Source organism: Dendrobates tinctorius, unplaced genomic scaffold (assembly GCF_039654945.1).
Source record: "Dendrobates tinctorius isolate UK_male_01 unplaced genomic scaffold, ASM3965494v1 ptg000039l, whole genome shotgun sequence".
NCBI classification, from domain to species: domain Eukaryota; kingdom Metazoa; phylum Chordata; class Amphibia; order Anura; family Dendrobatidae; genus Dendrobates; species Dendrobates tinctorius.
In genome coordinates this window covers 5831285-5895000 of record NW_027361707.1, presented here as the reverse complement: position 1 = coordinate 5895000, position 63716 = coordinate 5831285, and the positions used below count along the sequence as shown (strand labels likewise).

Genomic DNA, 63716 nt, shown 5'->3' with positions numbered 1-63716 from the left:
CTCAGGAGTCACGCGGCATATATAAACCATTGTGTGATGCTTTACTTTGTGAAGGGCCACAGTTATGGGGTCTACTACAGAAAGTTTCTGCACACAAAGACCGGATCTTTTTTTTGCATTCTTTCTGCTTTAACTAGGCATTCATATAGTTTAATAAGAATTCTTCACTAGAGATTTTGCATGTAAAATGTAGAGCGGGTGAGGACTCAGCAAATAAGTGATGGGAATGTAACGAGTTGACAGGTTACGCATAACAAAGGCATCCATAGTACGTTGCTTTGCAATCACTAGACAACTACTGCTGCTATGCTCATAACATTCCTGCAGGGAAATTGATTTTCACCATATTCGAGTTACCATCAGGTCTACCTGGACTTTCTTGGAGCCACACTAGATTTCTCATGACTGTCTAATTGGATCTCTACAAAATTGGTGTCATTCTACAGAGAGACAAGTGTCGAAAACGCAACACCAGAAATTCTTGAAACAATCTGAAAAGATTCCCTTAAACCCTACCATGCTTCTTTTCTCATGTCACAAAGGTCGGGGAAGTTGAGGAGCTGTTTGCTTTGCATAGATTTACACACAGGAGTTGGCAATTGTCATGCATCTAATGGTTGAAGGTTTGTGACCAGGCCAATTCTAGTAAAATCATTTCACTCAACTTTACACTACCTATTACTACAGTATATTTTTTCTAGGATGTCCTAAGTTCTGTTGTCCCTAAAATGGTGTCTATTAGGGCTTTTGTTGTGGTGTCAGTCATTTTGACAAATATATACAGTAGCTGTGACATACTTTTTTCATGTTTTTCAAAGATTTACCTAAAGGAGGTGACCTAACCAGACAGTCCTTGAATATTGGCCCCCTTTTTAATGGATATAGATCTTATGGAGGTTGATCCCCTGCTCATATGCAATTTTATCTGATTTGACAAATTCATCTGGTTATGGTGGCAAAATAATGTTGCATCATCTTCAGAGCATTACGTAGCTAGCAAATAACCTTTGATCAGACCTTCTGGGACCTCAATTGCAACTTTTTGGTTCATATGATTGTCATAGTGTAACGCTGGTATGTATGTACCTTGTTTCTCCGGCGTTACTCTGCATGTCTCTGCTTTAACCATTTGCTCCTTCCCCCCTAATTAGCTGGGATACTGTTGTCTGTTACCTGTATGGATGCTGCTCAGTTCCCTGCTCTGCTGTGTAGCTGTACATGTGTTGTGATGTCTTTTGCTCCGCTGCATGACCATCCGCATGTGTGGTCCCTGGCTGCCGCTGTAGAAGCTATTCGCGGATTGCAAGGTCCTCTGCAGCTGCTGCCAGGTGCCTTAAGTCTCAGTTCCTGTGCTGATTGTGCTGTAATGGTTTCTGTCTGTGCTTAAGGTGTGCGCGGCCACACCTTCCCTGCTTTTATTAGGGTTAGTGTGTGCACTTGAATTGCTGTCCCCAGCCTATTGCTGTGGGGCAGCTCCTATATAAAGTTGCTCTTTCCTGTTGGGCGTTGCCAGAGCTTCGCATTAAGTTCCTGATCCTTGCCAGGTATGTTTTGTGTTCAGCTCCTGTCCTGCTTGCGATCAGTTCTAAGAAAGCTGATGTCTTTTGTCCCTGGACCTGTCCTGTCTATGTGTTGGCACCAAAGTCTTTGTCCTGATTCCTGCTGTGTTATGTTCCTGAAGTCCCTCTGTGTCTGGAACCTTGTACCCAGTGACTGTGAGTTTCCTGTAACTGGTGTCCTGTGAACAAACCTGGGCTTGTCTTCTGAAAATGGAGTCCAGTGTTTTTGCTGAGCGTCTACTACGCTGTGCTCAGCTTGTTATGTGGTGCTAGCTCTGTCCAGCTCTGGTCCAATCCGGCGGTGCTTTCACTATCCCGCTTGAGTTCCTTCCTAGGTCCCATGTCCAGAGCCTGACGACCACAGCCTGGAGCTTGACATTAGCTGCCTGGTGTCTGGAGCCTGACGATCGCTACCTGGTACCAGGACATTGTGTCCGATGTCCGGAGTCCGGCGACCGCTGTCTGGTGCCCGGAGCCTGACTACCGCTGCCTGGTACCTGGAGATTGTGTCCAATGTTTGGAGTCTGGCGTCCGCTGACTGGTGCATGGAGCCTGACGATCGCTGACTGGTGCATGAAGGTCGTGTCTCATGTCTGGAACCTGACGACCGCTTCCCTTTGTCCTGCTGGTGTCCCGATGTCCTGTCTGTGTCATGATATCCAGCCTGTGTCCAGATTTCTGGTTGGTGGTCCTGGTGGTCCAGTCTATTTTCCAAAGTTGGTCCCGCCTGTTTTCCTGGATGGACTCCTCTTCTGGGTTCCTGGGGAGTCTCCAGCCTTGAACCTCGGTGACGGCTCTGTCTGGATCTGTCCAGCCGATGACCTGTGCTGCCATGCCGGTGTTCCTGGTCCTGTGCCGTCCATGTCTCTTTCGATGACCTGAGCTACCACGCTGATGTTCCTGGTCCTGTGCTGTACGTGTCCCAGCCGATGACCTATGCTGCCTGTGTCCCGATGTCCTGCCTGTGTCCTGATGTCCTGTCTGGGTCCCGATGTCCTGTCTGGGTCCCGATGTCCTGCCTGGGTCCCGATGTCCAGCCTGGGTCCTGATGTCCTGCCTGTGTCACGATGTTCCACCGGTTCCCTGGGGTCCACCCTGTGATGACGTCTGTCCTAGGTCGGTGTCGGATATTCTCCTGCTGATCCTGTGCTACGCCTGAGGCCTGAGAGAGAGGCCCTCCTAGTATGCCCGTGCCAGATGACCCTGGACTGCATCAACTCATGATGACCCTTTGCCATCGTCTAACGTCTTTCCGAGGTCGGTGTCTGATGTTCTCCTGCTGTGCCTGTGCTAAGCCTGAGGTCCGAGAGAGAGGTCCTCCTAGTATGCCCATGCCAGATGACCCTGGGAATGCATCTACCCATGATGACCTCCTGCCTTCATCTGTTAACCTGAGACGTGTACCCTTCCCCGATGTGTGGAATCGGGAACCTGGTATTATGTTCTGCTTTTGTACTGTGACTTTGTTTTAGTAAACTTTATGTTTCTTCATACCTGAAGTTGTGCGGTGTCATCTAGTCCTGCATGTCGCTATCTTGTCCACATGCTCAGCTGCCACAGACCCTACTCGTTGCCCTTCCCTAGTTTGGGTAGGTCCAGGTCCCCCTCTGTGGTCCAGTGGGTCTACATTACGTTCCCACCTGGGTCGCTCGCCCCATGTCGTTGTGGTCTGACGAAGTGGAGGCGTTGGCTAGGCCGCAGTCACAGCCGTAACACATAGCAGTTGAGAACTTGGTTCTCTGATCATCTTCCATATTTTTTAAGCTTGTGGATATTATAGAGGTGGGTTCTCTTGAGTGGTAAAGTTTAGGCTTTGGTAAAATGAACACTACTTTGCTCCAAATGGAGTATGAATTTTAGCTATGGCAGACAATGGTAATAGATATATGGCACACAAAAATGTGGTGCTCAAGTTAGGGTTCCACTCCGTATCGGTAGATTCAAAAGACAATGTCTCTGAGTTTGTCAGGTACAAATTACGGCATACAGTTTGGTGGTTGCAGTGTACAGCACACAACTTGGACGTTACATTTTTTTGGTACAAAGCCTGCCCATTATAGAAGGAAGAAAGAAGTATCCACGATCCTGGGAAGCTTCAAAACACATGTACTGGATTGAGTTTTAGAGTCTCCTAGGATCCTGGACGTTCCCTTTCTTCTTCTAGTTTCACATGCACGCTGGCAAGTTCCTTGCACTGTATGAGTGGGACTCCTAAGGACACATATACGGTATAAGCACTGTGACAGGGTCACTGGCACTGTATGTGAGGGGAGATACGGTATGTGTCACGAAGATTGCTTTCTTCCGTTCATGATCTGAAACTCATAAGTTTCTCTCCAGCATACTATGTGCTGAAGAGGTTAAACAGCCATTATAAGGGACCGGGTTTTTGGTGAGTAGGTGAGAGATGGGCAGGGTGCCTACTCACCTTATCTCCACCTCAAGGGTGTGGCTGGGGAGTTAAATGTTCAGCCACTGTTTTTTTTCTCTGTGTTGTGTTTGAAGAGGAAGGTCTCCAGATGTGGCTCCAGGAGGAGCTGAGGACATATGGTGGTCTGAGTGTGAGCGAGTGAACTCCTCAGATATAAGGACTTGCTGTGATTTATATCTTGTTTTGCCAGAAAGGCCTTGCTTATTTTGCTGAAGCCTGCTATGGTTTATGCTGTACCATAATAAACCAGCAGGTGACTCACCTAAAAAGCATTCCTGTGTCTTCTTCTGAAAGCAGCTGAGTCAAACCCTCACAGCAGAATACAGCCCCCCAAAGGCATAGTGTCAACCATTCACATATTCTAGCTTCGAAATTCAAGGCTAAAATAATTTTGCACAATGCATCCTTCTAAACCCTATCCACAATTTTTTGTTAATCTTACTATCGCTGCCCCCAATGGGGCTCACAATCTATATTCCTTATCACTATGTCTTTGGAATGTGGGAGGAAAACGGAAAACATGGAGGAAACCCACACAAACATGAGAACATACAATCTCCTTGCAGCTGTTGTCGTTGGTGGGATTTGATCTCAGGACCCCAGTAGGTCCTACAAAGCTGCAGTCTAACCACTGAGCCACAGTGCTACCCCCATTTGACCAGTTTTGGCCAATGCAAGCCCAAATAACAGACATGACAGAATTTCTGGCCACTTTTCTTCAACTACGGGACAACCTTTGAAAGTTTTCAACAGGTAATAATTTGGTAAAAATGTAAAAAGACACGATTAACGTCCCATCAGAGATCTCTCTCCAGTTTCCTAATGACTAGAGGATGGAGCAACCACAATATTTCTGGGAAACAGTTTGCCACCACCATGACCAGAAGAGCAGGAGAATTTGTCACATAAGATAAATGACTGTAAACAGACCCATTTTTTTTTTTTACAATGTCGAGAACTTTTGCCTAGAAACTACGTCCACACTGACAAGGCTGTTTGCAGTAATAAACTGGAAAAACACACATCAGCTGTCGCAGTGAAGCAGAAGACGACCAGAATCATATACAGAACACTTACTGTAGTGACAAGCGCTTGAACCTGGAGATAAATTACAAATAAAGTCACTTTCCATTGCAGGGACGTTGATGGAAGGAGTCTGACCGGGAGGACATAGGTCATTGCTATTAGTGAAACCAAAAAATAAACAGATTATTGTGCTAGAGGCCAACTGTATCTGAGAACTAGGTGGGTTTGAGATGCTACTTGGGGGGGGGGGGGTTTCCTGGGGTTTAATAAAGTGAAGCTCTATAAAATAAAAACTATTCAACAAGTAAATCTTTTACTCCTCTCATATGCATGAACCTTGCAGCAATGACCACCCATCCATCATCCAGCGATTGGTTCCAGCTGTCACATAACTAATAGATTCAGCGTCCTCACTGCAGGTCCTTTGGGGATCATCAGAATAGTGGTGCTTTTGCACCAGGAGACTGAATAGGTAATGGTTAATTCACTATTTTATTGGTTTATGCTTTAAAAATCTTGGACAACCCGGTGAACCATGTTTCGCCTGTCTGTGTTATCAGGGGGGAGGTGGGGTTAAGGATTTTACTTCCTAAATAAAATTAGAAATGATGTGTCCCTTACTTTTGGAAAATGCAATATTGGATAAGCGTAAATTTTGGATCAGTACTCCGTTCAGAGGTGGTAGAACTGATTCAGGCTTGAAGGTACTTTTTCAGTTCTGTCATAAATTTTCCTTGGGATCAATGTCAGAACATTGAGAAGGCCACTCCATTACCATGTATTTGGTGTCCTTTAAGGGATTGTCCATGTTTGGGTTCAAGTTTGCAGACTTGTGAATCCTCACAAGCACACACAATGTGCGCTCTCAGGATTCTCCAGTGCGTACATTCGGTCACATGCTCCCTAGACCTTCCCAACCTCACTCAATGAAAGTGAAGTCTAGTCAGAATGTGGCTGGAAGAAGGCAAATTGCATGCTTGCGATCACATGACTGCCCGCTTGCGACGCCAAAGGATTCCTGACTACATGCACTGTGTGTTCTTCAGTCTGCAAACTTGAGCCCCAAGCCTGAACAAGTCTTTTAAGTCTTTTTACAGCAATTTTGAAAGTATGCTTGTGGTCATTGTTCATTTGGAAGACCCATTTTTTGGTGTTCTTTGGCTTGGAAGCTTCCCGCTATTTCCTCCATACACAGTGATGGTCATCACTTCCATTTTTGTTTCATTAAACCACAGGACATTTCGCCCAAAAGTAAGATCTTTGTCCCTATGTCCAGATGAGTGAATACATTTGCAGGACCCTGGTTTAGGATTCCGGTCAATATTCCATGGCTCATGGACAGAAGCCTTACCTCCGAACCACCTTCTAATTGTCGGCATCCCCGCCTCCAGTTTTGGCCATGCAGCCTGGTGCGACATTGTGTATTTGTGGGGAAGGTGACTTGATGGACAGACTTGACTGGAGGTAGAAGGGACGATTTGTGCACTACAGACGGAGATTGGCAATGACAGAAAGGTAACAGCAGGGAAAAGGGCAGTACTAGTGATGGGCGAGTCCTAAATTACTCGGAATCGCTTGACTCTAGCGAGTCCAAGCCCGGGACTCGCTACTTGTTGCGAGTCTAGCGAGTCCAATGTTAATGAATGGGGAAGCGAGTCTTAGCGAGTAATGTGCGATTTACAAATTACAAAGGAACATAACAGATTCTATATTTGCGAGTCCCGAATCCAGTATACAGGACTCGGGATTCGTAGACTCGCTCAGACTCGCTCACAGTCGCTGTGTGTTGACATAGGCTGTCTTGGAAACTTGTAGGAACACAACAGATTCTGTATAAGCGAGTCCCGAATCCAGTATACAGGACTCGGAATCGTAGACTCGCTCAGACTCGCTGTTGACAGCGATGTGATATAGCGAATCTAGCGAGTGAGAAAAAAAAACTCTGACAAAACTAGGATTGCCATTGACTTGCATTGGACTCGTTACTGTGCGAGTAATCACTGGGAGACTCGCCGAGTAACGAGTCCAGCGAGTCCCTTACTATTCGCCGAGTAACGAGTCCTAGCGAGTAGACTCGCCCATCCCTAGGCAGTACCGAAATTTGACCACAAGATGGCAGGGGGGAGTAGTTCAGGACTCAACAGCAGCTTAGGGCTTGAGAAACGCTTAGTCATGGGGGGTGGGGAGATAGGAACCCAGGAGGGGAATTCCTGGTGGGAGAGGGGATAAATAGGACTGGTTGGGGTTCCAGGCAAGTCAGTCCTGGGAGGAGCTCGGCAGAAGACAGAGAATGGCGAAGAGCTTGACTAGGGGACTGACAGGAAAGAGACAGTCAGAGGGGTGGCCCTGACCCGACGGACCGCAGGACAGACGAGGCCCTGGGGGTACCGATTGGACGACGACCTCGGGCAGGTGAAGCGCTGGCGGTAGATTGGTCTAGGGCAGCCCCAGCGAAAGATCCGCGAGGGACGTTACTTCGACTGGAGAAAAGGTGCAGGTACCCGGGCCTGGAGACGGAGAACTGTAAAGAGGCTGCGGTGCGTGGTTGTGGTCATCAGGAGGATGACGAATAAAATCTGGAACTGTTAGAACTGAACTCTGCCTCCATCTTGTCCTTGCTTCGCCTGGTGTCTGTGTAGTCCGGACGTGGTAAGCAGTGGACTATCCCCCAATCCGGCCCCCTATCACATGTTCATCATGCCGCGACAATGACGTAGAGCTAAGGTGGAGATGCTGTCAGGTAATAGGTGGTTACTGACTGTAAGGAGATGGACGAGCTGCTGTGTTCCCTCTGAAGACATCAATGCTACTGTGGTGAAGAATGTGAATAAAATTTTGTTCTTGATATTTAGGTGAAAGGTGAAATTTACCTAGTAACACAGCAGGCATAGAGAGAGTGTGAGGGTTAACAGCCAGCCCAGATTGGGGAGGGGGAACTGAGGGTTATTGCCAAGTTCAAGAAGTGACAAGTCAATTGAGGGGCAGTAGTGTGAATTGTCAACAGCAGTCTCAAACATTAGGCTGCTAGGGACAACGTGGGCCTAATAGGTGATGTAGTGGATTGTCAGAGAACCCCTCCGGCCTTGGAACCTTGAGAGAGATGCTGGCCGGGGGCACACTCCTTCTTCGAACCTGTTGGAGATATTTGACTCAAGCTCTCACAGGTGGACTGAGATGGAATCTGAATATACAGCTACAAGTAGAGAAGAATTCCAAGTGCTGTGGAAGATAGCAAAAGGGCTACTCTGTTCATACCGAGATTCAGGGCTGAAGTTGTGTCCGGTACCTGTGGGAAAGACGACAACCCATTGGGCCTTAACTTTTGGTGGAAAAAAATAAACTGTTATTTATTACCAAGGGAATCTGTGCAGGAGATAAATATGAGTTCTTGGCAGGATAGTGTAATGTTTATTGGGGCCTTACAATTCTCCTGCAACAGATGATGGTGCGACAGAGAAGGATCCGACCTACTGAATTTCAGCAAGTGTCTGGCTTTTTCGTAGAGGACAGAGGAGCGATACTGTGTATGAAGGAGTCAGGAGAGATGTCCGGCCGCTGAACGATCAATGGTCAATGACTTTCTAATGTGTATGCGGACCTTAAAGGGGTTGTCCGGTGCAAATAAGTAATCCGCAGGATTACTTTTGCTTGGTGGGGGTCTGATCGACAGAACAGGCAACTTTTATCGCTGCTAGAACGAAGCGGCAGTGCACATGCTCAACCAGCGCTTTATTAATTTGATATAGCGCTGCACTCAGCTTTTTCTGGTAGCCTTATAGCAAATGAATGGAGCGCGATCGGCATCCATCCTGCCATGTTTTCTTTCAAGAAGGATAAAAGTTCCCCAATTTCTGGATCGGATCAGTGCGGGTCCCAGCAGTGGAGCACCCACCAGTCAGTAAAATATCATCTGTCCTGTGCATAGGTGATGACTTTTATCACTGGACAATCCCTTTAAGTGCATGTAAACTAATGACTACATAGAACATAGATAGACGGTACAAATTGCTGCATTCTCGTTCGCAATCAGTGAATATTTTCAGCAGCGATGACATTAGGTTCGTCACCCAGCAGATCACTCTGTACCTTCTCCCGGCATTACGGATTTATTTCGGTGTGACGGTGACATTCTCTGTAACGTGTCGCCCCCTCTGCTCTCTCTTCTACGCTTTGTCTCCCACTCTCTTACTATATAAAGTGCCTGTGAGACAAGCAGGTGAATCACCAGAGATAAGGTTTTCCCGGGACAAGCTTCCTTCGGAATGCCATAAGAAGTCTTCTACATGTTCTGTTTGCAAACAGTTTCAGCAAATCCCTAAAACAAACTCCGGGGCGATCTGTTTCTCCGCTCCATCCTGTTGACATATTGTATATTGCCAATAATGTCTGTAAAGAGCGCGCAGCTGAAAGACAGCGCCTTTATTGTCAGTTAGGGAGAACATCTGTCGAAAACGGCTGCGTCCTCGGCGGTGATGATTAACCCTTTGTTCTTGGGGAAATCGTTCAACTCTGCCTATGACCTCATTTACAAATCCGATTTTTGCATATGAGTGCTATCCGTAATTTTCACGGATAGTTCTCGTACCTGTGATAGTCTGTGGGGCCATTCGCATGTCAATGATTTTGGGAAAATCGCGGAGACATGTCTGATTCTGATCCGAGCGTCAGATCAAAAACGACAGTGCAAGTCTATGCGTTCGGGAAAAAAAAAAATCGGACTGCATTCGGGTGCCATCCGAGTTCGGTCTGAATTTTCACGGACTATCAGAAAGGAGAAGGTGGAGAAAGCTTTTTTTTTTCCACGTACAAGAAAAATTGATGCACTCAGACCAAACTCTGATCAAAGTTTATCAATATAATCAGTCCGTATTTCTACTATGTGAGAAAATCGGATGTGTGAAGGAGGCATTAGGGAAAAAAAAAGAGTTAGCTGTCTTGGTCACGCATTCACACACTACATCGTATCTGAGAATTCTTCTATCAATGTTTGCAGTATTGTCTTCCTGGGTCAGTCTTTTATGCTCATAACTTCTTCATCCCTTGGAAAGCAGAAGCAGGACGCAACACCAACCTCGATTTAGTCACAGAGTGAGCCAGACTTCTTAGAAATGCACAGCCCCTGCTCTCTCCTCCAGACTCCTTCCTCTATGGCTAAGCATAACATTGTACATAACCAATTTGAATCATTCCTATATATCGATCTTATATAAAGAGGTTAACCACATTAGTTTAGTTTTAGGCCTGTTTCACACATACGTTTTTTTCGATCAGTTGCATTCCGCAAAAATGCGGGACACGGATCCGTAACAGTGATTATACCAACGTGTGGTACCGGACTGTTTCATAGACGGATCCGGCGAAGGCTGAAATTTAAAGGAACCCGTTGCCGGGAGGAGAGAGAGAGAATATTTCTCAGCCGCCAGAATGGGATTTAGGGTTAAATTTCCGGCAAAGTCAATTCTTCCGGGCAAATGCGGATCCGGCCAGCAAAAAAACGTTTCAGTGTCCATCCAGTCATGTCAGCGGACGCCAAAATTTTGGGGGATCCGTGAAAAAACGGATCCTACGGATGACCATCCGTCAAGATCCGCCCATAATGCAAGTCAATGGGAAGAAAAACGGATCTGCCAAAAAAATGACGGATCCTTTTTTTTTTTTTGCAAAACGGCGGATTTTGACTGATGGGGACAGACGGATGTGTGAAAGAGGCCTTACCCACATTTAGTTCTAAAAATAATTTTTGCTATTGGGTTCATTAAAAAAAAAAATGTACCACCGTTTGCCTCCTGTAGCCTCTGCGTTGCACTGTGTCTATTGCTTGCTGTAGAATGAGTTTACTGTAAATCAGTCAGTGAGCTCGTTCTGAAGGGAGAGTTTGTAACTCTTTTCTGTCTTTTTTTCTGAGCTGATTTATGACCACAGACCGGTTTGGGAGCCCTGCCAGCCAGTCTGTGAGCTTCAGTCCGATCTTGGTCGAATTTATATGACTTAGCCCCATTCGCAAAGTTTCCTCCTTTTAGGACCCGCAGCAATCATCTGTAAATATGTCATCGAATTGCAAGTGTTCCGTTTCCCTGCAGCGCCACCGCTGGAGAAATTTGGCATTACTCTGTGCCCATTCAAAACAAGGGGGATGTCTGTGTAATGCAGGACAAGACAGGTCCCGCACGGAGAAGAGCTCGATGTACCCGGTGCCCACTCTGGCCGAGAGTCTGTCAGAGTAAAATATGGTACTAAAGAAGAGCAGCTTATACTAAGCTTACTTTTAGTTTCAAAATTCATGTTACTTTCCTAAAAAAAAATGACTTGCCCTAATGAAGCCAATATGTTTTCTTCAAAAGTCTACCGCGGATTTTGGAACTAAAGGTAGTAGTCGTTTTAGGTCAAAATGTCATGATAAAGTGAGAAAAGCTCGATTTTCGAGAATTTTGCTCTGACAGGTTCCTTTTAATATATCTTTATAGGTGGAGCTATGATTTTCTACAAATCCTCTGCATAGGCATACAGGTAGGCATTAAAAGCTTGCCATCTTACGGCTACCGCAAAAGGGAGCTTAGAAGAAGCTTAAGAACTTATTATGCTTAGAAAGGACTAAGGGGCGCTCATTCTGTGTGAAGGAAAGCTAAACAAGAAAGGGTTCTTTACAGTTAGGGTAATGTGCACACGCTGCGGATGTTGATGCGTTTCCACGGTGTTTTTGGAAGCGCGGAATTGCATCAAATCCGCAGTGCAGAGTGCACGCAAAGTTAATCAATGGGAAATCCAAAAACGCTGTGCAGACACTACGGAAAAAAACGCACGGATTCGCAGCGCTTTATTTTCTGCAGCATGTCAATTCTTGGTGCGGATCTGCAGTGTTTCTGCACCCATTGACTTGCATTGAGTCAGGCGCATCCGCTGGTGTAACAAAGATCTGCGGTTTTGCTGCGGACGTGGATGCGAGAAACGCTGCGGACCGGGAGGAGGGAAGTGTGTGGGTGGAGTGTGGGCGGTGACTGTGTGCAGAGGGGCGGGGTCTGCGTGTGCAATGCCTTCATGCACTGGTTAAAGAAGAGAACTACACACATTGTGGGTACAGAGGAAGGTAAGAAGAATCTTGTTATTGTTTTTTTCAAGAGCAGCATAAAGGAGGATATTATATTAGGAAGAGGCCCAGGATGAGGGGCATTATATCATTAAGGGGCCCATGATGGAGGACATTATTACTGGAAGGGGCTCAGGATGGGAGATATTATTCTAGGAAGGGGCCCCGAATGGTGGATGTTATATTAGGATTAGTCCTAGAAGGGGGGACATTATTAATGGAAGGGGTCAGGATGGGGGACATTATACCAAGAAGTGGTCCAGGATGGGGAACATTATATTAGTAAGGGACCCAGGATGGGGACATTATTACATGAAGGGGCCCACGATGGGGACATTACTAAAGGAAATGGCCACGATGGGGATATTATTACAGGATGAGGGACATTAGTTAAGGATGGTAACATTATTAGAGATTTGGGAGCATTATTACATGGGAGAAGAACACATACAGGGGGTAAAAAAGTATTTAGTCAGCCACCAATTGTGCACGTTCTCCCACTTAAAAAGATGAGAGAGGCCTGTACTTGACATCATAGGTAGACCACAACTATGAGAGTCAAAATGAGAAAACAAATCCAGAAAATCACCTTGTCTGATTTGGTAAGATTTATTTTGAAAATTATGGTGGAAAATAAGTGTTTGGTCACATAAAAACATGCAGGATTTCTGGCTCTCGCAGACCTGTAACTTCTTTAAGAGGCTCCTCTGTCCTCCACTCATTACCTGTAGTAATGTCACCTGTTTGAAGTTGCTATCGGTATAAAAGACACCTGTCCACAACCTCAAACATTCACACTCCAAACTGTCGAAGGACATCAGAAACAAAATTGTAGCCCTGCACCAGGCTGGGAAGACTGAATCTACAATAGGCAAGCAGCTTGGTGTGATGAAATCAACTGTGGGAGCAACAATAAGAAAATGGAAGACATACAAGACCACTCATAATCTCCCTCGATCTGGGGCTCCGTACAAGTGGGAGAACTTGCACAATTGGTGGCTGACTAAATACTTTTTTCCCCACTGTATGTCTTTAGAAGGCTACAAGGGCTCATGCATCTGACCAATATGCAGCTGAGAGCCCAGATTCAAATTTTGCCCTGGGACCCATCGGACTCTAGTTATGCCACTTTCGAGAAAGGGTAAATTTAATGGACCGGTGTCTCCTATCAACCTATGTAACAATGTAATCTTGTCAGCTCCTAAGCTCCCCCTTGTGGTGACTGTGTGGAGACAGATTTTTATCATTTAACTTCATGTCTATTCAAATAATTTGGTTCCCTTTAAACAAGGCTCTGCAAAGATCTATTTTTGGGATCATTGGGGGATGCCATTGGTGGGACCTTCATCTATCAATAACTTATTACCTGTTCTATAAATTAAGGCTCATTTCTTGTTGTAATTGTTACTTCTATGTTCCATTAACACAATGATAGGAATGAAGAAAATGATCTTTTCTATAGGAAGCAACTTTCTCACTGACACCTATAGGCAATAAGCAGGTACTGCGCCCCAGAATGGGTGACATCATTTCTGTTTATAATATAGCCTATTTTTAATTACCTAATCTGTAGCTGTAGAGGAAGTTTCATCAACCTGCTCAATCCCAAGTGTTCCCGGCCTCTTTGACTTGTAAACTATCCTGTGTCCTAACAACAGCTGTAAAGCCGCAGGTTGTCTCCACTCTTGGGTCACGTTATTTGGACGTTATAGGCATTTCTTGTAAGAAAATATTTACATTACGGCAAGCCTTTCCAGGATTTTTATGGAGTGAACAGCATATGTGTTATAACTACACGCTCAGATACTAGCAGGATTATATCTATATAGAAAAGGCGATCTACATAACAGACGACTAGGGATGAGCTTTCCGATATTGAAATATCAGAAATCAGCCCGATATTTGCGATATCGGAATTCCAATTCCCAATTCTGATATTTTGTTCACATCGGAAATCGGAAATCCCATAATCCTTCAGCCTCTGAGCGCTCCGTGGAGCCAATCAGGAGGTGAAGAATTGCTGACAACATTGTGTAACTCCCCTAAGCTTGGTAGAAGGCGTCCAAACTTGCAAGGTGAGCTGAACGTGGACACATGTCAGTCAAAGGGCATATTGACACCACCACTGGCAGTTTTAATTTAATAATGTAAAATCACTAACCCTAACCCTAACTATCCCTAACCCTTAACCCTTACCACTAACCCTAACCCTAACTAACCCTAACCACTAACCCTAACACCTAACCCTTACCCTATCCCTACTAACCCTAAACCTAAACCCTAACCCCTAACCCCTAGCCCTACTAACCATAACCACAACCCCTAACCCTAATAACCCTAACCCCTAACCCTAACCCTACTAACCATAAGCATAACCCTAACCCCTAACCCTTACCCTAACCCTAAACCTAAACCCTAACCCCTAACCATAACCCTACTAATCCTAACCCTAACCCTACTAACCCTAACCCCTAACCCTACTAACCATAACCATAACCCCTAACCCTAATAACCCTAACCCCTAACCCTTACCTTAACCCTATTAACCCTAACCACTAACCCTTACCCTAACCCTACAAAACCTAAACCCTAACCCGTAACCATAACCCTACTAATCCTAACCCCTAACCCTAACCCTACTAACCCTAACCCCTAACCCTACTAACTATAACCATAACCCCTAACCCTAACCCTAATAACCCTAACCCGTAACCCTAAGCCTACTAACCATAAGCATAACCATAACCCTAACTAACCCTAACCCCTATCCCTTTCCCTAACCCTTACCCTACTAACCATAAGCCCCAACCCTACCCCAACTAATCCTAACCCAAAGAAAAAACATCGCTGTTAAGAAGATGGTGACCAGTTTTCCTGCTACAGCTTTTGCTCTGTGCATTTTTCTAGCGATTTTTTTGCTCCTCTGCCTCTGCAAACTCCTTCCCCATTATCCTGAGGTGTTTCCCCTCCATTTTATCCATTATATAGCACTGTAGTGGTTATTTTGTAATTCCGATTTTTTTCTCCCATTGACTTGCATTGATATTTGAAATCGGAAATTCTGATATCCGATATTTTCCAAAATCGGAAATCGGAATTCCGATACGATATTGGGCAATATCGCTCATCCCTACAGACGACCCAAGTATTTAATGAGGTCCACAGACAGGACTTGGGGAGTCCATACCTTCAAGATATGGCAGTTTCCATTGTCTCATCGCCATCTTAACATGGTCTTCAAGAGGGTCTCCTCTTATTGGTATGCATTTAATCAGGTAGTTTGCATGACTATATTTTTTGTATATTAATCTTCGCGAAAAGCATTTGGGAGCAGTTTGGTAGAGGATGAGCACTCGGAGCCAAATGAAACAAGGAGAACTGATGTACAAACCATGGAGGACCCAGATAGTAAGTGACCGGGGCTAGCCATAGGTTGGTTGGTGCTTTGTGCTTTAACTTCTATCTAAAACTTTTCTTTTTCTATATCATTCAGTTCCCAAATAATGCAAAGCCTAAATAACATTGACAATAAACTACGCATTAAGGGTGGAGAACAAAATGTGATATCAGGGTAACATTTAGGTCCAAACTTTAGGTGCTCAGATCATCAGAGCTAGTGCTGCCGCTTATATTAGTGAAAGGTGACTGCATCCCTTTTACAAAGTACACTGAACTGTTTGGGTCATAGGATCCTAAAGTTGTCCATACTCATTGGACTTACGTTGACATCGATAGGATCGGCCTATGGTCTAATGTGTACGTGGAGCCGGCCAAAAGATGGTCAAGAGAAGGTTCGGCAATTCTGGCAAATGCCAGATGGGTGGGTCTGGCCGTGGGACACACCGCCTGCTCTTAACAGTATTGGCATCCTCTGGAATCCAACACTATTAACACCATGTGTCGAAGCACTTTCTTGGGGGGGGGGGGGCGCTGGCTTCCCTTCTACCTGTGGCCTGCCAGAGGCTGGCACACGCAGGTGACCTCAGCTGTGTGTTGTTGTCACTGCATCGCACCACCAGCGTCCATTGAGAGACCAGATAGAAGAGGAGACGGACGCTGCAAGGTATGAATAACCTGAATTAGGTAAGTATAAGGATTTTTTATTTTTGGGGGACCATCATTGAATATAGGGTGGTGGGTGTTTGAGGGGACCATCATACTATAAGGGAGGCTGTTGGCTGGACCACCAAATTATATAGGGTGCTGTTTGGAGGGACCTCCTTACTATATGGAGGGCTGTGGAATGGACCACCATTCTATATTGGGTGTTGTTTGAGAGGACTATCATACTATATGGAGGGGCTGTGGGGTTGACCATCATAATATATAGGGGGATTTTTGGGGGGACCATCATACTTTATGGAGGTCTGTGGGTGGACCATCAAACTAGATTGGGGCTGTGGGGGATCGTCACAGTATGTGTGGGGGCAGTGGTGGATATTATATGTTGTGGACGTCTATGGAGTACATGATGCTATGTGGAGGGCTGTGGTGACCTTAATACTGTATGGGGTGTTTATTGGGGATATCATACTATATGGGGTCTCTATGTGGCACATCACATTGTATGGGGTGGTGAGGGGGAAATCATACTATATTGGGGCTGTAGGGGACATTATACTTTACAGTTGGCTTTAGTGGACATTATATTTTACATAGGGGTCTGTGGTGGACATAATACTGTTTGGAGGTCTGTGGTGCAAATCATACTGTATATTGGGGGCTGTAGTGAGTACCATACTGTATGGGTGAATGTGGTGACCATCTTAATATATGGGCTGCTGTTGGGCATAATTCTTTGTGTAGGGTTTTGTGAGGAAATCATTCTGTGTGGGGTCCTCATATCATATGGGGGAATAATACTCTATGGGGGTCATGAAAGGGGTATTATAGTGAGTGAGACCACTTGGTGGCTTTAGTAGGGGCAAAATAACTGTAGGTGCTGCAATAAATATCCCTCTCTGTTTCTTAAAATGTTGGGAGATATGCCATTCTTTGACTGTTTCGTGATTCAGACTATTGCCATGGGGCTCCTGTTATTTCTGTGTGCGCCCCTTCTCAGGAGCATTATTACAATAAAGCGGCACTGAGGGTCATTATTACAAGGAGGCACAAATGGGGGATCGTTATCATTATAGGGGAAGCAAGGAGTCATTATTATTATAAGAAAGCACAGGGGGTGTTTTTATTATTCTACAGGGTCATTATTATAAGGGTCTAGGGGGAATATTATTAAAAGGGGGCACAGGGGAATTATTATAAGGCAGCACAAGTTGTGGTTTACGTAGAGGTGGTAGAATGTGAGGAAGGTCCTGGTAAAGTAGTAAAGTGAAGATATCTGTGTGTTACATTTTACAGAGACGGAAGAAAACGCCATGGCGGTCTAGACCGCATGCAAAGGAAAAAAGAAAAAGAATGACAACAATCAGCGAGAACATTACTAGTGAGAACCTGCACAATATACATGTATGAAGTGTGCAGAGCAGTGGTGTAGACCTGATATTACCATTATACGGTCACCGTATGGTGGTTATGTGGCACCCCTGAGGCTCAGGCCCCACAGAGGTACTGCACCTTCTCCTAAGGTGTGGTGCCCCACCATCCAGGTAAGTTGGGGGCTCCTGACCACACTCCAACACTTGCACCCCACACAATATAGTAGTTCAGCACAGCCACATTGAGGCTCCTCCTTGCTTAGAGAGAAGCAGAGCACCTTTGGTGGTTCCCTGCTTGGAACAATAAACGTGCTGGGAGGCGGGTGGAGTTTAGGATACATAAAAGAGAGGGATGGTTTAGGATTACAGGTCAGTCTGACAGGAGGTCAGTCGGAGGGAGGAAGTCACTCAGAGAGGAGTAAGGAGAGGAGATCCCTGGAAGAAGGGATGGAGGAAGGAGTGCTGCAGCTGCCTCAGTGACCTGAGCCATCTGGCACGGGAAAGGAAAGGAAAGAAAGAGAAAGACGTAGAACTGAAGCCTGAGCTTCCATAGAAGGGAAAGACAAGTATGAAACACAGGAGTAAAATGGAGCACAGAGGATTTGGGTTAGAGGAAGAACCCTGCCTAGAAGTTCTAAGCGCAAGGCCGGGGCCCAGTCCCCGAGGTTGTATGAACGCTCATGGTTCTGCAGCAGACACCAGTGGAGTAGTGGGCTGTAAATGCACTACTCCCATCTAAGACTTGAGGGCACAACAGCAATACGGATAGAGAGCCGGGACTCAGGAATAGAGAGTCCCCGAAGCAGGCTACAGCTGTCTGCCGTGCAAGTAGAGTTCTTGGGAACATCTGTCAGGAGGAACTCCAGTGTAACTCAGTACTAGGAGATCTTCACACTTAAAGGCGCTATAGAGGAGACGTTCAGGAAAGGCACATAAGTTGGCGAAGTGTGGAAGGGAGCTTTCCATCTTGCCTGGAGGTTGACTGAGTCCCTTACCCGGAGGACACGGCACAGAAGCGGGCACTACAGACTGAGTAAAGCTTTGGAACTACATGCCCTGGTGTCCTCCATTCCTTCCTGCGTCCGTCCGCCTAGCACTGCTACATCCCCTGCGCTGGACACTACACCATCTAAGTGTCCCCACATCTACACTGCCCTGGGACATCAGCCCTGCCTGTGGAGGGCTATACCATCACTGCTGCACCACATCAACTGTCCCAGAGGATCTGTCTGCAGCGTCGGCTTAACACCTCCCTTGCCGTACACCACAGGTGGCATCACAAACTATTCACCATACACCTATCGCCATTACTTGGGCGCCCAGGGCCACGGTCCGGGTCACCGCTACTGTGACACATCCCGCCGACACCGGCCCGGTACCGAGTACCCCGCAGCCCTGGGGAGGGCGACCCGGTTATATCAGTTCTAGTAGAGTAGTGTTTGATAAAGGGGTTGTCCAGGCTTGAAGATAGTCTCTGCAGTAACTCTATGTGACTCCTCAGAGTGCGTGCATCGCACGCTGTGAGGATATTTCGGAGCCGGGAGTGGTCACGTGACCGCAAGAGTGTGATTTGCATACATGTGGTCACGTGTTGACTAGACGTGCGTGGCCTCGCTAAATACTAGTGAATCTAGCAAAGTCGATTGTGGACATGAGTGTGGGAATCCCATACTTGCACTCACATGATGGCTCTGAATGCCTGCACTGAAAAATCCTGACAGTGTGCACTGTAAGGCCGGGATCACACATGCGAGGAATACAGCCGAGTCTCGCATGGTAATACCCGGCACTGCTGTCAGCACACGGGAGCAGTGCGTGCGGCTCCATTTATTTCTATGCAGCCGCACGCTCCGCTCCGGAGTGCCGGCGCCAGAGCTTGGTTTTAACCTGCGAGACTCGGCCGTATCTCGCTGTGTGTGATCCCGGCCTAAGAATTCAGAAGTCTGATGTTACATAGATTTTATCCTCAAGCATGGACAACTCCTTTAATGATCAGTATGGTGGTATTTTCAATACTGGATATGCTGGTAATTATTTGGTTATGATTTGTTGGTATTTGCCTGTTTAGTGCAATATTGCTATTGTGGTATTGTGATTATTCAATTTTTTTTATAGCGGTATTAGAAATATTGGTCGTGTATTAAATCTTGATTCATACATGAGCGTATAACTCGTCAGATAACAACACTAGGCCGGGTCACGAGTCTCACATCTGAATACCCGGCACTGCCGCCAGCACTTGGGACCGGAGTGTGCGGCTGCATATGTTTCTATGAAGCTGAGTGCTCCGGTCTCGAGTGCCGGCAGCAGTGCTGGGTATTTAGATGCGAGACTCATACGAGTTTCTCGCAAGTATGATCCCAGCCTTAGATAGCACTCAGACCAATGTTATACTACAGGGCAGTGCAGAATTCTGCTTCTTTCTACAGACCGAATTGATCCGTGGAAAAAACCAAGCAGACTGCGAGTGGCTCCACAAACTGGACTGCAGTCGGCAGACAATGGAGAAGATGGACAAATTAAGTTCTCCATCTTCTCCATACCTCTGCTCTGATTCTCACAGACTTTGAGCAGAGTGTCATTAACATAATTGATCCAAATCTTTCAGAGAGAGTAAATACGTTCGTGTGACCCCGGCCTAACAGATATCCCTATCTAAGGCTCGGGGGACGGAGCCCGCATGGGCTTTTGTGCTTTCAGTTGCCAGGGCTGAATTTCAGTCCTAGTTATCCCTGGTCAGGAGTGATGTCAATTGGGCTTGTTCAATTTTGAACTTGCCATCGTATTGTTCCTTCTGAGGTAAGCAACAGGCCGACAAGTCAGTCTGCGACTTTCTCATAGAAAACACTGGAGGGCTTGGCCGAATGAGCATTTGTGTTTGGGCTTAGATTGTTCATCTGACAGCCATCTAATGGTTATCTAATGTGTATGGCCTGCTTAACACTTATGTGCCTTTATACATTTTAAATAGTTGTCAGGCGAATGATGGTTCTTGTCCGATGATCTTGCTCAACTCTCCCATAGACGTGAGCACTCTCTCTGCCATGCACTCCAGGGTTCTCTATGAGAAAGCCACCTCCAAAAATCTCTGTTGGTAATTTATCTCTTAGTGTGCAAAAAGAGAGACAGACTAAAACTGGACATGCCGGATCCTTATCTTCCATGATATCATCTGTCTGGGACCCCCATAATAGACTGACTGCCCAAACTTGTTGATATTGGCTGGTGCAATCAACGCTAGTCTTCTGTGTATTTGGGCCTTCATACGATAAGTGGCCATGTGCACCTTTTACCATATCTATATATTTATATAGTCAACATATTCCACAGCGCTTTACAATTCAACAGTTCATCTACAACAGTCATAACAAAGTTAACGATAATACAATAATTAATGCAAAGATATTGATGACAGTGCCTGTAAGAACTTACAATCTACAATGAGGTGGGGGTGACACAAAGTAAAGGGGTTTATTTACATTGATGGTTCAACCATCTTGAGGAAGTGGTGGCAGATAAAGGCTGGACGAGGCAGTCACCAGCCAATATTTGTAGAGCTTTTAGGTGTGATGGAGTTTGATGGAGGGTTACGATCAGAGAAATAGTGAATGGACTATTTATAAAAGGACTTCATTTAGGGAACGTGATAGGCCGCTCTAAACAGATGTGTTTTTAGGAAGCATCTAAAACTGTGTAAGTTGTGGACAGTCCTAATTTCTTGGGGTAGGGCATTCCAGAGGATTGGTGCAACCCAGGAGAAGTCTTGGAGGCGGGAGTGGGAGGTACGGATTAGTCAGATGGATGACCCTGGCTGGCTGCATTAAAGATGGACTGGAGAGGGAAAAGTTGAGTGAGGGGGGGGCCAATTAATTGAGTGTTACAGTAGTCCAGGCGGTAGTGGATCAGGGCAACAGTGAGGGATTTTGCTGTTTCCATGGGGAGAAAAGGGCGGATTCTAGAGATGTTCTTTAGGTGTAAGCGGCAAGAACGGACAAGAGATTGTAAATGGGGGGTGAAGGAAAGATTGCTGTCAAACATAACACCCAGACAGCGCGCCTGCTGTCGGGGTGTTATTATGGTGCCACCCACGGAGAGGGAAATGTCAGATTTAGGGAGGTCAGTAGACAGCGGGAGCAGAAGAAGATCAGTTTTGGAGAGGTTGAGTTTCAGATAGAGAGCGGACATGATGTTGGAGACTGCGGACAGACAGTCACTGGCGTTCTGTAGTACAGCGGGGGTAATGTCGAGGGATGACGTGTATAGTTGTGTGTCATCAGCATAAAGATGGTACTGAAAGCCAAATCTGCTGATGGTCTGTCCAATTAGGGACATGTAGAGAGAGAACAGAAGGGAGCCAAGGACTGAACCCTGAGGGATCCTAATAGTGAGAGGAAGAGATGAAGTGGAGCCAGGAAATGTTTTTTTTTTCAAAGCTGATTACCCTGTGCCAGAAAATCTTGAGGTAAGAGAAAAGGTAAGTAAGGACATACTGTACTTGGACATGATGGCTTAATTATTAGCAGCTCTTGCAGCCATGGGCTTGAATCCAGCAAAATTTGCTTTCAGACTTTATGCTTTTGTTGTGTTTTCATTAGTTTTCTCCAAAATTTCTGGTTTTCTTCCATACTCAAAAGAACATATTGAAAGGTTAGCAGTGATGTTGGATCTGTCGTACATGGAAGTCTGAGACTAGACTGTAAGCCATAGGTTGGCATGTACGGTGGTTGCCACGTGTTGGAGCTCAGATTTGTTCTTGCACTGTCTGGGTTGAGGCTCGCTCCTGTTTTGTCTTTTCCAGAATTAGCACAGTGCTCACATCACCACACTATGAGAAATACACAGGATGACATTACATAGTGTAGCATCTCGTCCTTGGCACAGAGATAGAGGGTTGGATCTGCAGGGTGGAACATGTCTATCTCTCGCTGAGGACAATCTCATGAAAGCTCTGTTTTTATAGAAAGACTTGCCGTGAGCTTCTTCACAAAGCATAATAATCCATCTAAGGTGGTGTTGAGATATGAGTTTCCTAAACAATTTGTCGCTGGATTATGACTCTCTTGGAAAAGGCTCAGGGAAGACCTTGAATAAATAAGATTTTATACAAGGACTTTAGGGGAGGAGAGATCATTTACAGTAGATGTAGACGTCTTAAGGATTCATATAAAAGTAATGTATTAAAAGTATAATAAGAGTAATGATAAAATCTCCTCCAAGACTGAAGACAAACTCCACAAGTTTCTACTAAAGACTACCATGTAACTTGCCACTAATATAACAAAAAAAACATTTTTGCACAACTCAAACTTGCATAAATTTTTGTAATTTTTGACGTTTTTATGCCGGTTCTAGCTAAAGCGTACGAAGTTTGTGGGTGGTTTATTGAAATTTATGCCACTTTACTGGAGTATATGTGTCCATGCAAAACAAAACGAGACATGTCCGTTTTTTCGGCAGCACGGATGACAATGGCCAGATGAATTCTATGGGTCCATGAAAAATGTGTACAGCACACGGACCGTACACTGGTACAAAACACTGAGAACACCCGTGCCATTTTTTCATAAACGTGTAAATGAGGCCTGAGAGGTGTGTACCTCTTGATGAATTAAGTTCATCTTCCTCCAGTGGTGCCTACATGAAGACTGGCGTACAAAACATCATTCTTAGGCCAGGGTCAGACTTGCGAGAAACTCACACGAGTCTCGCGTCTCAATACCCGGCACTGCCGTCGGCACTCGGACCGGAGCGCTCAGCTGCATAGAAATACATGGACATGCAGCCGCACACTCCGGTCCTGAGTGCCGGTGGCAGTGTCGGGCATTGAGACACGAGACTCGTGCGAGTTTCTCGCAAGTCTGACCCTGGCCTTAAAGGGGTTGTCTTTGACTTTTTCATTCATGGTCTATCCTACAATAGGTCATCAATGTCTGAACAGTGGGGGTGCGACACCGGGAACCTCCACAGATCAGCTGTTCTCAGATACTTTACAGTCAACAGAGCTGTGCCATGCAGCTCCGTAACTGAGCAGCTCTGGCTGCCACTGACACCAGGAATAACTGATCGACAAGGGTGCCGGATGTCACACCCTCACTGATCAGACATTGATGTCCTATCCTAAGACTAGGCCATCAATGTTAAAGTCTGGACAACCCCTTTAAGACTGACATTTTGTACGCCAGTCTTCATGTCCCGGACAACATCAGGTTCCAAGTGTCTTCAATAATAAGAAAATTGAGAATTGTGTTTTTTTGAGCTTAGTAATAGATCAATCTCGTCAATTCAAGTCATTGGGTCCATGAAAAAAAAGCAGGAGCACATGCATGGTATCCGAGTGCTCCATGGTTTTTTTTTTACTGTTTTACAAATAGGAAAAACTTGGGATTTTTTTTTTTTGCATGACATAAAATCGAATGCTACACTGATGGTAAAAATAGCCAAAGTTATCAAAAACAGACAAAAAAACCCGGATCCAACGCACTTATGATAAAGTCTGAATAAGGCCTTAGACCATTAGCCTTTACTTCAGCAACGCTCCATCAGATGTGAGAAGTAATGGGTGAGCATGGGGTTTCAGCACATTTTTGAGCAAATATTAACAAATCTCCCATAAAAAATCCTGGTTCTTTGTCCACTTTACCCTAATTTTGCCAATTACCAAAAGTCAAATAAATTGAAACACGGGCACGTAAATGAAAACGCACACAGAAAAAAGAAAATAACAAACACTCAGAGTTCAAGAACGTTTCTCCTAAAATATCAGAACAACAGCAACATTTATTATTAATCTCCGTCAGGCGGACTGCAGCTTTAAGAGCCATAAAAAGATAGCAGGCGCATGCCATAAAGAGGTTTATGGCGGGTCATAAAGATTTCAGCGGGGCCTGAGCTATGGGCACAGTAACATACATAAATAGTATGAGCCTATTATCTGTTTATTGCGCACTAACGTCCACGGATAGGTTTCAGGCCCGTGGTACACTAGATCCGCGCCATAAAACAATTTACTTGGCGCGTGTTATGTTTTCCTTACTTGGATTCTAGTAAAGGACACAATATTTTGTACAGGTTAATGGGGCAGACAATGCAACTCGGGCTCATGAACGACTGGTAAAAGAAAAGTTTTACTTCTATCATACTATATGGTCAGCGAAACCTAATAGTGATTGGAGATCACCACAAATTACGGTAAGTGTCCAATGTGTTGTATGATTACGGGGTTGACAAATTATATGTCCATGTTATTTACTGTATGTTTAAAAAAATGTATTAAAAAATGCAATTAGTGTAATTTTTTTTTAGTAAATTTATGAAAAAAAAATCCGCTTTCATTTTCTTTGCCTGTAATGTGTAGATAATTATAGGTACAGTATATCTGTATATATAATTTAGATCTTTAGCTAGAAAAATTCTGTCATAGACAACAGTGCAGCCATTGGCTCACTATTAGAGTCTCTGCCTTCCTTGTTCCAATAGTTTTATTATTTTGAATTGTAAGAAACAGTAAAGACAAATACATATACTGTATATGAAAAGAGAATGGGAATGGAGAAGGGGGTAGGGAAGTTGGAGGGAGGACAGAAAGAAGACACGTTTTTAACGGGGGAGTTAAATAGGTAGAGGAAAGGGAGGGAAAAGGGAAGATAATCCCTATAAAGATAGGTAAGAGGAGAGACGTGTACAGTGTGGTAGATTGGCTCACTCAGCTGTACATGGAGGTAGACATGGGAACACTGTTTCTTTAAGATATTCACGTAACGTATATATATATATATTCGGCATAAACATTGGTGAAGTCAAAATAAAATCGGCCCTTTGGGGCAAAGACAGGAAAAACAAAGCAAAATGGTAACACAAAGCACAGTTCTTGTGTTAGTGGGGATCCGACTTCTCAGGGTTAGCAAAACACACAGGTCAGGTCAGCACAAACACGAACACTTCTCTGGAGTTAGCCTCTCCAGACACACTGAACACTGAATGCCTCAGAAGGCCAATTATTTAAACCCCAGACTGCACCCTGGGGTGGAGATAAGGTGGACAACCTCCCACCCGCTCTATGGTTATCCACAAATTCAAGCCCTTAAAATGGCTGAATAACCCCTATCAACACATAGTATGCTGGAGCAAATGCATGGATTTCAAATAACTGAAGCTAATGACTCAATGACACGTATCTCTCCTTCAACACTTTGCCAGTGACTTTGTCACAACAGGTATGAAGTTATAACATATGGCGGTAGCCGTGGGCGAGGCACTCGTCTGGGGTGGTCCTGCATGTTACTTGAAAGTGGAGATCCTGGCTGAGTTTGTGGACTTCTGCTGTGAGGGCATTACGCCCATGCAGACTGCATGGAACTGTTGTTGCATGTTTGGACAGATGTTTCACAGATCAATGAGGGAGATCTGTTATGAATGGGTCACTGAGGAGGATAGCAGGCCCAGGCTAAGCCACAGAAAACCAGAGAGGTTGGTAACTAAGCGGATTGCAGACCCTTGATCCTGTCCACACAACTAGCAGTAGCCATGGAGTGTACCTACGATGATCCTAGACGCCTCGACTCAGCCGGAGAGCTAACTAAGCCTAAAGCAAGAATGGGGAAATCTAAACTGCCCCAGAGCAGACCCCAAAGGAATAGATAGCCCCCAAACATATATTGTCGGTGAGACAAGATGAAAACACAAACGCAGGCAGAAAAATTGACTGAGCAAATGATGGGGCCCACACTGACTAGACAGGACAGGAAAGGAAAGACACTGTCTGCAATCACGCAAAAAAACCTGCAAAAGTCCAACACGTCTGATGCACAAAAACACTGAAGTTGCACGACTTCGCTCCCACTATATCAGCACTCTGGTATATTCTGAAAGCAAAGCAAAAAGAGACCAATATAACAGGGGACAAAACAAACTGGCACAAGCAGTAACATATGGGCGGTGATTCAGCACAGCCCCAGCCGGAGCTGACTCACCCGCACAAAGCAGAGATAGACAAAACCAGATCAAATGCAAGCAGAGTAGCAAATGAACCACTTAGCTGAACATGCAGGGGCAGAGCAGGAGACATCAGACCTCAGGAGGCACAGGAAGAAAATCACTAGCAGGGATAGAGGGAGTCGGGTGTCTTAAATCCCAATCTGAAACCCCAGATCTCCATTCGTCTTCCTCATTATCAGGTGGCAAGCCTCTGTCAATCAGATCAGCTCCACTACCTCCAGTAACCACCAGAGGGAGCCCAGAAAGAGAACTCACAACCCCTCTGTCAATCTGACCAGCTCCACTACCTTCAGTAATCACCATAGGGAAGCCAGAGAGAGAATTCACAACAGTACCCCCCCTTGAGGAGGGGTCACCGAACCCTCATCCATGCCACCAGGCCGGTCAGGATGGGCCCAGTGAAAACCACAAACCAATCTTTCGGCATGAATGTCAGAAGCAGAGACCCAAGAATTATCCTCCTGGCCATATTCCTTCCATTTGACCAACTACTAGAGCCTCCGTCTAGCCAAACGAGAAGCCAAAGTTTTCTCTACCTCGTACTCCAAATTACCTTTAACCAATACAGGGTCAGGATGCGCCGCCATGGGAACTACTGGCTCTACAAACCTCTTCAACAAGGATTTATGGAACACGTTATGAATCTTAAACATAACTGGAAGAACCAAAAGGAAAGAAACGGGATTACCTTCAGTAATCACCAGAGGGAAGCCAGAGAGAGGATCACCATTCACAAATAAACTTTTTACTAAATGGTAACTGGGTAAGGATTATATGTGTAAGGGGGACGACAGCACTGCGGGTACCTGCGTGCCGGGGCCGGAATGGATGAAGCTGTGTCCCCTGTTCCCGGGGGGAAGCTTGAGCTGACAGGACATTCCTCCTGACTGAGGGGGCGTGGCTAAAGGTTACCAGGGGCAGCGCTGGGTGCAGGAACAGACGGAGTTGGCGGGAAGGTGCAGCGCGCGGCTGAGGAGAGTGAGAGCTCTTGCTTCAGGGCCGTTAGGAGTTGCGGCGCGCGCCCGGCCATGAGAGAGACAGTTTGGCGCTCGGCCTTGACAGAGACGGACCGCTGGGACTCTGAGAAGTCTGTCGTGTGCAGGTCGGCACCCGGACTTCAAGGTACAAATCGCTCTGTAACGGTCAGTGCTGCTGGTGTGCTGCCTGACAGAGACTGTGACTGCCTCGCCTAATTCTGACAGGACTGTGGCCTATACTTTGCCGGCCACCGGGAGTCTCCTTACTGAGGACTTCACGGGACATTTCAAAGACTCAACGTTGCCAGCTGGGCACGTATCGTCACCTTCTTCAGAACCCCACCGGATCAACGTTGTGTCGACGGCTGTTGGTGCCATCATCCGCTCCAGGACTTCTTCTGACAGGAAAACGTCTGATTGATAAGTGACTTCTTTAAGAATGACTTTATTTGGTATTCCTGCGTTGATTTTTCCTTACTACACCCTTGTATTTCCTATACTGCCTACATTTTACCTCATGTTTTCCCTATCTTCCTGCATGGAGTAATATCATGTTAAGTAAAACTTGTTAACCCTTGATCTGCCTCCTGACTGTCACTGCATCCCGCAACCTGCTCACATATGCAAGAGATAACAGGTACAAAGTCTTATGCATTTCCTTTACGGTATTAAGCATTTTCCACACAGAATTCTTCCTTAGTATTATGTTCCAGGGATCTCTATTTCTGCTCTTTCTGCCTACTTCGCCACAACCCAGCTTTAACAATGCAGTCGTGATTAATAAGTCTTTACTTTTTCTGCAGTTCCACTTCCTATTTATTACACTTCTGGCACCCTGGAACATCCAGTTGGGATACTTCAATACTGCCAGTTTGTCACTCCTGTATAGACCCATTACCTTTGTGTTTTGAGCTCGAGGTCTCGTGCTCTGTCTCTCTTTTTCACTTATCCACAGGATCTCACTATCTCACTATCCCTTGTTTCTGGTCTCCTTTCATCTAGAGTCACCGTTGAATGCAGCACTGTACACCTTGTCCTTGTGGTCCGCACTCCAGACCCTATCTGTCTTATTAGTACCCGACATTGCCGCTGGCACTCGGGACCAGAGCGTGCAGCTGCATGTCTTTCTATGCAGCTGAACCCTCCGCTCCGAACCACCAGCGGCAGTGCCGGTATTGAAGTGAGAGACTCGCACAAGTTTCTCGCAATGCACTTGCAATTGTGACCCCGGCCTTAGTAAGAGGGAGTCACTCTATGGGCTGGTCCCAAAAATGTAACTGTTTCTGTCCCTGCAGGCTGATGCTTTGCAGATCTTCCTTACAAAACATTATTAACACTTATCACATTCTATATCACAGTATTGCAGCACACATTATGCCGCATGGCATATTACAACACAATGTACATTACATAGTATTTATAATTGGCGCAGAACACAATTCGCATACAGTAACACTACACCAACATGATTGGTGTTTTCAGGTGTAGGAATGTGATCACCAACCTTACAAAGTCATAAACATTATACATATTTAAAGTTATAGCTTAATTATTGTTGTATATTAAAGAGGTTGTTCACTACTTTATCTTTGATGACATACTGTATCCTAAGGATAGGTCTTCAATGTCTGATCGGTTGGGGTCTGACATGCTGCACCCCTGCCATTCAGCTGTGCTTGGTGTTGGCGGCGGCAGTTGCCGGCCAGAACTGCTCAATTTTGGAGTTGCTCCCCCTTCTGATAGTGGCCGCTGTAGGGTACTGAACATTTGCCTCCCATTGATTTGAGTGAATTCCTGAAAGTGCTATTCAGATGTGCTGTGAACACGGCCTTATTGTGGTTACATATTTATGATAGGATGGAAGGGTTGTGTGAAATATTACAGGTGTTTTATTATTTTATTAGAATTTTCTTGATTGTTAATGTGGCGCCCCTGAGGCTCAGTCACCACAGAGGTACTGCACCTCCTCCTGAGGTGTAGTGTCCCACCATCCAGGTAAGGTGGAGACTCCTGACCACACTCCAACACCTGCACCCCCACACCACAAAGTAGTGTAGCAAAGCACCTTCGGCGGCTCCCTGCTTGGAGTATAGCACAGCACCCATTGGTGGCTCCCTGCTTGGAACACGAAACGTGCTGGGAGGCGGGTGGAGTTAGTTTTACATTGCAAGGAGAGGAGAAGATCCCCGGAGAGAGGGATGGAAGGATGGAGGTGCTGCAGCGGATTCCCAGTGATCTGGGTCTGCTGGCACGGGAGAGGAAGAGAAAGAGCAACGTAGACTGAAAGCCTGATTCTCCATAGAAGGAAAGATTAGCACGGAAAGTGAGGAGTAAGAGAGAACAGAGGACGTGGGTTAGAAGAGAACCCTTCCCAGAAGTTCTAAGTGCAAGGCCGGGGACCGGTCCCCGAGGTTGTATGGATACTAATGGTCCTGCAGCAGACACCGGAGGAATAGAAGTAGAGACCACTTTATTCCCACACAAGACTTGGGGGCACAACAGCAACAGAATAGTGAGCCGGGACTTAGTAGCAAGGAGTCCCCGAAGCAGGCTACAGCTGTCTGCCGTTCAAGTAGAGTTCATAGGAACATCGGACAGGAGGAACTCCAGTGTAACTCAGTACTAGGAGTACTTCACTCAAAGGCTCTATAAGAGGAGACGTTCAGAAAGGCACATGTTGGCGGAGTGTTGCAAAGGAGTATTCCATCTGGCCTGGAGGTTGACTAAGTCCCTGACCCGGAGGACACGGCACGGAGGCAGGCACCTGTTTGTACAACAGACTGTGAGTAAAGCTTTGGAACTACAAGCCCTGGTGTCCTCCACTTATTCCTGCGCCAACCTGCCCAGCACTACTACATCCCTTGCGCCAGACACTACACCATCTACGTGTCATTTTACCTACACTGCCCTGGGACTTCAGCCCTGCCTGTGGAGGGCTACACCATCACTGCTGCACCACACCATCTGTCCTAGAGGATCTGTCTGCAGAGTCGGCTTACATCCACATTGCCGAACACCACAGGTGGCGTCACAAATCACTTATAAACTTTCACTACCACAAGCACACTGAAACAACCCCCTTTTACAATGGGCGCCCAGGGCCACAGGCCGGGTCACAGCTGCCGTGACATCTCCCATTGAAGCTCATCGGGCCCGGTACCGAGTACACCACAGCCCTGGGTGTGAGGGCGTCCCATTAATAATAATAGGATATCCACTGTGGCCAATCCAATTGTCTGTGTCCTATTTTGAAAAGTAATCTTTCGGGAAGAAAGGTGTACAGAAAGGTCAACAGCAGTAGCAATGTATCAGTCAGGTTCTTCGATGGAAGTTTTCATAACTTCTGCCTCTGCTGGATACTAACTTTGATGGAAAATGCAAGAAAATACTTAGGATTCCAAATGCCACCAATTTTAAACTCATGCAAAGTTGTGTAGAACTCATATGGCACCTATATGGAAGCATATTGTTGAAAATACTGCGCACTACAAAAGTTAACAAGCTTGCACTGGGCATCAAGAAAGAAGGATACTAATTACGTAGGAAGAAAGAGTAAAATGGAGGTGAGAACCTTAAATTACACTTAAACTATGGAAATCAAACATTAATGATAATAGATGCCTGGGAGAATATTCTATAGCACTTGAAATACATGAAGCTATTGTCAGATAGCTATATTAGGCTATAGGAGCAGCTTGTCCCCCAATTGAGTCAGGTCTTTGCAAACCATCAGCAGCCATTCACAGTCCTCTTTCGAGGCAAAGACCTTTTAGGAGACCCAGGCATCGAGTCATCTCTCTTGTTGGGTAGCTCTCTGGGCAGCGTAACTTTAATTCCCTTTCTTTTTAAAGTAGGAAAACAATTCTTAAAATCTGAAATTTGCTCTTGAGTTTTAGTTTTCAGTTGAAGTACATAATCGTACAATTGCTGTACTAACAAACCTTGTTCTTTGCCTTGTGCATCAATGTCAAGGATAGAACTTATCTATTCTACAACCTTGCACAGAAGGCTCAGCATCAAATCCGACCTTCAGCCTTGTAACGGTGACGTCCTAGCACTAGCAGTCAGTCTTCTCTCATTTATGAAATCTTGGTCATTAAGACACTTGTAGGGAAAGAAAAAGTTAATAATAAAGGTTCTCTTGAGAGACTTCTATGGAGATTAGATACTAATTGAATTCATTGGAGAATCTTCTACACCATTCTCCTGAGACTCATCATGTCTTTTCTTGAACCTGGCGACTCCTGTGCACCAGGCAGAAGCTCTTCCACTTGAGCTGTTCAGCTCTCTGGACAGTTCTTTGCTAATCCAGATAACATTACCTGTGTTGTTCCCGAGTGGCTTCACCCTGTGTTGTTCCTGATTGGCTTCATCCTGATTGAAGACCCTACATAAACCTAGCCTGGTACCTCCTTCTTTGAGAGATTATAGAGCTCCCAACCTCTACTCTAGTGCTCTCACCTGCTGCTTCAAACCATACTGCTGGTTCCTGTGTACAGACGTCTGACTTTCCTACTGACTACGTGACCTGCTAATCCTCCAATACTGTACTGCCACTCCTGATTACCGACCTCTGACTTACTTTGACTACGCTACCAGCCTCAGCTCCCGCTAGTGGTTTCAATAATAACACCTTCAATCCAGTCCAGGTCATGAACTGAGGGTAGACCTAGATCCAAACCACTTATACTCCGATTGTCTCATCTCAACTCCATTCTCGATTTTGATTTTCAGAATATGAACTACATGAATGTTCATATGTACTAAGAGATATTGGAAGATGTAGGAAAATCTACCTTTATAAATAATACTCTGTAAAAAAAAAAAATTACAGCTGAACAACTTTCGTGGGGCACTTTACCAGAAAATTGTAGCCAATTCTTGAAGATGCAATGATCACCCAAGAGGTGAAGCTAGATGCCCCAGAAACATAACTTGAAGCTCCTGGTCTCTAATGCAAAATATGTAACATAACACCTTGGTCTTCTCATCATGAATATTTATTCCAAGATGAAAGGGTAAACTTCAGGAGAAATAATGTTCAGGAGCCATGTTTTCAGTACCTTTCTAATGCTATTGACTCTGCAACTGCAGGTTAATAACGTGTTGGATTCCCATTAAGTTCTCAGGTCTTCTTCAGAAAAGCTCAAAGAGTTTTAAGGTTCTGAGTTGACCTTCAAAATTTGATAAAACCAGGTAACTAAACTGCATGTATGTCAGTAAGAAAGTCATTGATACTTTTTTTGGAGATGAACCCAGATCTAGAGGTCTACTCTAGACCTCTTCCTTCAAGACATCCTTCAACTATTCTTATAACTGACCTACAGAAAAGAAGTCCAGACATGGATTTCCAAGTCTTGTGATCGTCTTGAGGTATAAACCCTATTTATCTATAAGTTCAGGAAAAGCAAACCGTGCCTCCATTATTGATGAATTGGTCTCAGGATAATATCATTCTGAGAAATCTTTGCAGTTTATTGTTATTTTAGGTATTTATTTAGTAAATTAGTTCCTCGGGGCCTCACATTAATCCCAGCCAAGAATCTTCACACGGAAAACTACATCTGTGAAGCCAAACTTCCTCTACCTCGTGTCATAGGCGGAGTACATTCTGAATTGTGGATACCGGATGGGAAATTATATATATAGAGTCCAGTATGTAATATTCATCATATGGTACCACCTGCAACACAGATGTGAGGCCAATAAGTCTTCCAGGCTCATCAAGATCAAGTGGAAGGGCTTGTTCTTAAACTAAACCAAAATTCCACTTCTTTTGCTACCTTAGTCTACCAGGGATTGTAAAATGAAACTTTACGCTACCCTAGACCACCAGAGAATTCATTTTTAATTTTTTTTATTACCCTAGACTACCATGAAATTGTAAAATGTATCTCTTAACTACCCTAAACCACCAGGGAATTTCTTTTGAAACTTTTTATCACCCTAAACTTCCAGGAATTGTAAAATTTTAACTCATTACTGCCCTACATCACCAGATAAGTTATCATTAATGGTTTCACCCCCCTAGACCACCAGGGAATTTATATTTCATCTTTTCACCACTCACTCTGAAATTACTAGACTGAATTTGTTATCCAAGGAGTTTACCACTGCACTGACATTGATAACTTATCCTTAATGATGAAATGCAGAACCCGATGCCCAACCTGAAGTGACGGTGAAGGTGCCATGTATAAAACCCACAGCCATTTGAGATTTAGGATCTATTCTAAGAATAGGTCATCAATATTAAAGAAGTAGAAAAGCCCTTTAATTCCTTTTGCTACCCTTGACTACCAGGGATTGTAAAATGAAACTCTTCACAACTCTAGACCACCAGGTAATTTATTTTATTTTTTATAACCCTAGACTATCAGAAATAGTAAAATGCATCTCTTCACTACTCGAGACCACTGGTGAATTTATTTTTAAACCTTTCACTACCCTAAACTTCCAGGGATTGTAAAATTAAACTCATTAATGCCCTAGACCACCAGGGAATTTACGTTACATCTGGTCACCACTCAGAAATTGCTAGAAGAAAATTGACAAAAATTGTGACCTTAATTTTTTCTTGCCTCTTAGGCCTGTTTCATACCTCCGTCGTCGGCGGTCAGTTGAAATCCGTCAAAGGATGAGAGCAACTGATCCTTGATGGACGGATGGCAGCGGAGTTGTTGAAGGAAGGATCCGCGGGAGAAGCGACGTGGCGTAATTTAAAGAGACCACGAGTTGGATCGAGAGCGGTCGGCCGGGAGGTGGATCGAGAAATTCCGGTAGTTGGAGCGCGATCGCGGAGCAAGATCGGGAGTTTGAGTGAGATTGCGCGGACGGGAGGTGGGGTGAGATCGGGAGTTGGAGCGAGATCGGGAGATGGAGTGAGATCAGGAGGTGGAGTGAGATCGTGCGGATGGGAGGTGGAGCGAGATCGGGAGGTGGAGCGAGATCAGGAGGTGGAGCGAGATCGTGCGGATGGGAGGTGGAGCGAGATTGCGCGGACGGGAGGTGGAGAAGATCGGAAGGTGGAGCGAGATCGCGCGGACGGAAGGTGGAGCAAGATCGCGCAGACGGGACGCAGGAATGTGAGGTGGGGAGAGTGAGAGAGATTCTTGCGGCTCCCGGAATGGCATTTATGGATTAATGCTCAAAATACCGGACCGTCAAAGCAAAAAAACTTTGCAGGGTCCGTCTCATCCACCCGGGAGCCGCTAAAATCTTGGCGGATCCGTAAAAAAACGGGTGGGACGGACGACCATCAGTCAAGATCCGCCAATAATGTAAGTCTATGGGGGAGAAAATCGGGTCCGTTTTTTAAAAAACTTGGCGGATTTTGACTGACGGGAGAAGTGTGAAACAGGCCTTATCTAACCTAAACCACCAGGGATACATGAGTCAGCAGTGTGTTATATGGTCGTCATTTTAAAGCATCTTGTAGCTCACCAACTACTTAAACCATCATTGAACCATATACCGTCACATCATGATATAGTCAATGTGACCCATAGTGAAAGCTAGAATGATCTACATGTCTCCAAAGCTGGAGAAGTGATTGATGTATCTGTCTTTGAGGATTCTTACATTTCTTGGAAAGTGTGTCACCGACAGTAATACAGATAAAGGAACATTGATGGAAATTCAAGACATTACATTTCTTCGGCTTACGAGATAGTGTATCGGGCTGGAATCTGGCAGCCCAGGAGCGTAGCATTACCACCAGTCACTAGTGAATATGAACACAGTGCATTTCCCAGTCTGATGATCCCTTGGCTGAAAGTTACCAGGTCATCCATTGTTAATAAGGCTTCTATAAGTACACAACATATATCTATGTCTCCGGACGGAATAAGATGCCATTCATTTATTTATGACATAATACTTTCAGGCGTCCCATTACCCGGGGCTCAGAATTTTGAAAAAAAGAAAATGAAATGTTGACTCCATGATGATATATTATATCTCATCGGTAATTATATCTATTAAAGCAGCTCCAACTTAGCTTTCCGGTCCTCATTTATTTTCCATCCTTAATCACTGATTTGTGACCAGGTAGATGAATGTTAACCCATTGCCTATCCATATCGGGCCTTAAAGTGAGCCTGTCAGCAGTATTTTGCTAAGTAAACTACAGATATTGTCATGTTGACACTGTTACACGGATTAAAATGATATCTGGGGTGAAGAAATCTGTCTTGTGGTTCTTGTGTAATCAGTGCTAGAAGTTTTCTGCTAATGATATGCTCACGCTCTGGGGTGGGACTGTAGGCAGAGTCTTATCTTCCTGCTCCAGGCCAGAGAAACCAAGGAGAGACCTGCCAACAGGCAACCCCAAAGCACTAACAGCCTGCCTCTCTCTCTGTCTCTATAATGAGTATCATATTTGTGCTGCGAAAAATTTCTAACACTGATTACACAAGAACCACAAGACGGATTTCTTCACCCCAGGTATCATTTTAATTAGTATAACAATGCCAACATAAAAATGCCTATAGTTTACTTAGCAAAATTCTGCTGACAGGTACACTTTAAACTTTAAATAATTACTGTCATTTTGACAAACTTTGCATGAATCAATTGTACAGACAAACAAAAGAAACTTTGTAATATATTGTGTCAGCGAAATCTGTTTCTTTCCTCATTTAGGAGATATTTCTTTCCCTCCCTCTGTCTTCTAAACTGATTATTCAGTCTGAAAAACAGCTAAAAACCATCTTTGTCTAAATAAGATGATTGCCAGCATACTGAGGGATCAGGTTAGCACTCTCTAAGTGAGTCATTTGATAAGAGGTGGAGGAGATGGGGAAGAATTAGAAACAGAGGTACTGACACAGACAGACTTGTTCTGTTACTTTATAGTAGGTGTTTTGTCTCACCCAAGAACTGGGTTCACAGCTACACTGCTCAACACTGTTGTACAATAGCCTTTGTGTTCTTTCTGCTTTTGAGAATTAGATATAGAGGATACAGAGGGGAAAACTGGAGAAACATGTAGGATACAAGTCATATAACGGCCAGAAATAGTGTTATTATTCCACATGTACACACAAAGGAGAGTGTCTCCTAAAAATTCACCTGAAATGTTGGAGAATCTATTCTAAAACTTATTTTTGATGCTTCTTATTTTAGGTCCCACCAAAATCATCCTTCGAAAACTCGTATCGGTAACCCATTACAGTCAGTGATTGGCTGCAGCGGTCAAATGTGTGTGTTAGGAAGTCATCGCAGCAGCAGGAAGTGCAGAAAGTGGCGGGAGGACCGAGAGGTGACAGAAAAGAGGGTGTGGGGGATGACTGTTTCCAGCTTTATTTTAACCCTTTCTGTTTTCAAAAATAATGCTCCAACGATGTGTTTCATGGTTAACATGACAGATAAATATTGTTAAATCGATGATAATGATTGTGTATGGAATTTCAGCTGAGATCCACAGTGAAACTGCAATATCAGCCATAACCCATAGACAGTTATGGTGTTGAGAGCAGCCGTGTTTTTTCCAATTTTGTACAACCCCTTTAAAGGTTTTTGTCTATTACCTGCACATACAAGACATGCCTTGGTTATTTCACCTGCCCGATCTCCTTAAACGCTGCGTGCTTGATATGAATTGACATCGTTGCTAACAATGGCCGGGATGGTGGATGAAAATAAAGAAAGACCCAGGACGTCGTACACAAACCGTCTCATCCTGACCACACTGCTCTGGCAGGAACAGCTAATCTTAAGGAAACAAAAGCAGAAATGGAGGCTAAGTGATGCCAAGACAATAAGCGCAGCGGCAGACGGCATTCTTCTTGCTACCGACTCTTGTTTGTTTTTTGTTTTGTCGGTTCGGCTTTAATGGAATCATCTTGGACACAACACAATGGAGGACAAACACGTACCCCGAAAACGAAAAAAACAAGCAGTAATTAATGGCAGGTAATCAAAAACACAAAGAGAAATGTCTGGACTTGAATTAGGTATTTTAATAAGATCAATGCGGAGCTTCTTACGGTTCCATTAGTCAGCTTCAAAGAGAACTTTCATGAGTGTTAATAGAAACTTCCGAGGCTTCTTGTGTGGCCTTTTCAGTGGAAACTAGAAATATGTACAAGGCACAGATGTATTTAAGATCCTCCTGACCTGTTTTGTTCTTTGACCTTGTTGTTCTTCAACGTCCATGAGATGCTTCTGCCTGATTTCACATTATGGTATCGTGTTGGGTAGGAAGAGAACAGTATTCCACTTATGCATCAGCCATATCACCCAAGAGACTGTCCAGAATGAACCTTGAACGTCATTGGAAAAGCGAGCAGACCAGCGACCATCACTGATGTTACACACTACTATAGATGATGATGACACCATGTAGTGTGAGCACCTTACAAAACCATTTTCTATGTCTTGCCAAGCATACTTACCAACATTTAGGATGCAAAATATGGGACATTTAAGATGCACTCCTAAAAACATCCAGCAAGGTCCCTAAAACGACCTCTTTGAGCGTGGGTTTGCTAAACCCAAGTCAAGGTACCAGAATTGTCCTGGCAAATATCAAACTTCTGGCAAGTAATTTTTTGTGAAGTTAAAGGGTTTGTCCAAGGCTAACATATCATTGATCTATCCAAAGGATAGGTCATAAACTTGAGATTGGTGAAGGTCTAACACTCGACATCCCTACCAATCCTCTGATATTTGCTCTGGTAGAGGCCAGATGTAAGCAATGTATGGAGAGGAAAACAGTAGCCCTGGACATTGTTTTGGGGCCACTGCTGGTACAGCAGTTTATATCCCATTCAAGTGAACAGAACAAGGTACAGATAGGTCATCAATGTGCAGAGGCATATCTACAGGGGCACGTCTATAGATGATGAAGAGCTAGCTTTCACTCTTAGATCGTGGTGTTTTGGGGGTCAAAATGTATCTCTGCACAAGATAGATGAGGGCTCTATTACAGATTTTGCATCTGAGCTGCTGGTTACATCAGAAGCTTTAGGTTATGATTTTGGTTGTCCCACACTACTTTCTGTTGAAGAATGATTTTATAATACATTTTCATTTCTGACATCTGTAGCAATATCCACAGTGGATGAGACCCACATTAATGTTGAGAGTACGAGTCTCTATTCAGGCTGTTGAAATGTATGCCAGCAGTTACATCTTGGCAGATAATGAATGGAGGGGTGGCCATAAAATGGATGGAGTGGTGGCCATAAAATGGATGGAGAGGTGTCCAATGGAGAGGTGGCCATAAAATGGATGGAGAGGTGTCCAATGGAGAGGTGGCCATAAAATGGATGGAGAGGTGGCCAATGGAGAGGTGGCCATAAAATGGATGGAGAGGTGGCCAATGGAGAGGTGGCCATAAAATGGATGGAGAGGTGGCCAATAGAGAGGTGGCCATAAAATGGATGGAGAGGTAGCCAGTGGAGAGGTGGCCATAAAATGGATGGAGAGGTGGCCATAAAATGGATGAAGAGGTGGCCATGAGCATGAACTGGTGGTAATAATGCGCAAGTCCTCACCATGCTAGTTTTTTTTTTATATTTCCCTTTTTTTTTCATTTTTCATAGGAACTTATCACAAGAAGTAAAACAAAAAAAGGAATGAAGAAAGTTAAGGACAAGCGTACACATGATCTTTAGTTAAAGAGGTTGTCCACTACTATGATAGCCCTTTCTTAGACTAAATGTTTGGCCCCGATAAAATAAACAAGCCTATACTCGCCTCCCATACCGGTTCTGCTCCCGCTGTGTCGACACTCGCGATCCCGGGACTGTGATGCGGTGGAATAACACGTGGCGCCCAGTCAGCGCTGGCATCACTGGCCGCGCCATCATATGAACTGAACAAGAAGCTGAAGTCTGGGTTGCAGCTGATCTCGGACTTCCTCTTCATGTTAATTTCGACCGGAGGTGGAGACAGTGACATCAGCACTGATTGGGCACTGGGCACCACGTGTCATTCCACCGCATCACAGCCCTGGGACGGCGAGTGGCGACAATGCGGGAATGGAGTCGGGATGGGAGGTTAATAAAGGATATTTAGTTTAAGAAGAGGTTGTCCTAGGAGTTGACAACACCTTAAAGGACAGATGTATGCTACCACTACATACAGACCAATATTAAAAGTAATACTGCCACACTGAGACTAATTTGGGGTCAGATAACAGGTTCGCAAAAGGGGTTTACAAAGAATTATCACGTAACATATCATTTAAGTAAAATAAATCATTTTCTCGATGTTCAGGACCTTGTGCATGTTTTTAAACTGTAAATTCAAGAGTTTGTATGGGAAATACTCATAAAAGGGTTTAAAGCAGCAATATAACACAGTAAAAGAGCACAGCGCCAGAATAATGCGGTTGGTCTTAACTCTGTGAAATTTCCTAATATTTTTCCCCCTAATTAAGTATACATGTTAATTTAAAATTCTCACAGTTTTAAAGGGAATGTGCTGCGAAAAAAATTTTTTTTTTTTTTTATCGAAAGCTAAAATTTTTTTTTCTTATTTCCACAGAATTATTTTAATTTTTGAAAGTTAGAAAGTTATTAAATATGGAAAATTAACCCATTTACCCTCCAAGGCTGTTTGCACATTCAAGACGAGGACAAATTTTACAATTCTGACCAGTGTCACTTTATGTGGTAATAACTCTGGAACGCTTCAATATGACTCAGGTTTATAAGTGAAAAAAAATGGAAATTTGGCAAAGATTTAGAAAATTTTGCAATTTTCAAATTTAAATTTTTATGCCCTTAAAACAAAATACTTCATAAATAACATTTCCCACAAGTCATCAGCATTTTCTAATTTTTTCAACCAATTTACAAAACTATTTTTTTTAAGGACCACATTACTTTTTAAGTGACTTTGAGGGGCCTATGTGACAGCTGTCAGAAGCCGCCATGATGTATCCATGCGCCCAAGGTCGGTAAGTACCAGGCGACCTGGACGTGCGGATGTGTTAAAGGTCGTAAAGACGTTAAAAATATAATTTTTGATTTTTTCACTTGACCTTTCTTACCTTGAGAGTCACATTCTGCTCTGATAGAGGCTCGCGAGCCACATCCAGAGAACCCCTTCCTCTCACCGTAGTGACATCCAGAGCCCACATTATTGGTATAATGACAGCAAAAGTTTCATCACAGAAATCCCACCAAGGCAGAATACTTACGTCCAGGGATTCCCACATTATCCTCAATCGATATTCTTACATCAAGCATTACCGCCACCCTAACATTTCCAGATTCAAGCACCCCCTCTATCTGGCAGTATAGCTTATATCCGATGTAGACTTCCTAATTCATCTCGCCAACCACAATGTCAGTATATGCACATCCTGGTCTACTCTTCTGTTTGGGCTACTCATATAGGACACCATCTGAAGACCTTGTCCTTCCTTGCTGTTTTCTAAACCTGGTCTAATGAACAAAGCAGGCAGACAGCAGCGAGCCACACATGGTCCCGCGAGGCACATGTGGCTCCCCAGCTACAGATTGGGGCTCTCTGTTTTACACCATAAGGCGAGCAGCTGCATACATTTACCAAGATAAAGCAATAGCAATGCTATCCTGAATTACGATAGCTGTAAAAGTGGGCGGTACCTTCTGACATTACTTCTCCCCTTTTGAATATTGTGCAAAAGAGGGGGGGGATAACGTTCTTTTAAAACATTTTTTTTTTACTTTTCACTGGTCTTATTAGTCCCCTTTAGGGGACTTGAAGCTGTGATCGTCTGATCGCTTGTGTTATATACAGCAATGCCACAGCATTACTGTATATAGTGAAATTCATGGTCTCCTTAGAAGCCCGGTCCCAAGCTGAGTTTCAAGGGAATTCCGTAATGGCAAACACGGAGGTCTTCTATATGCCGGCTTTCTTAGCAACTAGATTTGATTGAGCACTGAAATGTTCGAGTTCTCGGTACTCGAATTAAGCATGTCGAACACTGAGACATGCTCGATTCAAATAGCGAGCATGATGGAAGTGAATGGCAAACTCGAACATCTGTCTCTGCGCCTGGCTCAGATAATTCACTTACGGGGATCTGAGCACTTGAGTACCATGGCTCGGCATTCACGCTACTCGATCGAGTACCCCGATGCTCGATCGAATATCGAGTAGCATCGGGCTGCTCACCCATTCCTGATAGCCCAACGGTGACCCGAGATCATGTCACAGGCACGCCGGTAGGTGCTTAGAATGACTTGCTCCCATGTTGGTGAGCTGTTATATGCAGCTCACAGAGTTTGACAGTAACATTTAACAGGTCTATAGAATCAGGTCCTGGCTCATACCTGCTGATTATGGGGTAAGCTTCAGAAGTGCACCGTACATGTAGTAGTGTGGTCTTTGCCCCATTAGGCACGAGGGACCAAGTGCCATTACTACCTCTGTATAGCAACTACAGTGCCATTAGCTTCATACAGTTCAATAACAAGTTCCATGACTCATGAACCAAGATACACGAGACCTTTTCATGCCCGCACCACAGTAGGCCAAACATCGACATCAGCTCCTGGATAAATAAACCTGGCGCTAATAGGACGTATTGTGTACTATTTTGGAGTTGTAGCAGTTTTTCTGCCCCTATATGAGAGGCTTGATTTATAAATCCCGGCTATATCTGATGCGGGTAGGTGTGAGGTCTCGGCTGGCATTTTCATGAGCAGCCGTGGGGTCACACTTAGTAAGCCATGCCTAAACAAATCATAAACAAGAACCTCTGGAAAAGCAATGTATTCCTTTTTTTTTATTCCTTGCTTCTGCCAACATAAAGAGAGGATTGTGATTGTAACTTCGGAACATAAAGTACAGCCTGTCTCGATGGAAATTATAGCATTTTAGCTGTGGTCGGAGATCGGTGAGAACCTTGACCTGTGGCCAAGGAACTGGCTGAATCTGTATCTCTCCAGATCTCCGTACAAATAGCGATTACAGTTCTGAAAATTCCAGATTTACATATGAAACCAGAAATATTTTTTTCTTGGCTACCGGGAGATTATATTACGTTTCACTAGGTGACAAATATCCTAACACAGGGAGCGCTTTGTCACTATCGTGTGCGTTAAGGAAAAAATTATATTATTAAGTGTATGTGTACGGGCCTGGCCTTCCAACTAAAGTCAATTTATAGATCTATGAGCATGTCTCATTAACGACCATATTCAGGAAAATGGCGATGGGGTAGTGGTTGTACCCAGGGCCAGGGCCCTCTCCCATATAAGAAGGCAGCAGTGTAATAAATGGCCCACGGTAGATAATTAGGTACATACAGTTCTGCTCAAAAGTTTACATACCCCAGCAGAATTTTTGCTTTCTTGGCCTTTTTTCAGAGAATATAAATGATAACACAGAAACTTTTTCTCCCCTCATGGTTAGTGGTTGGGTGAAGCCATTTATTGTCAAACTACTGTGTTTTCTCTTTTTAAATCATAATGACAGCCCAAAACATCCAAATGACCCTGATCAAAAGTTCACATACCCCATTTCTTAATACCATGTATTGCCCCCTCTAACATCAATGACAGCTTGAAGTCTTTTGTGGTAGTTGTGGATGTGGCTCTTTATTTTCTCCGATGGTAAAGCTGTCTACTCTTCTTGGCATAAAGCCTCCAGTTCCTGTAAAATTTCTGGGCTGTCTAGCATGAACTGTGCGCTTGAGATCTCCCCAGAGTGGCTCAATGATATTGAGGTCAGGAGACTGGAATGGCCACTCCAGAACATTCACTTTATTCTACTGTAGCCAGTGACAGGTTGACTTGGCCTTGTGTTTTGGATCGTTGTCATGTTGGAACGTCCAAGTACGTCCCATGTGCAGCGTCCGGGCTGATGATTGCAAATTTGCCTCCAGTATTTGCTGATAATGTGCTGCATTCATCTTTCCTTCAACTTTGACCAAGTTTCCTGTGCCTTTGTAGCTCACACCATGGACCAGTAGAAGCGCAAACTAGCACAAAATGTTCGTTGTCCGTCATGTCTCTTCTTATGAAATTTCTGCACCTGCCGCCATGCTGCTAGCACTTTTGCACTTTTTTGCTAGATGTCCAATAATGAAAATTAAAAAGGACTGAAGTCTCTTGTGAAAGAAGGGTTAGTGCTGACTTTCTTTTCAGATACATTATAGTGAAACTCCAATTTTCCTTGTTTTTGCACCGCTCTTCCTTGGAATAATAGAGGTTGCAACTTAATAGCAAGTGCCTTGTACATGTACACTGGTGAAAGTGCTTCAAAATTTGGTGCTTCAGCCCTTACATTGATAATTTTTCTTTTAATTATTTATTTATTTGGCATAATAGAATGCTGTACAAGCTATCTACAGTATCTATCTATCTATCTATCTATCTATCTATCTATCTATCTATCTATCTATCTATCCATTATCTATCTATCTACTGTATCTATCCATCTATCTATCTATCTATCTATCTATCTATCTATCTATACATCTATCTATCATGACATGGTCACTGGCACAGTGTATGAAGGGAGATACATGTCACTGCGTATACTACAGTCAGTGATGTAAAACCAGATTATTGTTGCCTCCAGCACCCAAAGTGCTGAGAGGGTTAATCTTAACGTTACAATGGGCTGGTTTTATGTGAGCACCCACAGAGTGGATGGGAGGGTGCTCATCATATCCCCTCATGCAGAGCCGACACTGGCATGTGTATTAGCAGGACCTGCGGTGATGTCACGATCATGTGATCATCACATGGTCCTGGTTAAATAACTGGGTATGAGAGACAGTCTGTGTGTGTGTTGAGAGAGGGAACACTCCTTAGTGTGTCAACCCCTCACACTATCTATCTACTAGCTATCTATCTATCATTTGTCTATTATCTGTTATTTATCATCTATCTATACATTATCTATGTGTCTACCTACCTATCTACCTACAGTATCTATTATCTATCTACAGTCATATGTAAAAGTTTGGGCACCCCTATTAATGTTAACCTTTTTTCTTTATAACAATTTTGGTTTTGGCAACAGCTATTTCAGTTTCATATATCTAATAACTGATGGACTCAGTTATATTTCTGGATTCAAATGAGGTTTATTGTACTAACAGAAAATGTGCAATCTGCATTTAAACAAAATTTGACCGGTGCAAAATTATGGGCACCTCAACATAAAAGTAACATTATTATTTCGTAGATCCTCCTTTTGCAAAAATAACAGCCTCTAGTCTCTTCCTGTAGCTATTAATGAGTTCCTGGATGAAGGTATTTGTGACCATTCCTGTTTACAAAACAATTCCAGTTCAGTTAAGTTTGATGGTCGCCGAGCATGGACAGCCCGCTTCAAATCATCCCACAGATGTTCAATGATATTCAGGTCTGGGGACTGGGATGGCCATTCCAGAACATTGTAATTGTTCCTCTGCATGAATGCCTGAGTAGATTTGGAGCGGTGTTTTGGATCATTGTCTTGCTGAAATATCCATCTCCTGCGTAACTTCAACTTCGTCACTGATTCTTGCACATTATTGTCAAGAATCTGCTGATACTGAGTTGAATCCATGCGACCCTCAACTTTAACAAGATTCCCGGTGCCGGCATTGGCCACAAAGTCCCAAATCATGATGGAACCTCTACCAAATTTTACTGTGGGTAGCAAGTGTTTTTCTTGGAATGCTGTGTTTTTGAGCCTCCATGCATAAAGCCTTTTTGTATGACCAAACAACTCAATCTTTGTTTCATCAGTCCACAGGACCTTCTTCCAAAATGTAACTGGCTTGTCCAAATGTGCTTTTGAAGACCTCTGGTGACTCTGTTTGTGGCGTGCTTGCAGAAACGGCTTCTTTCGCATCGCTCTCCCATACAGCTTCTCCTTGTGCAAAGTGCGCTGTATTGTTGACCGATGCACAGTGACACCATCTGCAACAAGATGATGCTGCAGGTCTTTGGAGGTGGTCTGTGGATTGTCCTTGACTGTTCTCACCATTCTTCTTCTCTGCCTGATATTTTTCTTGGCCTGCCACTTCTGGGCTTAACAAGAACTGTACCTGCGTTCTTCCATTTCCTTACTATGTTCCTCACAGTGGAAACTGACAGGTTAAATCTCTGAGACAACTTTTTGTATCCTTCCCCTGAAAAGCTATGTTGAATAATCTTTGTTTTCAGATCATTTGAGAGATGTTTTGAGGAGCCCATGATGCCACTCTTCATAGGAGAATCAAATAGGAGAACTACTTGCAAGTGGCCACCTTAAATACCTTTTCTCATGATTTGATACACCTGGCTATGAAGTTCAAAGCTCAATGAGGTTATAAAACCAATTTAGTGCTTCAGGAAGTCAGTAAAAAGTAGTTAGGAGTGTTCAAGTCAAGAAAATGATAAGGGTGCCCATACTTTTGCACCGGTCAAATTTTGTTTAAATGCAGATTGCACATTTTCTGTTAGTACAATAAACCTCATTTGAATCCAGAAATATAACTAAGTCCATCAGTTATTAGATATATGAAATTGAAATAGCTGTTGCAAAAACCAAAACTGTTATAAAGAAAAAAGGAAAATATTAATAGGGGTGCCCAAACTTTAACATATGACTCTATCTATCTATCTATCTATCTATCTATCTATCTATCTATCTATTTTCTAACTATCTGTCTGTCTATTATCTATCATCTATTAACCAGAGAAAACAAAAAGCAAAAAACACAAATATCCTGAACTAAAAAGTAAAAAATAAACTGAAAATAATGCATAAAGGTGGTAGTAATAAAAATAATAAGGGTATTTAGTAAACATAATTTTGATCAAAATAATGCACAAGCCATCCTGCCACGTCACGGCAACCCTAGTGGGACAGTCCCTACTCTAGTATTTAAAACCTTTTCACTTGCCAAGTGATGTGAATGTGAACAAGGATCGAGCGACTGAACCACTAGTAACAGCTTAGGCCAGACTGGATGGATTTCCCAGCTCAGAAAGAGGGCGGTCACACCATCCTGTCTGGCCTAAGCTTTTACTGGTGGTTCAGTCGCTCGACCCTTGTTCACATTCACGTCACTTGGCAAGTGAAAAGGTTTTAAATACTAGAGTAGGGACTGTCCCACAAGGGTTGCCGTGACGTGGCGGGATGGCTTGTACAATATTTTGATCAAAATTATGTTTACTAAATACCCTTATTATTATTACCTTTATGCATTATTTGCAGTTTAGTTTTTACTCTTTAGTTCAGGATATTTTTGTTTTTTTTGCTTTTTGCTTTCTCTGGTTAATGGTCATGTGTTAATATGCACTTACATTGTGCATACGCATTAACTTACATTCTCAGTTCAGACTCCAGTTTTTTATCTATCATCTATCTAGTGTCTTTGCACATCTTTAACACTTAAAAAAACTATAATTTATTGAATGCATTATATTGCGGTACATGTTTTACATGGACCCGCAGACTTTTTTGTGGGTCCGTGTGAACCGTGCTGCAGGTAAAATATGGACACATGGTCCATGTGAAAATATGGACACATCAGCAGCACCATAGATTATAATGGGAGTGCATGTGTACGTGTGCTCAGTACGTGTGAAAATGGATGCCACACGTAGCGGAAACACGACATGTGAAGGGTGCCTAAGGCAGCGTCTAGCCGGATGTCAATCAGCATGATGTCGACAGTCACGTACCGTCAACAGAGCAGAACACGAGAGCAGCCACTGATCTATCGATGTGACATCGGCGGAAGCCTCTGAATCGCTGGTCGGTGATCACTCTGTGCCGGTAGAGATTGGTGGCGGGCACAATAGGCAGGTAGGTTGCAGCTTTCTGCCTGTTTGTTTTCTGTGCATAGTAAAAAAATAGTTGTAGATAAACCCTATATGTCATGCCTCAATTCTACCCGGAAATGCCCGTGAACCACTTTGGTACTCCTTCCACCCAATCAGCTCAGGAACGCCCACAATTTGGGACAGTTGGTAAACATTATAATGGGACATATGAGGCTTATTTTTAATGAATGGATAACTTGGGAGTAAAGCTATAGAAATGACAAAAGCCCTTCTGCCACATATGATGGCACCAATATTACTGTGTAGTTGGCTTGGCCATCCAACCCATGTGTCAGCTATACAGTATATATGCAATGTAAATACACTGTATTGGGGTTCCTACATATTCACATGTGAAGGCTTTTGCTTCGAGAGGTATTTTATGCCTTCTGACAAATGCAATGTCTCAAAGTTGCAAAACTGCAATAAAAACTTCTTTGCTCCCAGTTTACACGCGGAGTCGGTAATGGAATCTTCCCGCTACTGTATGTTGTGTTTGTTTCTTTGTGGTTGCCGTCCAACATCCCACGCACTGTCTGTGATAAAATAAACACTTATGTGGAGATAACGTGGGCTGCAATGACATTACATCGGGACATACTTAACTGTACGGGAAGATTTTGTGAGTTACAGATAATATTTATCCTAAGTTTTATGAACATGATGTGAGACTCTCAAATGCATAATGACATCCATTACTCTTTTCTTACAAGAGTTTACCTCTAAAAAGTATTTTTTTTTGTTGCTTTTTTTTTACTATATGTTTGCACTTTAGGGCCGTATTTCAATAATATGGAGGAAGGAACGGCTGTAAATGTAGGACTATGAAACGCAATTGATGCTCTGTGAATGCTTGCCTTTTGCCAGAATAACTAGGTGACATCTTGATATGGATGGGCTAATCTTGGAAGAGAGTGTATCATAGACATGGCAGGACGATGTATACAGCGTGGTCAGTTGGAATAGAGAAGCCAATCGGTAAGGTCACTAAGTGAGTGGCTGTCCCGCTTCAGGGTATGCACTAAGTCAGCAAGAATTCTGTATTTACAGGCAGGAAAACATAAGAAGGATTGCTTGACCACCAGTACCACTTCGTATTCATAGAATGGAAGGACCATAGTGGCCCTGTTGGATCGTTGGATAAAGATAAAACATAGCGGCCAGAACATCTTCCCACCATGCACCATACTATCTGCAGTGTTGATGTATCAGAGAGAAGCAGAAGAATTTGCAGCCCTTTTGTTATAGAAATCATTCACTGGTGGGCAGAGCCGCCATCAGGGCATTATAGCCATTACTGGTGTATGTGGCCCGGAAAGCAGAAGCAAAAGAGGAGGCCTGGACTAGGTGAAACATGCTGCATAGCCTGCACTGACGCAGCGCAGACAAGCCACTGTATAAAAGGACTGACAGACTGCGTGGCACACTAGGGCCCGGGCTAATTACTTTACTTTGCTTTATTAAGCCCTGGGGCCCCAATTACTCATAACCGCAGCTGCTTACATTGTATGGCCGCAGCAGAGGGGGTTGGCTGCTTCTGTCATTAGTGATGTCAGACGCTGCTGGCCCGCCATCTGTTCCTAAGCTGCCGGCGCACCCTGGGCCCTTGCGGCAAACGTTGAGGTCCCAAAAGCGATGAGGTGCGCGCGCTCTGAAAAAATAACAATTCTGGTAGATTTGCTGATTTTTTTTATTTTAAATTATGTCAGTATCTACACAATATAAAAAAATTATCCAAATCTTCGGGTTTTCACACTAGTTTTCGTCAATTTAATAATTGTCGCCACTTCTTGGTCTGTGTAAATCAGTTTGCTACACTTATTAGGTGCCTGGGTGGAGTCTCAAAGGGGCCAGAAAATGTTAATAGAATGGGGTCTTGAAATTCCGGATGGCAGCTCTGCTGGTCGGTGACTCGTTGGTTGAACCCAAGAGCATAGCTTTATGGTGTGTAGTGGTAGCTTTAGCCCCTGTACCACACAGGGGCTAAAGCCCTTTTGCCAATGTTAGGCTCATCTGGTGAGTTGGATTCATGAAGTGAAGTGGACACACAGACCCCAGGCACATGGTACGATGAGAACTCAGAAAACTAGCAATGCTATAAGTGCTGTTGATGGCAGGAACACAGATATACAGAAGGTAATAAGAACAGTCTCCAGTGACAGTTCAGAATGTTGACAGTAGGTAGTGGGTTAAACGGCAGCAGGTGGAGGTACCGAGGACTTAGATAAAGTCAGAGTTCTAACACGTCTGTAGGACACAGTTCTTGTTTAATGTTCATACATAGGATTGTGTACAAATGGACCTTAAAAGACCTTACAAGTCCTAAGGAGATGATGTCATGGAGGTTCGCTGGACCACTTGTAAAATCCAATGTGGAGCACAGCATAGAGCAGTGGCCAAAGGGGAAGGAAGAGGAGCCCGGCCAATCTGAGATAGCTGCGCAACAGACATGAAATGCTAAAATTATAAATGGCACATTGGAGGTTGTAGTCCTGTTACATATTTTGTATCAGATCCAGGACGGTCATGTTTCTGATTTGGACACCCCCCAATCAAACATAGACAGTATCGTAGAAATATGCCTTCAATGTCTTTTGATTGAATTAATTTATTCCAAAGCCCATATTTAGAGATCAGAAAAAGGACAATGTAAAATCAAGGGTCATCATCCGAAAGGCCAATCTTCGAAGGAGCTGCCTTTGCCCTGCTAAGACATAAACATGCTTATTAAGGCCAGTCTAAGATCTGATTTTGCTCGTTCCTGCCGCCTGCCATATGTTACTGTTCAAGGTTCATGTTTATCAAAAGTAGGAGTTTTATGTCTATAATGTGACAGATAAGAGCAGTAAACATAACTCAAGTTTACTGCGAGGAATAACGACATCATAGATATAAAAGTCATCTATATCTAGTTACACAGGAAGCAAGTAATGAAGCACTTCACAGCTGCTGTTTGTCAGGAGTTTGACTGTGTTTGTATAGGTCCCAGTAACAGATAAGCCCCTTTTATGGCATCATCGTTTCCGAGTCTTTTTTAAACTTAATTTGGAATTTAATGACACATTTATAATGGTTCTGCCAGCTAATCCTTATGAAGATGAATCAGAAACTCAAAATACAATATGGAGCACTTTTTATGTCTTTGCACAGACATATATGATTTTCTTAAAGTACTGTAGATTGATTTACGTAGTCAAGAATTGAAGCACCCCCCCACGCACACACACTAACACTTTGGAGTGTTGTTGGTCGAAAAATGGTTTGGCCAATTGTTCGGCCAGTAGTTATCTCAGTAGTTTTCTCTATGAAAAAGTCAATGTCAGACATCTCAGGCAACAATTTATCTGTTTGAGAAAGTCCGAAATGGCCAAGCCTAATGGCCAAGCAGCCCAGTAAGTGACACAATGCCGGAATCAAGGTCTCTGCCCCTTCATTATGTTTTTCTCATATTAGGTTGGCAAAAACCTTGTGACAGATTCCCTTTAAGTGGTTTCTCCAGTAGATCCTCAATATCAGTCATTAATGTTTGACAAGTAGAGGTCCAACCTTCATCATTTGATGCCAGCATGACCGCCTATTTACTCTCAAGTGATCATAATGCTTGATTAGTGTGTTTACAACCTTTTGCTGACCCTCAATAAACCACAAATGTTTAATTGGTGGTATAACCTCCTATGGACCCCGATAGGCCATCTATGTCTGATTGGAGGGGGTTTCACATCCAATAGGCCACTGGTAGACCAACAATTTTTTAGCTGGTAAGATACCCTTTAACAATAAAGCATAGCTCCAAAGTAAACCGTAATGATATCGTAAGAGGAGGCGATGGTACCCCTGAAGAGACCCTGCATCATGTGGTATTACTGCGGAAAGGGTGCTTTAACTGGCTAGACGGAACCATGCGGAACCAACCGGCACCAGAAGAGTTGTAGGAGGAATGAGTTCATGTGCGAGACCCGTTCAGGTGCCTTGGATGATGATGTTCAGGATATAAAGGCCCTGTGTGCCAAGCCACAGAGGAATTTGAGAGGAGCGGTGTGGACGTGGGCCGGAGACAGTGTGACAGGTCTCAGCAGAGAGTGTGCACAAGCAGGGTGCTGGCCGCTGTCAAACTTAGCCTGGACCACACCCAGTGAGATCCGAGAACCAGATCTACTCAAGTTCTGCTTGTGACTGGTGGTAGACTTAATGAGGTCACCGCTGGTCCAAGGCACAGCTTCTATCGCAAAAGACTGACCAAACCAGGTGAGAAGAAGGGGTGTCCTTTACACTAATGCACCACATGATCGAGAAGCACACCGTAGGTTTCTCAGCTCCAGAAAAAAAAGATGAAGACTCTGAAAATATTGTTTCTGAGAGACCCACTACCTGAGCTGAGTTTATTGAGTAGCGTATCCGCTGCTTGATGGACATGTAATAACGTGCAGGTGCTGAGTATGTCACCGCGGACCAGAGACAGACCAAAAGTTAAAGGGTTTATTTACAGGGGTCAGAATCTCCTCGCAGGGAGAAAACAGTGGGGGTTAAACTGGCAAGGTAATAGAGATTTAACGGTTTATGTAAACTAGACAAGGTTATCAAGCAAATGGTTAAAATTTCACTGCGCTTACTCATATGGACCTAATAAAACCTAGAGAAGGTAGAAAAACAACTTATAAAACAATGTAGCACAATGGTATACTGAAGTGTGCTGGTTTATACCCGTTACTAATGAATGGCAGTAAACTTGGGCACTTATTTCAATAAGCAGGTTTAGGAGAAGTGCTGGGTTGGAGTGGCTGATAAGACCGCAGCATAGGGAACAGAACATCCCCCCGTGGTGCTGACAGGTGTCGGGTGCACTTAGAAACAAGAGTGCGTGTGGGCAGAAGTTAGCGGCGGGCTCCGGCGGAGGCACTGCTGCTGTGAAGCCGGAAGAAGCAGTACACTGGGGAGCGTGACGTCACGTAGTGGGCAGCTAGTAAGGATGGGTGCGTGTTGGGGACAACTCTTACCGATGCGTTTCGAGGGACGCGGCCCCTCTTCTTCAAGGTTACAGGAATTGCCCCCAATCCGTCCTTATATACCTTCTGCATTCTACCTAGGCTTTGCCTGAGCACATAAGTCAGATGCACGCCTCCATAGTGGAAAAAAGGATTCCATACAGTGTAATGAGCTTGTAATGGATGTTACACCAAGATAAATAAGTAGCATATAGATAACACTCATTTTGATGTTGGTGTCACTCGATGGCCAAAAGGACAGAAGCAATCGACTGGTCCGTCTCCATCTCTTTAAACAAATGGAGACTAATCTCACAGAATTCTCCTCGAAACAAGTTGGACAGTACAAACAGTTGCTGAAGCGATACCGAGGAGTGTTTGCACAACACGAAGATGACTTCGGATTTACCCCGGCTATACAGCACAAGATCCACACGGGGACTGCTGCTCCCATTTGATACAGGTATCTGCAAATCCCACCTCAGATGTACCAGGAGGTGAAAGAACTGCTGTCACACATGCTGTGCAATTGAGTGACCCGCGAAAGTCAGAGCCTCTGGGCGGCACCTATTGTGTTAGTCCAGGGGCTCTGCGTGGACTACAGACAGCTGAATGCTTGTAATGTGCAGGATTCCTACCCCTTACCCAGGAATGAAGCATCCCTGTCTGCTCTGGGAAAGGCCAAGTCCTTCTCCCTCAAACTAGCCTGTGGATACTGGCAAGTCCCGGTGGCTGCTGAAGGTCACCCAAAGACGGCCTTTGTATTCCCTATGGACCTATTCAAATTTAACCGGATTGCATCTAGGACATTCCAACACCTGATGGAGAGATGCTTTGAGGATGTAAACTTTGAAGCGACCCTGATATATTTCTATGACTTCATCATTTATTTCTACACTTTCGAAGACCACTATATCTGGTTAGATTAAGTGTTGGATCAGCGTCAAAGACATGGGTTAAAACTTCAAACCCCGGAAATGTCACTTGTTTAAGAGGTATATGAAACATCTGGAACACACCGTTCCCAGCGCGGCAGTATATCCCACCACAGAAAAGGTGGTTGCGGTACAAAAGTGGCCCACTCCTACCAACTTGAGAAAGCTGAGAGTGTTTCTGGTTCAGGCTGGATACTTCCTCAGATTCATAAAAAACTTTACCAAGATCGCAGCACGACTCAACAAATTGCTGCAAGGAACCCCAGGGGAAGTCAAGCTTCAATCTGAATAAAGTCCAAAAATAGAAACAGATTCGGCACCGCTGCACCACCGTGGTCTCTTAAACAAATCTAAAGAGACCCTTCACACACTATATGAACGCCACATACCCCAAGGAACGGATGCTCAATCCTGAAGAAATATAACAAAATCAAATAGCACAATGAAAGAAGAAGGGATGGCACTCACCGTTACCAAAGTAGAAGTCTTTATTTCATGGATAAAAATGCATGGGCTCGGGAGCAATGCAAAGAGTGCGGACAATGGCTGTTTCGTGCTCCTGCGCTTCAACGGGTCCTAATGGCTAATGGCAAGCGGCAGGAGAAAGGTGCCTATAACCATACACCTGTTGAGCACTGCCTCCTGACAGCCGACATTAATAACACTCTTACTTACCAGAGTGAATGCATAGAACATTAAAATCAACATATGCACAAACAGTTAAAAACAAAAGCAAAATTTATAAATCTTAAAGAGCGCAAATTACAGTAAATTCAGAGAAAAACGGACATGTCCACCCTTTCATTTAAGCCCTGTTGCATTGGACCGCAGTATCCATCTAGCTTCTCTTTGCAGAAGAAGCCTGCGATGATTACCTCCCTGCCTGGAAGGATTAACCCTTTCTAAACCTCCAAACTGCAGCGATTCTGCCTTACCACCATGAAATTCTCTAATGTGGCTGACCAAACGGGGGACTCCTTTGCCTGTTGAAATGGAATGAAAATGCTCTCTAAACCTAATGTAAAGGGGACAAATTGTTTTACCTATTTAGAAAAAACCACACGGACAGAAAAGAATATATACTACAAATGAGGTTTTGCAAGAAATAAACTGACGAATTTCATGCTGAATGGGACCAACCTTCATAGAATTGCCAACAAGTTTAAATGGACAAAAAGGACAGTTATTGCACTTAACGTTACCCTTAGGAATGCCTGAATGTATCTAACTATTATTGTCAGTCCTGACTCTATTGCGGACTAAAAGATCTCTTAAATTAGCTCTGCGGCGGCAAGCAAAGAGGGCCCCTCTGAACTACTTCTGCCAGGTCTTTATCTCTTTCTAACAGGTGCCAGTTTTTTTCTTATCACCGATCTGATCTGCTTATCCATAGGACCCAATTTAAAGCAGAAAGTAAAACGCTTAGCGTCATTTTGGCGATTCTTCTCATGATTTTTATTTTTTGTTAATACGGTGTCCTTTCCTTCTACCCGTTTCCTGGCCAAATCTAAAACAGAATCGGGGTACCCCCTATCAGAAAATCTTTTATGTAAATCTTGAGCCTGTCTTTCAAAGCCCTCTCTTTTAGTGTTATACCTTTTCAACCTCAAAAAATGTCCATTAGGTAGGGAGTTTTCAACATATTGTGGATGTGCACTTTCATAGTGCAAAAGCGAATTGGATGCGGAAGGTTTACGGAAAACCTCCGTGTGAACCACACCATCCTCAATAAATAATTTTACGCCCAGATAAATACAATACACCGTATTGCCAAAAAATAAAAATCATGAGAAGAATCGCCAAAATGACACTAAGCGTTTTACTTTCTGCTTTAAATTTGGTCCTATGGATAAGCAGATCAGATCGGTGATAAGAAAAAACTGGCACCTGTTAGAAAGAGATAAACACCTGGCAGAAGTAGTTCAGAGGGGCCCTCTTTGCTTGCCGCCGCAGTGCTAATTTAAGAGATCTTTTAGTCCGCAATAGAGTCAGGAATGACAATAATAATTGGATACGTTCAGGCATTCCTAAGGGTAACGTTAAGTGCAATAACTGTCCTTATTGTCCATTTAAACTTGTTGGCAATTCTATGAAGGTTGGTCCCATTCAGCATGAAATTCGTCAGTTGATTTCTTGCAAAACCTCATTTGTAGTATATATTCTTTTCTGTCCGTGTGGTTTTTTCTATATAGGTAAAACAATTTGTCCCCTTTACGTTAGGTTTAGAGAGCATTTTCATTCCATTTCATCTGGCAAAGGAGTCCCCCGTTTGATCAGCCACATTAGAGAATTCCATGGTGGTAAGGCAGAATTGCTGCGGTTTGGGGGTTTAGAAAGGGTTAATCCTCCCTGCCTGGTAATCATCGCAGGCTCCTTCTGCAAAGAGAAGCTAGATGGATACTGCAATCCAATGCAATGGGTGCATTGGGCTTGAAGGAAAGGGTGGACATGTCCATTTTTCTCTGAATTTACTGTAATTTGCGCTCTTTAAGATTTATAAGTTTTGCTTTTGTTTTTAACTGTTTGTGCATATGTTATTTTAACCCCTTCCTGCCATCCGACGTACTATCCCCTCCATGGGACCTGGGCCCCTATGCCCATGGACGGGATAGTACGTCTCAGCGATCAGCGGCGCCCACGTGGTGAGCGCCGCTGATCGCGGCCGGGTGTCATCTGATTATCACAGCTGACACCCGGCACAATGTGTCAGGGGCGGTCACGGACCGCCCCCGACACGTTAACCCCTTGCACACCGCGATCAAACACGATCGCGGTGTACCGGGGGTTAAAGGGAAGCATCGGCAGGGAGGGGGCTCCCTCCGTGCTTCCCTGAGCCCCCCACGGCAGCGCAATGTGCAGCGCTGCTGCGGGGGGCTCCTTTCCTGCAGGCCCCTGAATCCAAGATGGCGACGGGGGCCTTCGGGGGCCTGCAGGAAGCTGGCTTCCTCAGTGCCTGCAAAGCGCAGGCATGAAGAAGTCTGCTTCAATGCCTGTGACAGATCGCTGATCTGTCACAGTGATCTGTGATGTGACAGATCAGCAATCTGTCACAGGACAGTGATGTCCCACCTGGGACTATTTAATAAAGTTAAAAAAAAAATAAAAAAGTGTTAAAATAAATTAAGAAAAATCGCCAAATAAATTAGAAAAAAAAATAAAAATTCCCCAAATAAATCCTTTTTTTGGAAATAAAAAAAAAATAAAAAAAAATAAAAGTACGCATATTAGGTATCGCCGCGTCCGTAACGACCCGCCCTATAAAACTATCCCATTAGTTAACCCCTTTAGCTAACCCCTTAAAAAATAAAATTAAAAAACGAAGCAAAAAATAATGATTTATTATCATACCGCCAAACAAAAAGTGTAATAACGCGCGATCAAAAAGACGCATATAAATATCCATGGTACTGCTGAAAACGTCATCTTATCCCGCAAAAAATGAGCTGCGACACAGCATCATCAGCAAAAAAATAAAAAAGTTATAGCTCGCAGAATAAAGTGATGCAAAAATAATTATTTTTTATATAAAATAGTTTTCATTGCATAAAAACGACATAAATGAGGTATCGCTGTAACCGTACTGACCAGAAGAATAAAAGTGCTTTATCAATTTTACCGCACGTGGAACGGTGTAAACGCACCCCCCCAAAAGAAATTCATGAAACGCTGGCTTTTGTTCATTCTGCGTCCCAAAAATCGGAATAAAAAGCGATCAAAAAATGTCACGTGCCCAAACATGGTACCAATAAAAACGTCAACTCGTCCCGCAAAAAATAAGACCTCACATGACTCGGTGGGTCAAAATACGGAAAAATTATAGCTCTCAATATGTGGTGATGCAAAAACTATTTTTACAAAAAAAAGCGTCTTTTAGCGTGCGACAGCTGCCAAATATAAAAAACGCCATAAATAGTAAATCAAACCCCCCGTTATCACCCCCTTAGTTAGGGAAAAATAATAAAATAAAAAAATGTATTTATTTCCATTTTTCCATTAGGGTTAGGGTTAGGGCTAGGGTTAGGGTTATGGCTAGGGTTAGGGTTAGGGTTAGGGCTGAGATTAGGGTTAGGGGTGTGTTGGGGTTAGGGTTGGAGTTAGAATTGGGGGTTTCCACTGTTTGGGCACATCAGGGGCTCTCCAAATGCAACATGGTGTCTGATCTCAATTCCAGCCAATTCTGAGTTGAAAAAGTCAAATGGTGCTCCTTCCCTTCCAAGCTCTGCCATGCGCCCAAACAGTATTTTACCCCCCACATGTAGGGTATCAGCCTACTCAGGTCAAATTGAAAAACAATTTTTGGGGTCCAATTTCTCCTGTTACCCTTAGGAAAATAAAAAATTGGGGGCAAAAATATCATTTTTGTGGAAAAAAATGATTTTTTTATTTTCACGTCCGAGCGTTATAAACTTCTGTGAAGCACTTGGGGGTTCTAAGTGCTCACCACACATCTAGATAAGTTCCGAGGGGGGTCTAGTGTCCAAAATGGGTCACTTGTGGGGAGTTTCAATAGTTTAGGTACATCAGGGGCTCTCCAAACGCACATGACACCCGCAGACCATTCCATCAAAGTCTGCATTCCAAAACGTCACTACTTCCCTTCCGAGCCCCGACGTGTGTCCATACAGTAGTTTTCTCCCACATATGGGGTGTCAGCGTACTCATGACAAATTGGACAACAACTTTTGGGGTCCAATTTCTCCTGTTACCCTTGGGAAAATGAAAAAATTGGGGACTAATTGATCAAGTTTGTGGAAAAAATACGATTTTTTTATTTTCATGCCCGGGCATTATAAACTTCTGTGAAGCCCTTGGGGGTTCAAAGTGCTCACCACACATCTAGATAAGTTCCTTAGGGGGTCTCCTTTCCAAAATGGGGTCATTTGTGGGGGGTTTCCACTGTTTAGGTACATTAGGGGCTCTCCAAAGGCAACATGACACCCGCAGACCATTCCATCAAAGTCTGTATTCCAAAATATCACTACTTCCCTTCCGAGCCCTGACGTGTGCCCATACAGTTGTTTTCTCCCACATATAGGTATCAGCATACTCAGGACAAATTGGACAACAACTTTTGGGGTTCAATTTCTCCTGTTACCCTTGGGAAAATAAAAAAATTGGGGACTAATTGATCATGTTTGTGGAAAAAATACGAATTTTTTATTTTCACGCCCGGGCGTTATAAACTTCTGTGAAGCACTGGGGGGTTCAAAGTGCTCACCACACATCTAGATAAGTTCCTTTGGGGGTCTAGTTTACAAAATGGTGTCATTTGTGGGGGGTTTCCACTGTATAGGTACATCAGGGGTTTTCCAATCGCGACATGGTGTCCGATCTCAATTCCAGCCAAAAACGTCAAATGGCGCTGCTTCCCTTCCGAGCTCTGCCATGCGCCCAAATAGTGGTTTACCCCCACATGTGGGGTATCAGCGTACTCAGGACAAATTGCACAATAACTTTTAGGGTCCTGTTACCCTTGGAAAGATAAGAATTGAGGGTGAAAAGATCATTTTTTGGAAAAAATATGATTTTTTAATTGTATGACTTTATGTTATAAACTTCTGTGAAGCCCTTGGGGGTTCAAAGTTCTCACCACACATCTAGATAAGTTCCTTAGGGGGTCTAGTTTCCAAAATGGGGTCATTTGTGGGGGGTTTCCACTGTTTTGGTACATCAGAGGTTTTCCAATCGCGACATGATGTCCGATCTCAATTTCAGCCAAAAACATCAAATGGCGCTGCTTCCCTTCCGAGCTCTGCCATGCGCCCAAATAGTGGTTTACCCCCACATGTGGGGTATCAGCGTACTCAGGACAAATAGCACAATAACTTTTAGGGTCCTGTTACCCTTGGGAAAATAAAAATTGGGGTGAAAAGATCATTTTTGTGGAAAAAATATGATTTTTTAATTTTACCGCTGTACGTTATAAACTTCTGTGAAGCCCTTGTGGGTTCAAAGTTCTCACCACATATCTTGATAAGTTCCTTGGGGGGTCTAGTTTCCAAAATGGGGTCACTTGTAGGGGGTTTCCACTGTTTAGGTACATCAGGGACTCTCCAAACGTGACATGGCGTCCGATCTGAATTCCAGCCAATTTTGCATTGAAAAAGTCAAACGGCGCTCCTTCCATTCTGAGCTCTGCCATGCGCCGCAACAGTCGTTCCCCCCCACATATCAGGTATCAGCGTACTCAGGACAAATTGCACAATAACTTTTGCAGTCCAATTTCTCCTGTTATCCTTGGTAAAATAAAAAAAATTCAACCTGAAGTATTTTTTTTGTGAAAAAAAGTTAGATGTTCATTTTTTTTTAAATATTCAAAAAAATTCCTGTGACGCACCTAAAGGGTTAATAAACTTCTTGAATGTGGTTTTGAGCACCTTAAGGGGTGCAGTTTTTAGAATGGTGTCACTTTTGGGTATTTTCTATCATATAGACCCCTCAAAGTGGCTTCAAATGTGATGTGGTCCTAAAAATAAAATGGTGTTGTTAAAATGAGAAATCGCTGGTCAACTTTTAACCCTTATAACTTCCTAACAAAAAAAAATTTTGGTTCCAAAATTGTGCTGATGTAAAGTAAACATGTGGGAAATGTTAGTTATGAAGTTTTTTGTGTGCCGTATCTCTGATTTAAGGGCATAAAAATTCAAAGTTGGAAAATTGCGAAATTTTCAAAATTTTTGCCAAATTTCCGTTTTTCTCACAAATAAACGCAAGTTATTTGAATGAAATTTTACCACTAACATGAAGTATAATATGTCACAAGAAAACAATGTCAGAATCAACGGGATCCATGGAAGCGTTCCAGAGTTATGACCTCATAAAGGTACAGTGGTCAGAATTGTAAAAATTGGCCCGGTCATGAACGTGCAAACCACCCTTGGGGGTGAAGGGGTTAATGTTCTATGCATTCACTCTGGTAAGAGTGTTATTAATGTCGGCTGTCAGGAGGCGGTGTCCACAGGTGTGTGGTTGTAGGCACCTTTCTCCTGCCGCTTGCCATTAGGACCCGTTGAAGCGCAGGAGCGCAAAACGGCCGTTGTCTGCACTCTCTGCATTGCTCCCGAGCCCATGCATTTTTATCCATGAAATAAAGACTTCTACTTTTGGTAATGGTGAGTGCTATCCTTTTTTCTTTCATTGTGCTATTGAAGTCAAGCTTCAGCCAATCCAGTGGGGCCCTAGGCAAGAGGAAGCTTTTCAGGCATGAAAGATGGCACTGACGGATGCTCCCATCTTAACTTATGCTGACTTCTATCAGCCCTTCATGCTGTAAAGCCTGTATGGACTAGAAGCGGTACTGGCCCAGGTGCAGGAAGGAAGAGAAAAAGTGATTGCCAGTGCAGCCACCACTGAAAGAGACTGAAAAGTACCCGAACAACTATAGTTAGCTTAAGCTAGAGTTGCTGGTGCTGGTGTGGGCTATGACTGAAAAACATGAAGAATACTTATCGGGGTCAGAAATACACTCGGGGATGGATAATAATTTTGTGGCTCCCTAGGAGAATGTGAAACTGGGTGCACTAGAGGGGAGAGGAGTCACTAGAATGTCCATTATCAAGATCTTCTACAGAACACAAATATGGGTACTCTGTCCCAAGTCACTCAAGCAGGCTCAAAGAAAGATGTGGATGAAGTACACAAAGGTGTCGAGATTTCAGACTTCAAGCAGTTTGCTGGGCCTGCCCAAGAGTCTAGAGAAGAGTCCAGACCCACCTGGATCCTGGGTCACTTCAAAGATGAGTGGGTACACCTACAGCAGTCTGATCCAAAACTAGGGACAAAGGCCTGATCAGGAGCATAGGACTACTTTACCCACAAGTACCCTGCAGATCTTGATCTAGTGGGAGAGGTTCTTCATGAAAAATGGCATGCTGTATCGAAGGATCTAGCTCGCTCAAGAAGATGACGTCACCTGGCGAGTGGTAGCTCCAGTGGGGCTGGTGGTGCAGTTAAAGAATGAAGCTCATGAGAGAGGTGCTCATTTTGGTGCTGAGAAGACCATTTTGTGGTTGCAATGGCTAGTGTATTGGCTCCAACTGCAACAGGTGGTCAAAGAGGCCTGCCACAAATTTTGCCAAGCTGAATGAACCTCTGGAACAGAGGGCCCCAATTCAAGCCATCCAAACCTCAATGCCTTTTTAAGTGTTGATGATCCACTACTTAATGATTGGGACATCTCACAATGGCTACGAATACTGTTTGCCGATGACCGATCACTTCACCAGGTTCGCAGTGGTATCCTTAACCTGGGACCAGAGAGCAGAAACAACAGCCAGGGCCATCTGTCTGGACTTCATTCGCATATATAGTTGCCTGAAGAGGATTCATTCCGACCAAGTGACCTGCTTCCAGAGAAGAGTACTGTAAGAGATGCACCGTCTCTCGAACCACATCATATTACCCACAGATGAACGAGACCTGCAAATGCTTCAATCAGACCGAGGTTGACTTGGAAGACCCCTACCCAGGCAATAGTCCGAGTCACCAACTCCAGACAGTGAGGTGGTTGGTTGAGCAGAAGTTTCAGGACGTGGAACACTCAGGTCAGCCCCCGACGTCTGGTGAACAGTTCCAGTTAGGAGAAAGTGGGCTAGTGTGGGCCAAGTGACCCAAGAATAAACTGGATCACCACTGGGAACCAGTACCCTACCAAGTAGTGAGGAATATTCACCCAGATAATTCAATCTATGAGGTCAGACCCCGAGGGTGATGAGGGAGAACCACCCCAAGTGTTACACTGCAATAATCTGCGTCCCTGTTCCTCTGAAGCAGAGGTGTCCACTGAGACGAGGACCCCAATGTGACTGGTCGAGACCACCCAAAGAAAAGTCCTAGGAGATGAGGAAAGCTGGATCACGGTGCCGTTGGGATCACCAGTGTTGCTGATGCCAATCTCGAATGGGGCAGGAGGATGAGTCAAGGAATGATCTACTGTATGGTCACCAGTGACTGAGTCTCCGAGCACTCTAGAAATGCCCCAGCAGGAAGAACCCCACAGGACCACTGATATTCCCCCCAACTGGTATGCACAAGACAAATTTCTTTGGGAACAGATACAGCAGGGAACCTGAGAGTGTGACCAAATATTGGCTGAAATTGGATTACCCTTGGGAATAATTCGGACCCTCAAAGATCCAACTCGCCCAAGGGCTGGTGAGTTAAAAGGGAAAAGAATGTAAGAGGATGCGATAGTAACCCTGAAGAGCCCCTGCATGATGTGGCATTACTGTGGAAAGGCTGTGATCTACTGGCTATACGAAAACATTTGGAACCAACTGGCACCGGCTGAAGAGGGAATGAGTTCATGTGCAGGACACAGTCATGTGCAGTGGATGATGACGTTCTCGAATATAAAGGTCATGTGTGCCAAACCATGAGGGGATTTAGCTCAAAAGAGAGGAGTGGTGCGAACGTGGGCAGAGACGACACTGAAGCTAGTGTGACAGGCATCAGCAGAGAGAGTGCGCCAGCCGGGTGCTGGCTGGTGTTAGACTGAGTCCGGATAACGTCCAGTGAGATACGAAGACTCAACTATGTCAGTCAACACTCAAGAACTAGGTCCACGCCAGTCAAGAGTTAGAGCCCAGACTTCACCTGTCAAGGTCTGAATCCCTGATCTTTGCCAGTCAAAGTCCAAAGGCCAGTCGACCATAAGTAGCCAGAGCTCAGCCCTCTTTCCCCTAGGCCCAGGAGACATCCGCCGTAGGTCAAGCAGCGAAGATCCAAGAGGGGATTTCGACCATGGGAGGATGCTTGCAGTGATAAGAGGGCGACACAAGTGAGATGGGCTATCACTTCCTACACCAATGTATGGTACAGGGATCAGCCTGGGCAAAGAAAACAGGTGGGGTGGAGAGTGGATGGAGTGAAGGAGGTTCAGCGCTCCTTGATAAACTTCTTCAGGTGGACTTGCAGCTTAGTGAAAACAGTCAGTGGCCCCCACTAGAGCCATTAGGTCAAGAGGAGCTAGCAACGCAGCTCTCTCAGGAACAGGTGTACCACCCCTGTCGAAGAGACACTAGTATAATATTTTAAGAGACTTCACCAATTATTCTAATTGAACTGCAAGACTTAATGTGATTTGCATTGTATAACCCACTAGTGTTTGAGCTGTTTTATATTGTTAAACTGCTTCCCAAGTTCCACAAATTCCTGCCATACTGGAAGCAATGAATAGTTTTGTTGTCTGTTCCGCCTTGTGCTCGTCTGGTCACCTGCTTATAATATATTAAAATAAATGGGCAAAATAGCACCAAAACACAAACTATAAATTATTTAGTTGGATGGACAACACATCTTATTACATTTATTTTGTATGGCTGCACACACTTTTACTGAAACTTACTGATCGCCAATTGTTTCTGATTATGAAGGTTTTGAGCCTCCATTGCATATTCCACCATAAACTGGTGTGGATCAGAAATTTTTGGACACCATGATAATGGCCACCATTGGTGTCCATCACATATCAGATCCAGCCCCACAGTTATTTTTGTTTTTCTGTTCTTGTTGTGGAACAGAAAGTTGGAAATACTA

The 63716-nt window shown here is 44.1% G+C and overlaps 1 long non-coding RNA gene across 1 annotated transcript; it reads left to right on the top strand.

Annotated features, from left to right (window-relative positions):
* The first annotated feature begins 24589 nt into the window (after window positions 1-24589).
* Window positions 24590-39731, top strand: LOC141088602 (uncharacterized). Its single transcript, XR_012231987.1, has 2 exons — window positions 24590-24723; window positions 36633-39731. It is a non-coding gene; the product is annotated as an uncharacterized lncRNA (long non-coding RNA).
* Window positions 39732-63716: the final 23985 nt, after the last annotated feature.